The 71,889-nt window shown below is 37.2% G+C and overlaps 4 protein-coding genes and 1 pseudogene across 7 annotated transcripts; 3 read left to right on the top strand and 2 right to left on the bottom strand.

Moving 5' to 3' along the window:
- The first annotated feature begins 20,360 nt into the window (after window positions 1-20,360).
- On the top strand, window positions 20,361-25,026 carry LOC126707654 (monooxygenase 2-like; annotated as a pseudogene).
- Window positions 25,027-27,166: 2,140 nt separating this feature from the next.
- On the top strand, window positions 27,167-31,405 carry LOC126706646 (monooxygenase 2-like). The gene is made up of 6 exons (XM_050406181.1): window positions 27,167-27,399; window positions 27,650-27,796; window positions 29,111-29,170; window positions 29,334-29,499; window positions 29,774-30,002; window positions 30,672-31,405. The coding sequence occupies exons 1-6, from the start codon at window positions 27,326-27,328 to the stop codon at window positions 31,235-31,237; spliced, it is 1,242 nt and encodes a 413-aa protein (XP_050262138.1). The 5' UTR covers window positions 27,167-27,325; the 3' UTR covers window positions 31,238-31,405.
- A 775-nt stretch (window positions 31,406-32,180) lies between these two features.
- On the top strand, window positions 32,181-38,164 carry LOC126705739 (probable 26S proteasome non-ATPase regulatory subunit 3). Its single transcript, XM_050404913.1, has 9 exons — window positions 32,181-32,322; window positions 32,460-32,548; window positions 33,076-33,266; window positions 34,632-34,769; window positions 34,855-34,991; window positions 35,139-35,193; window positions 35,273-35,383; window positions 36,188-36,427; window positions 37,425-38,164. Exons 2-9 carry the CDS (start codon window positions 32,470-32,472, stop codon window positions 37,935-37,937), a joined length of 1,464 nt encoding a protein of 487 aa, XP_050260870.1. The 5' UTR covers window positions 32,181-32,322; window positions 32,460-32,469; the 3' UTR covers window positions 37,938-38,164.
- Window positions 38,165-40,392: 2,228 nt separating this feature from the next.
- Window positions 40,393-43,110, bottom strand: LOC126706401 (uncharacterized). The gene is made up of 5 exons (XM_050405820.1): window positions 42,947-43,110; window positions 42,761-42,857; window positions 42,562-42,640; window positions 42,396-42,477; window positions 40,393-40,798 (listed from the first exon to the last, which is right to left on the bottom strand). The coding sequence occupies exons 1-5, from the start codon at window positions 42,977-42,979 to the stop codon at window positions 40,658-40,660; spliced, it is 432 nt and encodes a 143-aa protein (XP_050261777.1). The 5' UTR covers window positions 42,980-43,110; the 3' UTR covers window positions 40,393-40,657.
- Window positions 43,111-46,213: 3,103 nt separating this feature from the next.
- Window positions 46,214-68,218, bottom strand: LOC126705600 (putative F-box protein At2g02030). Of its 4 annotated transcripts, none has more exons than XM_050404685.1 (4): window positions 68,084-68,218; window positions 67,206-67,936; window positions 47,906-48,565; window positions 46,214-46,552 (listed from the first exon to the last, which is right to left on the bottom strand). In XM_050404685.1, exons 2-3 carry the CDS (start codon window positions 67,866-67,868, stop codon window positions 47,927-47,929), a joined length of 1,302 nt encoding a protein of 433 aa, XP_050260642.1. In that variant the 5' UTR covers window positions 67,869-67,936; window positions 68,084-68,218; the 3' UTR covers window positions 46,214-46,552; window positions 47,906-47,926. The 4 variants fall into 4 exon arrangements, with proteins under 4 accessions (XP_050260642.1, XP_050260643.1, XP_050260644.1 ...); XM_050404686.1 differs by having other exon boundaries at window positions 67,206-67,933; window positions 68,084-68,205; XM_050404687.1 differs by having other exon boundaries at window positions 47,906-48,971; window positions 67,621-68,155.
- Between the last annotated feature and the right edge of the window lie 3,671 nt (window positions 68,219-71,889).

Here is a 71,889-nt window from a genome sequence, read left to right as displayed (position 1 = left end):
CCGGCTGCAAAGCAGGGGGAAAGCTCCTTTTACGGGGAGGTCTCGGCAAAGCATCTTACCGCCAAAGCCGAAAAGGGACTTTAGAATGCAGGAACCAGAGGTGCAGATTGAAGGGGTTAATGTGTTGTTTAAAGAGCCCGTGCACAAAATATTGGAACGGATAAGGAATGAGCCATTCTTCAGATGGCCAAACAAAATGGGGGGCGACCCATCTCGGAGGAACCAAAACCTATACTGTACCTACCACAGAGACAAGGGGCACACCACCGAGCAGTGCAGGGTATTGAAAGATCACCTCGGACAGTTAGTGAAGGCAGGGCACCTGAAGGAGTTTGTAGCAGATTCCACTGACCGGGAGGCCGGGCAGGGCGCCCAACAAAAAAGGAACCCCCTTCCACCACCCCTGGGGGTAATAAACGTCATTCATGCGGCACCGAGAAGAGTAGCAGCGGCAAAAAGGGTAATGACAGTGGCTTGCGCGGAGGGAGAATCATCCAAGAAGCAGAAGAAAGTTGGACGGCTGGACATCTCGTTCGGAGAAGATGATTTGGAAGGAACAATCCAACCTCACGACGACGCCTTGGTGGTGACAGCCCGGATAGGTGGATTCTTGGTGAAGAGGGTGATGATTGATCAGGGTAGCGGGGCTGACGTTATGTACCCGGACCTCTTCGAAGGACTCGGGTTAAAAACCCAGGATTTGGCAAAGTATGACACGCCATTGGTCTCGTTTGACGGGAGAGTTGTGATTCCCGAGGGGCAAATCTCTCTCCCAGTGGACATGGAGGGCAAGGAAGTTATAGTTACGTTCATAGTAGTCCGATCATTCGCCCCTTACACCGCAATCCTGGGGAGGCCGTGGATTCACGCCATGGGGGCCGTTCCGTCCACCCTTCACGTGAAAGTAAAATTTCCTACTGAGTATGGAGTTGTAGAAGTAAGGGGGAATCAGCAGGTGGCGAAGCAATGCCTCGTAGCCGCGGTCCGGTGGGAAAAGGAACAGCTCGGTCAAGCTGAGCACGCCGAGAAAAAGACTGCATAGCAATTACAGATACCCCGGGAAACTGGGGCGGACATTGCCGAGGAGGTGCTGAAGGTAAGAATTCTCCCAGAAAGTGACAAGTACTTCCAGATAGGTACGAGCATGAATGACCGGGAAAGGGTAGAAATGTTGTTGTTCCTGTTGCAGAACATAGATGTCTTCGCATGGAACCCGTATGAAGTGCCCGGCGTAGACCCCGAGTTCATTGTTCACAAACTCAATGTGGACCCATCATTTCCCCCGAAAAAGCAGAAGCCGAGAAGAGCATCAAAGGAACACGTCGATGCAGTAAACCTGGAGGTCCAGCGACTGAAGGAAGCCGGGGTCATAAAAGAAATATTCTTCCCGAGATGGCTAGCAAACACTGTCGTAGTGAAGAAGAAGAGTGGTAAATGGAGAGTTTGTGTGGACTTCACCGACTTGAACAGAGCGTGTCCCAAGGATCCATTCCCGATGCCCAAGATTGATCAGCTAGTGGATGCCACTTACGGGCACCCGAGAATGAGCTTCCTGGACGCCTTCCAAGGCTACCACCAGATTGCCTTGGCGCCCGAGGACCGAGAAAAGACAGCATTTATATCCCCGAACGCAAACTATCACTACGAGGTCATGCCGTTTGGATTGAAGAATGCCGGGGCCACCTACCAGCGTATGATGACAAGGATGTTCCGAGAAAAAATTGGGTGCACGGTTGAAGTTTATATCGACGACATGGTGGTAAAAATCAGGAAAGAGTCGCTGCATACTGAAGACCATCGGGGAGTATTCGAGATACTACGACGACACAAGCTGCGCCTGAATGCCGAAAAGTGCACTTTCGGAGTGGGGGCTGGCAAGTTCCTGGGTTATCTGATCTCCACTCGGGGAATAGAGGCTAACCCCGACCAAATAAAGGCCGTCAATCGCCTCAAACCACCGAGCAATCCTAAGGAGGTGCAAGTGCTCACTGGGATGTTGGCCGCCCTGAACCGATTCATCTCCAAGTTTGCCGATCGCTACCGACCATTCTATCAACTTCTGAAGAAGTGGAAGGGGTTTCAATGGGATGAGAGCTGCGATGAAGCTTTTCGAGAACTAAAGGAATATTTGGCAAAGGCGCCAAGGTTGACAGCCCCGGAGCCCGGGGAGGATCTGTTTATGTACCTTGCAGTCACCGATCATGCCGTAAGTGCTGTGTTACTAAGGGACCGGGGAGTGCAAATGCCGGTGTATTACGTGAGCAAAACCTTAGTCGATGCTGAGACAAGGTATCTGCCTCTCGAAAAGTTGGTGCTGGCCTTGGTACACGCCACAAGGAAGTTACCACATTACTTCCAGGCACACACAGTGTTCGTCCTCACCGAGTATCCATTGCAATCACTGTTGAAAAGATCCGACTTCACAGGGCGGATTGCTAAATGGGGGACTCGGTTGGGATCGTTTGACATAAGATACCGACCTAGAAGCTCGGTGAAGGGACAGGTGCTCGCTGATTTCATCGCGGAATTTACACCCAAGAATGAAGGCAAGGTAATCTGTAGTGCGGAGACTCGCCCATGGAGGTTATTTGTGGACGGCGCATTAAATGCTATGGGGGCCGGGGCTGGTATTGTCATAATCACCCCTGAAGGTATGCGACTGGAACACTCCTTCAGATTGGGGTTCAAAGCCTCGAACAACGAAGCCGAATATGAAGCCCTACTGGCCGGGTTAAGGGCAGTATTGCATCTAGGTGCAAAGGACGTCGAGATCTACTCGGACTCTCGGCTAGTTGTTTATCAGATCACCGGGGACTTCGAGGCTCGGGACCCCCGAATGAAAGCTTATCTAAGTACGGCAAAGCAAATTATCGGTCAGTTTGGAACGGTAAAGATATCCCAGGTAGCCCGGTCACAAAACAAGCATGCTGACTCTCTTGCCACGTTAGCCTCATCGGCTACCGAGGACACACCAAGGCTTATCACGATAGAACTTATAAGGGAGCCAAGCATCTGTGTGAAGACTGCTTTCGACCAGGCCGGAGTAGAGGTTGCGCAGGTGGCGGTAGCCGGACAATGCTGGATGAACCCGATCATAGACTTTCTTTCCGAAGATAAAGTTCCAGAGGATGAGACCGAGGCCAACAAGATTCGACGAATGGCTCCCAGGTACTGGTTGTCTTCGGATCGAAAGTTGTACAGAAGGTCCTTCGCGGGCCCTTACCTCTTGTGCCTGCATCCTGAAAGAGTCAAGGAGCTTCTAACCGAGCTACATGAAGGAGTGTGCGGCGGGCATGCTGGGGGACGATCTTTAGCACACAGAGCAATGACGCAGGGGTTTTGGTGGCCACAGATGCAGAAGGACGCCGCCGAATACGTTCGGAGCTGCGAACAATGTCAAAAGCACGCACCAATGATCCATTAGCCGGTAGGACGTCTAAATCCTGTCAGCAGCCCGTGGCCATTTGCACAATGGGGGCTTGACATCCTCGGGCCATTCCCCCGAGCAACGGGGAACCGCCGATTTTTACTGGTGGCTGTAGATTACTTCACAAAGTGGGCTGAAGCTGAAGCCTTGGCCAATATCCGGGATACTGACGTGAAAAAATTTGTGTGGAAAAACATAGTTACAAGGTTTGGGGTGCCGAATTCGCTAGTAACAGACAATGGGCTACAGTTCGACAACAACGCTTTTCGGACCTTTTGCAGCAAGCTCGGCATCAAGAACAAGTATTCAACCCCGGCGTACCCCCAGAGCAACGGCCAAGCCGAAGCAGTAAACAAGACTATTTTGAACGGGCTCAAGAGAAGGTTGGATGGAGCAAAAGGAAGATGGGCAGAAGAACTACCCAGCGTTTTATGGGCCTACCGCACGACCCCCAGGAGATCCACGGGAGAAACCCCATTTTCTCTGGCATACGGAGCAGAAGCGATGATACCGACCGAGGTGAGCTTATGCAGTGCACGGGTCGCCGAGTTTGACCCCGTACAGAACGCCGACCTGATGATGGAGCATTTGGATTGGCTAGAGGAATGCAGGGAGGCCGCGACCGTACGTCTTGCCGAGTATCAGCAGAAGCTGGCCCAAAGGTACAACCGAAATGTAAAGGCCAGGGAATTCTGTGCCGGGGAATTAGTGTTAAGGAGGGTAGTGGGGAACATGCGGGACATGGCTGCAGGGAAGCTCGCTCAGAGTTGGGAGGGACCATACAGAGTCACAGCCGTCGCGGGTGCAGGGGCCTACTACTTGGAAGACCTGGACGAGAAACCGCTCCCCCGACCATGGAACGCCAACAACCTGAAGAAATTCTACGCGTAATCATCGATGTAAGCCAAAACTTGTATTCTATTAAGATTAAGAGCATGATGAACTTTTTTGCCTATGCTGTTTTTGACCCCGTAACCGCACACCAAGAGAATCACCAATAAATCTTAAGGACAGAAACCTGACCCTCGGCTCGATCAATGTCGCCGAGCAGGTGAAAACCTTACAAATAAATCTTAAGGACAGAAACCTGACCCTCGGCTCGATCAATATCGCCGAGCAGGTGAAAACCTTACAAATGAATCTCGAGGACAGAAACCTGACCCTCGGCTCGATCAATATCGCCGAGCAGGTGAAAACCTTACAAATAAATCTATAAGGACGGAAACCTGACCCTCGGATCGATCAATATCGCCGAGCAGGTGAAAACCTTACAAATGAATCCTAAGGACGAAACCTGACCCTCGGCTCGATCAATATCGCCGAGAAGGTGAGAACCTTACGAGTAAATCTGTAAGGACAGAAACTTGATTCTCGGTTAAAATCAAATATCCGGACAAGTAGGAACTTTGCAAACAAATACTCGAAGGACGAAAACACAATTCTCGGTTAAACCAAAACCTGATAAAAACCTAACCCTTTTACAAATACTAAGTCCAAACAGCACTCTCAAAATACCCACAGAACCGCGCAACAGGTTTTCGGGGGTACCGTTCTATTAAGCGGTCATAGCACCAGTATAATTCAAGCAAAACACAAACAGATATAAATTCATTCAACAAATTGAAACGGAAAAAGAAAACGGACTATTAATTAAACAAGTAAAAGCAATTGTTCAATCACCACATCCCGGTGACATAGGCAAATAAAAATAAGCTAATAAGTAAAAGTAAAATCAGCTGGGAGGTTGGGTCGGCGGTGGCACTTCCTGCTGGACGATCAGGGAAAAAGGCTGGGCCTCATCAAGAAGTTCCTGCACAGTAGGTATGCTAGTGGCCTCCGTTTCCTCGGGCTCAGCGTGAGAGTCGATTTGCTCAACCAACTCCCTCATACTGGCCGTCTCCTCCTCGTCAAGAGCAGCCGAGGCGTCCTGGACGGCAGGTACAGGGTTTGGAAAGGGAATCTGGCCGGGGTCTCTTAGCGGCGAATCTTCAGGAACTCCCATTGCCTGAAGAGCGGCAAACCACCCGGCCTCGAAACCCATATGCCGAGCTCGAGTCACCACCGGCTCTGCGGAATTCTCGGCGTCGGCAAAACCTACGTCGTACCACTTTTGTTCCGCAGCCGCCAAGCCTGCCCTAAGATCGGCTATCTCCTCAGCATTGGAAGTGTTGAGGCTGAGGGCTTCAGCTAGTTTGAGCTCCATCTCATTTTGCTTGGTCAGGAGCTCTGCATTTTTTTTTTCAGCCAATGCCCGGTACTTCTCCGCAGCAACAGCCTTCTTCTCAGCAGCCTCAGCAATCTTCAGCTTTTCCTTAGCCGTTTTTACTGCTGACTCCCGCGCCCCCTTCTCGCGCTCGTTTTCCTCATCAAGCTCCCGTGCCCGGGCAGCCACGATGTGAGCCAGTTGAGCGGCCTAGCAAACACGGGGGTTAACAAAGAAACAAAAGGAAATCTATATGGAGTAGAGAGATAAAAGAATTACCGCAATGGCGTGCCACTCTAACCGGCGCCCCATAGACTCCTCGGACCTATCCTCAAAAGCATGCACGTCCTCGGGGAGTTGGAGAGCTCCAGCCAAAGTCTGGGCAATACGGCCGCCCTCGCCCTTATCCCACATCCGAACAGAGGCGGTTGAGGGCAATGGCTTACCGTCCAGAAGGAACTTTGGCTCCCACGCTGGAGCCACTTGGGAGGAGGACGCGCCCCCCGTGCCAGCTTCGGTTGGCGGCTCGCGGATAACGATTCCGCCTGTTGGTCGGGGAGGAGTCTGGACTATGGCATCCCCCGGGCCCGTGGAAGGTTGCTCGGTTACTTTCTGCTTCTTACGGGCCCGTCCGGACTACGGAGGGGGAGGAGGCTAAGACGCTGGACCCCGACCCTGAGTAGGCAGGGGCTGGTTGGGCGGCCGGGCGCCAGGCACGAACCGGTCAAGGGTCATGACTCTCCGTGCCACCATTCTTGCACCGGGTTGGATCGCTTCAGCTAGCAAGTTAGCCGCTTCTATCACTTGCTGTTGAGGCTCAGCGGGTGGATCCTCGGGATGGGGCTGCTCTTGGGCTTGGTCCCCTTGTTGTATGGCTTCGTGAGCTCTCTCTCTAAGGCGCCGAGATACCCGTTCCGCGGAATCGTCTCGCAGGGGGACTAGCTCGTCCGCGGTAGTGAACCGCCGACCAAATTCCCTCGCTTCCCCGGTTGTAAGCTTCGGCGGCAAAAAATTCACGTACTGGACGTCTATGTACGATAGCAGGGGGCTGTCAACTATCAGCGCCTGCTTGAAAGGTTGCCAGGTAGAATAAACCGGTTCCACTCCGAGGATCAGGTGTGAGGCTCGGAGTTGCCCGTCCCAATGCACGTAGATCTCGGAGCGGAGGACGAAGTTTAAATCCCTGGTGTGGATGGCCCTGAGGTCCTAAGTAAACACTTTGCCGTCTGCAAAAGAACAGGTGACGCATTAGCCTTTAAAAAAAAAAAAAAAAAAAATTTACTGCAATAAGAAGAAAGGAAGAGGCAGTGGAAAACAATTATACGAAGGGGATGGTACAAACCCACTTCACGCCGTGTAAGGGGGCAAGGGAACTCCCCGGCAAACCAATTGCCGCGCACCCTGACGAACTCCCCGGCGGAGTTCCTGTTCGAATCGGGTAGGCACGATATCAGCCGTACCCGAGCATCCCTTGTCTTTAAGTAATAATTGGTGGATTTGTTCCCACAGAGGCTGTACATTTGGTTAATATCATGGTGGTCTAATTGTAAGTTAAAGGTATGGTTCAACTTGCTGACACAACTAACTACCCGGTAAAAATTGGGGGGAAGCTGGTCGGGGCACAGCCCATAGTAAGTGAGTGTGCTTATCAAGAGGGGATCTACGGGGAACCTAACCCCACCTTCTAAAATGGACATCAAAGGAAAGAAGGCTGTACCCTGCCCTCGGTGGAGTTCCATATCACTCTCATGGCAGTAAGCCACGTCCACGTCATTGGGAATACTAAATTTACTCCTAAAGGTGGCCAAAGCAGCCGGGGTATCTAGAAGGTAAGAGTAACCCATCTATAAAGCCTAAAACTACAAGAATGAACTCAAAGAAACAAAGCTGAAGGAACAGGAAGGGGAAGAAAGACTTACTTTGGGTTCTAAGAAGGAAAAGAACGCTGAGCAAGCAAGCGCACAGAAATGTGGTCGGCAGAGAGTACGCACTAAAGATCAGAGGCGGAGGAAAAATGGAATGGTGATTAGAGAAGGACTATTTATAGAGCCAAAAAGAAATAGGGGAAGAAGAAACGCTTAATCAAGCAATAAATGGGCACAGTCTACGAGCGACCCAGCGAATGCCAAGCGTAACCGATTCGCGCGTCGCTTCGGTTCACGAACCGTCAGGCAATAATGACGACTGCGCCTGGCGCCGCGAAACGGCGCGTCTTTTGAGATGAATATTAATAAGAAGTGACAGCCAGAAGTCCCAGACTTGAAGATTCCCGAGGTCAAAAGGCCCAGGCAGCTCCTTGATTCTTCTCGGCGACCGAGTATGAATCAAGGGGGGGCTATTGTACGGCGCCGAGATTCCAAAGCCCATACTGGCCTTGGGCCCAGACCCATCTAGGCCCCGGGCCCAAGCCCATACCGGCCTTGGGCGCAGGCCCGGCAGAAAGTTCCGGTTACCTTGTGCCCTTCTTGAAACTGCCTTAGAGTAAAAGCAAGTTTTGGGTATTGAGTTCCCAGAGTTGACCGGTTAAAGTTTTCCCGGTAGAGCATATGAGTCATCCGGGAAAATCAAGATATGCACGGGAACGTGGGTTGCCGAACATAATCGGTCAAAACGGAACCAAGTTCCAAGATCATAAATGCTGCACTGCCCTTTCACCTAAACACCCACTTTAACCAAATAATACTGGACCTTCAGTAGCACTAACGGTGACTGTAATCATAATCTCCCCACTAACCTTGGCTATAAATAGAAGAAAGTTGGGAGAATAAGGGGTTCAGAAATATTGAGAGAAAACAGTCAAGGAGAGGGTACTAACTGGGTGTTACTTTGAGTCTCTCTGCCGAGAACGACCCATTGTAGGAAATACTTAAGCCCACTACAAATAAATTATGAGCCCAGGTGACCTAAGGTCCAGAAGTCTTGCACTTGGTTCTTACAAGTACAATATAATATAAACTCCTCGAGTTACTCTGAGGACATATTTTCTCATCCTATGTGTGTCTAACAGTATTAAATTATCAAATTTAATCATTTTTCTTCTGGAGTAGATCTAGTTCTTTCATCCACGCTCAACAAATTTATTGTTTGGGCCACTTGGGCTAGAACCCAATCCTATTTTAGGACTAATCCAATTTCAATCCTAATCCAATTTCAATCCTTACAATTGGCGCCGTCTGTGGGAAGAGCTTGATCTAGTCCAAAGGAGACTCAATCGCAACGTTCACGATGGAGGAGGCAGGACCACACCAGGTAGATGTTAATCTACATCAAGCCAAATCAAGGGGTTCTCAACACAGCAATCTACGTAGGGGCTCTGAATGGAAATGAGGTCGTAAGAGAAGTATGCACACAACCCATACCAGTAAAGGTCAATCTCGGGGGAAGAGTTATGTTTCCCATGCAAAGAATGACAGAGACATACAACGTGAAATCGACAAGTTGAAGAGGGAGTTGCGTCATGCTCGATGAAGACGTTCATCGCCCAACTCCGAACCATCCTCTGAAGAGATAGATGGTGCTAGTTATAGACGGAGATCTAGAACTCCGCCCAGTGAGACCTTTTCCTATGAAGAGGAGCACCATCATAGACGTAGGTACAGAAGCCCACCTTGCAGAGGCTTGGGCAATGATGCCATGAACAAGGCGCTGAGTCAAGTTTCTAAATCACCCTTCACACGGAACATTGAAGATACGAGCCTTCCTTGGTGATTTCATCAACCCACATTCACCATTTATAATAGTCAGACTGACCCGGTAGAACACGTTAGCCATTTCAGTCAGAGGATGGCTATTCACTTCAAAGATGAGGCCTTGATGTGTAAGGTCTTTCCATCTAGCTTGGGCCGGGTGGCAATGAGGTGGTTCACTGGTTTGAGGGGGAATTCTATTGACTCCTTCAAGAAACTCACCCAGGTTTTTGGTGCTCACTTTATTACTTGCAGCAGGGTTCCTCGGCCTTTGGGGTCCTTATTGTCTATGTCCATGCGGGAGGGTGAGATTCTAAAGGCTTATTCGGATAGATATTGGGAGATGTTTAATGAAATAGAAGGAGAGCACGATGATGTGGCTATTAGCACTTTCAAGGCTGGGCTTCCAACCGAGCATGATTTGAGGAAATCTCTAACTGGTAAACCTGTTACTAGTGTATGCCAATTGATGGATCGGATTGACAAGTACACAAGAGTAGAAGAGGACCAACTGCAAAGGAAAGGAAAGGCTAAGGTGATCCCTTAGGAGAGGAGGGATTTTAGGTCGGACCGGTACAATAATAACCGACCTTGAAAAAACTTTGTAGGGCAGTCAGGATCTGACAACACCCAGGCAATTCACGCTGTGTTTCAAGAGCCAGTGCAACAAGTATTAGAGAAGATTAAGAATAAGCCGTTCTTCAAATGGCCAAACAAGATGGCAGGAGATCCTATGAGACGCAACCAGAACCTTTATTACCACTATCATCAGGATCATGGACACATAATGGAGGATTGCAGGATTTTATGAGACCATTTGGACCAGTTAGTTCGAGAAAGGAAGTTGAAGCAACTCTTGCATCATTCCAGTGGTCGGTTAAGCCAGGCGGGCTCAGAGCTTCAGGGGGATGCTTCTTCAAGACTCCCCTTTGGCACAATAAACGTTATTTTTGCTGCCCCGGGAAGGACTAGATCTTGTCCTTCTAGGGTGATGTCGATATCCCATTCTTCGGCCGAGGAGTCTAGCTCAATGCCTAAGAGAGCCAAGATGGACGCCCCGTTAGTGTTGGGTTTTTTAGATGAGGACAAAGTTGGAACTATACAGCCCCATGATGATGCTCTTGTAGTTATGCTAAGAATTGGTGGGTACGATGTGAAAAGGGTGATGATTGACCAAGGGCAGTACTGCTGACATAATGTACCCTGACTTGTATAGAGGGCTAAATTTGAAACCTGAGAACTTGACGGCCTACAGTTCTCCTCTGGTGAGTTTTGAGGGAAAGATGGTTGTCCCAAAAGGTCAGATCAGATTACCTGTGCAGACCGGTACAGATGTGGTGGAGGTGGACTTCATCGTTGTAGATGTCTTCTCTCCCTACAAGGCCATTATGGGCAGACCTTGGCTTCATACCCTGGGGGCTGTCTCCTCTACTCTACACCAGAAGATGAAGTACCCATCCGGAGACCAGGTTTTGGAGATAGAAGGAAGTCAAACTGTGGCCTGACAATGCCTGGTAGTGGCTATCCAACATCAGCCTGAGGTGGAAACCTCGGCCACCGCTGATAACGGTTTATAGCAATCAGAAACCCCGACATTACCCTTCAACAGACCAGCCAACGAGGCGGAGTGCGAAGATTTGGAAAGGGTAATCGTTGGCGATGATTCGAAGAAGTTCTTTCAGATTTGAGCTAAACTGCCTCTGCAGGAGAGAGAGCATTTGGTTGAATTCCTCAAAGAAAATGTTGATGTGTTCACGTGGAATGCATATGAAGCCCCGAGTATTGACCCAAGTTTCATCTGTCATCATCTAAATGTTAATCCTTCCATCACCCCGAAGAGACAGCCACCTCGGCGTCCGCCAAAAGAGCATGTCGAAGCTGTCAGAAATGAAGTAGCCAAGCTCAAGCAAGCTGGGGCTATCAAGGAAGTTTTTACTCCCAATGGTTAACCAACACGGTGGTGGTGAAAAAGAAGATTGGGAAATGGCGAGTGTGCGTGGACTTCACGGACCTCAATAAGGCTTGTCCCAAGGACCCTTTCCCTATGCCTAGGATAGACCAGTTGGTGGATGCAACGGTAGGTCATCCTCGGATGAGCTTTTTGGATGCCTTCCAAGGATATCACCAAATACTGTTAGCATTGGATGATCAAGAAAAGACAGCTTTTGTTACTCCCATTAGAAACTATCATTACAAAGTGATGCCTTTTGGTTTAAAAAATGCGGGGTCTACTTATCAACGGATGATGACTAAGATGTTCGAACCACAATTGGGCAGGAACATTGAAATCTATATCGATGATATCGTTGTAAAGAAAAAAGTGGTGTCTGGGCATGTGGGAGATCTTGCGAACATTTTTGGAATTCTGATAAAGCACAAGTTACGTTTGAATGTTTCAAAGTGTTCATTTGGTGTAGGCTCTGGAAAGTTCTTGGGCTACATGGTGACTCATAGGGGAATTGAGGTGAATCCAAATCAGATTAAGGCCATTAATGGCTTACAAGCACCTCGGAATCCCAAGGAGGTGCAAAAACTGACAGGGATGACTGCTGCTTTGAACCGATTTATATCTAGGTCAGCTGATAGGTGCAAACTCTTTTTCCTTTTACTGCATAAGTGGAAAGGATTTGAATGGATTGAGGAATGTGCTGTAGCGTTTCAGCAACTGAAAGAGTACCTATCTCGGCCATCTATCATGTCCAGTCCTGAGATGGATGAGGTTCTGTTTTCCTATTTGGCGGTAGCCTCCCATGCAGTAAGTTTTGTTTTGATACGAGAAGATAGTGGCATCCAAAGACCAGTCTATTACGTAAGTAAGTCACTTCATGAAGCCAAGTGTGGTACTTATCACTGGAAAAGGCTATCTTGGCAGTAGTATATGCTACATGAAAACTCCCCCATTATTTTTAAGCGCACACCGTGGTGATTCTAACTCAATTACCGCTCAAGTCCATACTTCGAAGTGCTGATTATACAGGGAGGATTGCTAAATGGGGCACGATTCTAGGAGCTTTCGACATCAAATATATGCCTCGTACATCTGTGAAATGCTAGGTCCTCGCCGATCTAATAGCCGAGTTTGCTGAACTTCCAAAAGAAGCAGAGGTGAAGCAACATGACATGGATGAAAAATCGGTTGGCCTAATCTCCACGCAGGACACCTCATCCTGGAAAGTATATGTGGACAGAGCAGCAAACCAATGGGGAGTAGGAGTGGGGCTAGTTCTGGTATCCCCCGAAAAGATCATCATTGAAAAGTCCTTAAGGCTGGGATTCTCGGCTACAAAGAACGAAGTGGAATATGAAGCTTTGCTGATAGGAATGACTATGGTCTAGAAAATGGGTGGAAAGGCAGTGGAAATGTTCTCAGATTCAAGACTGATCGTGGGCCAGGTAAAAAGGGAACTGGAAACCCGAGATACAAGAATGCAGGAATATTTGTGTCAAGTTAAGCGTGTACAAACAAAATTTGAATCCTTTGATTTGTCACATATCCCCAGAGGTGAAAATACCCATGCAGATTCTTTGGCTACCCTTGCCACCTCCTCAGCACGGAATTTGCCCCGAGTGATAATTGTCGAGGATTTGTGCATTCCCACCCCAACGAGGAAAGATTTGCTCCAAATCCATCAAGTCAATTTGGGGCCAAGCTGGATGGACCCCATACTGCTATTCCTCGAAAGCGATATATTGCCTGAGGAAAAACCTGAAGTTGAGAAAATACGAAGTAAAGCTCCTCGGTTTTGGTTGTCCGAGGACAGAAAGTTGTATAAGTGTTCTTTTTCTGGGCCATATCTACTTTGTGTACATCCCAAGATGTCAAAGTCACTCCTAGAGGAACTACATGAAGGAATTTGCGGAAGTCACACGGGGGGAAGATCCCTATCTCACCGGGCTATTACTCAAGGATACTAGTGGCAGAATATGCAGAAAGAAGCGCAAGAGTATTTTAGAAAATGTAACCAATGTCAGAGATTCGCTCCAAACATCCACCAGTCTGGAGGAGTTCTTAATCCTCTTTATAGCCCTTGGCCTTTTGCTCAGTGGGGTTTAGATATTGTAGGTCCTTTTCCTAAAGCACTAGGAAACAAAAAGTATTTGCTGGTCGGCACGGATTATTTCACTAAGTGGGTCGAAGCTGAACCTTTGGCTAATATTAGAGATGTAGATGTTAAAAGGTTTATTTGGAAGAATATCGTTACTCGATTCGGGGTTCCCTATACCCTTATCTCGGATAATGGCCTTTAGTTCGATAGCAAAGCCTTTAGGCAATACTGTTCTGACCTGGGGATAAAGAAAAGATATTCCACTCCAGCCTATCCTCAAGGAAACGGGCAAGCTGAAGCTGTCAACAAGGTTATAGTGAATGGACTTAAAAAGAGGTTGGACGACGCAAAGGGAAAATGGGTGGAGGAATTACCACACGTCCTTTGGATGTATCGAACAACACCTCGACGATCAACAGGAGAAATCCCTTTCTCAATGACATATGGAACCTAGGCCGTAATCCCTCTGGAAACTGGTTTCCTAACGTTGAGAACTAGTGCATTTACCCCGGGCGGTAATGATGGGTTGTTGGAAAGGAGTCTGGATTTGATCGAAGAGCGAAGGGAGAATGCAATGGTCCAACTAGCTTACTACTAGCATAAGCTCAAGCAAGGTTATGATACCAATGTAAAGCTGAGGCCTTTAGCTGTAGGAGATCTGGTACTGAGGAAAGTTCTGGGAACCACCAAGAATCCAGCCTGGGGAAAATTGGGGCCTAATTGGGAAGGACCATATCAAATCACTTTAGTGGTAGGAATAGGTGCCTACTATTTGGAAGATCTAGATGAAAAGGCTATACTCCACCCTTGGAATGTAAACAATCTAAAAATGTATTATTATTAATAAAAATAGTCTTGTTTAGCTTCCTTTTAATTTGTTCCAATCATATGTCATGTGTTTCCTCATCTATTGAAATATTAAACAGAAACTAAGTTATGTCAGGTTCCTCAGATCACAAATTTAGTGGAAATTTATACCCTATGACATCTATTGAAATATTAAACAGAAACTAAGTTATGTCAGGTTCCTCGGACCATAAACTTAGTGGAAATTAATACCTATGACATCTATTGAAGTATTAAACAGAAACTAAGTTATGTCAGGTTCCTCAGACCACAAACTTAGTGGAAATTAATATCCTATGACATCTATTGAAGTATTAAACAGAAACTAAGTTATGTCAGGTTCCTCGGACCACAAACTTAGTGGAAATTAATACTCTATGACATCTATTGAAGCACTAAACAGGTTCAATAGAAATTAATATACCCTCATACTATTAAAATGCTAGTTCAACACGAACTTGAGCACTTAAAGGGAGTAAACCCTTAATTTCCATTCTCGGATCACAAGGTTTGTGATCACCTAGTAAAGATATAAACCTCAATAAGCCTATGAGCATCATTTAGAGCATACTAAGGCACTCCGAATTTAACTTTATTTAATCAAACGTTTGGATGTTTACTTGAGGTTAAACTTGTTAGAATAGATATATATGTATTCAAAATATGTCTATGTAATGTTACGGATTCAATGGTTATCATCCATTTCAACGGCCAATTAAAAGCATGTGTAAACTATGTTTTTTCTTTTGTACAAACAAAGGGCAATCAAGATGAAAACTACTCAAAACCAAAGTAACAAAACAGATAAAATAAAAATGAAATGAATAATAACTCAAATGAATTCAAGAGGTTAAAAATACATACTTCATTAAAATATGTCTAAAAAAAAAAGGGGGACAAAATCCCTTACAAAAGTCATAATTATATTACAAGGCAAGACTCATTTCTTCAGCTTGATCTAAAGCTTGGAAGTTTTGTTTGCTGGGTTATCTGCCTCTGAGGTAGTTATTCCTTCTTTATCTTTGGAGGCTCCCTCAGCGGGCATGACAGTTGAAGCCAAGTCTTGCTGAAAGCCCTGGGAAGCTGCTCCTACCTCCAGAACAACTGCAGCCTTGTCCGAGGGTACTTTTTGAGAAGCACCGGGTTCTTTTGTTGGCCCTTGCTAGCTCGGAAGAGGAGGATCCTGAGGCTGTACTTCTTTATTTTGATCAACAACTGTAGAAGCCCTTTTATCTTGAGTAGAAGGAAGGTCCGAAGCTTGTATGGTAGAAGGGTAGAATATGTTTTCAGGTTTCCTCAGCTCAGAAAAAGCCTCAACCCCAGCTCGGTTAAGGGTTTCATCCCAAGTCCAGGCGCAGTAGATACGACACACAGCTGGAACCTTTGCCCTAAGGGCTTCCTCGGTCTTAGCTACTCCAAGGTTGTAACCCTTCTGCTCGGCCTCATCCCTATCCTTCTCAGCCTCAACCCTTGCCTTCTCAGCTTCAACCTTGGACTTTTCAGCCTGATCTTTCAACTTTTGGGCTTCCTCAAGTTGCTTCTTGAGCACTGCCATCTGTTCCCTAGCAGCAGTTAATTGGTCAGTTGTCTCACATAGGCGCTTCCTCTAGTCCTCGACTTGCCTCTGTATGCCCTCCAAGGCCAAATCAACACTACGGCAAACCTGCTCCTCACTGGCTAACTTTTTCTTCAGCTCGGCATTGCTATTTTCAGATATGGTTAATGTTTGCACAGCTGCCGTTCGTCTTTTTCTCTCATCTTCCAACTGCTGGTAGCAGTTATTAGTAATTTCCTTAAGCCTGAAAGTGGCTTGAACAGCCTAAAAGAAAATGATTAATACCATAGCCAATAGAAAGTATATGTCTATAAATAATAATTATAAGTAAAAAAAAAGGGGATTGACATTTTACCATGCCCAAATATCTTTTATAGTTGAGGAAGACCTCATTCTTCCTCATGCTCCGCAGGTTGGACATATCTTTTGGAAGCAGCAAGGCCTCCTCCACAGCTGAGGCAACGTGGCACCCAATGCCCCTGTTGAAGTCCTTGAGTGATGCATCGTCCCTCAGGGGCTCCCCGCCGTGCATGGATGCTAGGAGCCAGGCTTATGGCTCTGGAGGCTGAGTGTCCGACCTCTCCAGGCCTCATTGTGATGCGTGGCTGACCTTTTGCTGCTTCGCAGCTCGTTGAGCCTCATCTTCTCGGATCTGATGAGATCTTCCAGTCTCAACCACATTTTTCCCTTTCTGCTCCTTTTTCCTTTTTGGATCAATAGGTTTAAGTCTGATAGGTTAAGGTGGGTGAGGAGCAGGAGGAGGTGATTTGGGAAGAGGAGGGGGAATCTGAGACTGTGTGGATTTCCCCAAGGCACTTCTTCTAGGTTGATTTTCTATCAGCTCCATTAAACTCCACTAGGGCTTCCTCTGGACACCCATTTTGTCAAAAACGTCCTCGGGGGGTAGAGTTTGGTTGAAAACCTCGAATTCGTCCGAGGAATCTGACAAATCTACAACCTCCTTTGGGTTTCTTTTTTCTTCTTCTTCTTCTTCTTTTCTTTCTTCCTCTTCCTCGAGAACGAGCTGGGATGAGGATGCTCCTACTGAAGGAGTGGCAACGAAAAGTGGTTGGGTGCGGGAAGTATCTTTAGGGAGTGGAACACCCTCTGGAACGATGAACCCTTGGTAGGCAACACTGATACGATGGAGCCGAGGGTTGCGAGCTTTGATTACATACGTAGGGGCTTGGAAGGCGAACGAGAGAGGTGTGTATCCAAGGATTAAATGGGCTGCTCGGTGTTGACCATCAGCTTCATTCACATACACCTCAGCTTGCAATATCCTATCCAAGCTCACTTTGTTGACTAAGTTGAGCTTGGGTTTGGTAGCACGCTTGTCTGCAAAATCATTGAATTAGAATGAGGTTTCGTTAGAAACAAGAATATTGAGACATGAAAAAGAAATGTAAACCAAAATTCATGAATCTACAGCTATACCCCCACCTGGTTCGCCCGCCTCCATTGGACAAGGTAGGCCGTCGTGCCATTCCCCAGAAAAGATAAGAAAATCCTCCTTTAAATTTTTGTTTGAAGTGGGGAGGCACTGGATTTGCCTTACTTCGAGATACCTCGACTTGAGGTAATATCCCTGCCCCTTCAAATTGTGTAGATTGTATACCCAATTCACATCGTGGTGGGTCAAGTTTAGGTTCATTCTCTCGTTTAAGGCTTCTATACTCCCCAAGACCCTGAATATATTTGGGGCGCACTGTGTGGGAGATAACCTAAAAAACCTAAGATAATTCCTAGTGATGGTACCCATGGGAATGGTCATCCCTCTCTCTATGAAGGCAATCATGGGAATGACCACCTCTCCAGTTTTCCTATAACCGACCCACTCTCCCTGGGCAGCATACCTCATGCCTAATGTTGGTGGGATCCTATACTTAGCCCTGAAACTTCTCATACCCTCCTCGGACTCAACCAAACTTTTGAACTTACCCACTTTCCTAAGAGGTTTCAAAGAAAAATTAACAAGTTTACAATGAAAGCTAGAAGGGTTTAAGTAGACTTACAGGTTTGAAAAAGGGTTCTCGGACAAATTTCTAGTATTTGTAGATGCACAAGGAGATGAAAGAGAGAGACAGGTTCAGTGTACTGTTTAGGTATTTTGGTATTCCAATTCCCAATGAAAAAAGAAAAAATTCCTTTTTTTTAGTGACTCAATTAGATGTTAAATTATGAGACTTTACTAAATTTTGTTTATTTTTAAATCATTTTGGGTGAACAAAATTATAGTTTTTGTAGAGAAAGTACTCTTAATAAATATATTAGAAATTCTTTATAGTACCACTTATTTAGATAAAAGCAAAGGTTAATCAAATGGAAATAATTGAATAAATGACATATTTTAGCTTTTGCAATTGTATTTTCATTATTATTTTTGTTGTTGTTGTTGTTGTTGTTGTTATTATTAATTATTATAAAGATGCACATAGAAACTTAATTATGAGATTTTACGAATTATTGTTTATTCTATATAATTTTTTAAGTGGAAAATTTTGCAGTTTCTGCAGAAAAAATAATCTTAATAGATTATAAATAAAAAATTATTTTCCTAATAAATCAAATTAATCATTGTTAAGCGATGATTGATATGACATTTTGCAAAATAATGATTGATGAGACATTTTGTGTTTTTGCAAAGCATCTTCATATAGGTATGTTTTGATTCAATGTATTTTTATGGATGTATTAAAATAAGTAATGTGTTCAAGAAGAGAAATCATGATTATACTTTGTATACTTCAAAAGAGATTGATTGGTTTGGAATTAAAGATAACATTAAAATAGGATGCTACAAGTTGAAATTTATTAATGGTGGGAAAAAGCTATTTTTCTCATTCTTTTCTAAATGTCATAATTGGAAAATTGTAATTCACGCTATATTCTATCACTAGCAAATTGGCTCATAATATGAATAGATGAAAATAATCTTAATATAAAATAAAATAAAATATATAAATTTTTATTTATAGGGAACACAAAATTCATTAATTAAAAAAAAAGGACCCTTGCCTTTTGTTGGTTTTGTAAATAGTTATATATATATAAAAAAATTCTTAGTTAATAGTTTAATACATTTAAAATGAAATTCTCTTATGATAAAACATTATGTTAGTACTAATATATAATTTTATGAATATTTTAAAAAATAAATTATATATTTTATTTTATTTTAAAATAATTAGATGCGCGGGATTGCGACTAGTTTTGTTAATTGGGTATATCAGTGCACAGCAACAGTATAATACACACTGTTGCTAAATGAAGGCAGGTTTGGCTGTTTCAACCTTTTCAGTGGGCAACAATAAGGAGATCTCTTGTCATATATCTCCATCATCTGCAGAGAAATTTTCTTTTGTCTCTACTAAAAGACAAAGAAATATGGGGTCAATCAAAGGAGTGAGAGTCGTTAGATGCCTAGAAAGGAGGCCCCATGTATCTCATTCGATGTATGTTGATAATGTCCTACTTTTCTGTATGGCAAAAATGATAGAGTCAATGAAGCTAATGTCTTGTAAATTACTACTATAGCCGGTTTGGCCAAGTAAATATAGAAGAGTTAGGGTGCGTCTAGAGAGTCCATCAGCAATTTATGCCCCTCTTGAGGAGGTAAATCATGCATAAGATATATGAGTTCTCCCTCTCACATGAGGGACATGAGAGTAGACCCCACATGTGAGAGGAATGACTCATATTTTTTTCTCTCACTAATCAAATCTATAACCTCAGTCTATATTAAACCTTAATCTGAAACCTCAGTGTTTAATTAATTCTTTTAAAACTCCACAGTTTATTTTGTTACACACTTAAATTAAATGGATTGAATAATGTAATTATTCCTATTTTCTTTTTCAAAATCTTCCCTATTCTTTATAAAATTATATTCAACATTCTGGTCAAATTACTGATACATTCATTGTGTTCAAATTGTATTGTATCTCTAATCTTCAATGAGTGGTGAGAATCTTTTAAGTCTTAACACATACGTGACTAGTAATAAAAATTCATTTTTGCTTAAAATTGCCTGCTAATCTTTTGTATAAGGTTCAAATCAAAGTTTGAATAATTTTTCCTATTTACCTTTTCAAAATCTTCCCTATTCTTTATAAAATTATATTTAATATTCCAATCAGTATGAACTTTTATATAAGTGAAAATTACTGATACATAGTGTTCAAATTGTATTTTATCTCTGATCTTCAATGAGTGGAGAGAATCGTTTGTCTTAACACATACGTACGGATGCTGTTCAAATCAAAGTTTGAATAAGTTCTAAACATACCCTAGAGCCCAAACATGCAAGGACAATATACTTTTAGAACTATGTAATAATGCGACACATATCTCTCCTGCATACGCATTGCCTGACATCAACTACTCCTCACTTTGTGCCCACCCATTGTCACCTTCAATCTTTTAAATTTCAATGCTTACGTATTTGTATTGATATCTACTTTTCTTGTACACACACCCTATTACAGATATTTACACACACTTAAAATACATTAAAATTGTAATTTGAAGTCATGATTTTAACTTGAAAATCACAACTTCAAGTTGCGATTTCAATATATTTCAATTATGTGTGTAATAAACACTAAATTTCTTTTAAATTCATTTTCAAGTCAAAATTGTTCAACTGCTTTAGTATATAAGAAACCGAAACCAAAGTAAACCATAGTGATTGAAGCAGTACTTGAAGCAAAGCTATCATGGAAGCAGTACCTGAAGACATAGTGATTGTGGGGGCTGGAGTAGCTGGCCTAGCAACATCATTAGGACTTCACAGGTACCTTCTTACTCTCTTTTTATATGTAGGTGCTAGGCTGATAGCTAAGATATGCGAACGAGTGTACTATTTGTGTTTGTGATTCTTAATCTTATGAATATTTTGTAGGTTGGGTATTCGAAGCTTAGTATTGGAATCATCGGAAAATTTGAGAAGTGCAGGATATTGTTTGACAACATTTACCAATGCTTGGAAGGCATTAGATGCCTTAGGCGTTGGTGACTCTATCCGGCAACAACATGAAAGACTTCGCAGGTAATTATGACTCATTACTCATCCCCTTTAATTTTATCATAGCCGCCTAGTCTTACAGATAGATCCTTTTGTAAATGGTGATAAAGCTAGTAGCCTCTATTATTAGGATTCTTGTGACTTGTGAGTAACTAAAATCAAGGAGTCATTTAATATCACACAACTCACAACCAACAAAAGCCGGTTATTTAATATCCCCTGTGTGTGTGTTTAAACTGTAAATTTCTCAAAAAAAAAAAAAAAAAAAAAAAAATCAAGGAGTCATTTTAGAGGGACCTACTTATTTTGGTGTTTGGAGACCTTTAGCCGAAATCACTTTCTGGTTTTATTACCGGTTCTTCTATGGGCACAAATTGGAGTGGTTGACTGTGAGATGTGGACTACCAATTTCTGATGAATCTGTTACTTTTTTTTATCATTTATATTTGGCCACTTTGATAAGTTGTGTAAAAAACAGTTGTCTCAAAACTTCCTACTTTAGTGTGCGTTTGAGTTAGGATTAAAAATTAAAATTATTTCACTATTTAACTTATTTTTGCTATTATTTATAGACCTCACTGTACTTTTGAGCTCTATTTATGAGTCTCACTACACTATTTTAACTAACTTTTACCTTTATCTACAGTACTTTCAGCAATAATTTTTCAATTTCAGTAAAATAAGCGGTATCCAAACACATCCTTAGTGTAAAATACAGTTAACACCCCTTGAGGTTTGAGTTAATGTCAGCTAGATCTAAGACTTTTCAAAACTGATCAACTTGCTCGCTAAGCTGTTACTCATTTTCTTCTCTTTCTTACAATAATTAAGAATTAAGTTGGTCAATTTTAAAAAGTCTTAGATAATTGGACTTAGCTGATAATAGCCCAATCCTGTGTTGATTGTATTTTATCTTTTTATTTTGAATTCAAAAAAGTTAGGAAAAAATCACATTCCTAAAGGTTTTACTTGTTATTTGCAACTTTGCCACCTCTCATTTGATTATTTTTTCCCTATTCTTTTAATGAATTTCTTTTATATTTTTCTTGGATGTCTTTTATATCATAACTATAATCAACACATGATTATTTCTTATATGTCAAAATTAATTCAAAAAAATAGAAAGAAAATCTTTTGTATTTACACTTTCTTTTAAAATTCAAATTTTTAAAAAAAAAAATGAAGAAGAGAGAGAGAATAAGAGAGAAATTACAGAAGCTAAGGAAAAAGGGGAAAAAAAGCACATTGGTTTTACATTTTAAAAGTGATATAAAAAAATTAATAGGACGATCTTAAACTCTTTATGTAGTAATTTGTTCTCCTTCATAAAAAATTGTGTACAAGCAATAAAGTTTGGGGTTAATTACATAATAGTATAAATTTACCTAGGTCGTACTTAGTGTCTATCTTAGTATATTAAAAATCCTTTCATTTCTAGGTGGAATTTTGACTTCAAAATAAACACCCTGGAACAACTTATTCATGCAAAAAGAAACTCATAACATATAAACATAATATAATAAATATTCTATATTTTTGTGAATTTTATTATATTAATATATCACTAAGTATACGCACTACAAAACACGCGGGTGATAATTTCACTCCTTTATCAGGTCCCATCGACCTCCCATTAGGTAATTTAGGTTGTGGGCTTTGCATACATGCTTGTAAAGCCTTTGATTCTTTTCTTTTTTTCTTTTATTTTATATCAATTACCTAGAAAAAGAAAATTTTGTGGACTTTGACTCCCTCAAAAAAAAAAAATCTCGATGAGGCTTCTAGTTATATGTCTGAATGTAACTAATCTATAGAGATTTTTGAGTGCAGGCAGGCGACTAACTCAGCAATTTCAGGACTTCAAACTTCGGAGTTGCCATTTGAGAAGGCCTAAGCAAAACAGTAAGCAAAACCGGTGTCAATAATCACACACCCTTTATAGCCAATAATATTGAGAAGGCCCAATATCTTCTTTAATTGGTAGAAAATTGTAACACTTTCACTGTGGAAGCAATGCTCCCTCATCACATGAATAATATGACTCACCAAATTTACTATTCATGCGCGAGGTGAAAACATTGCTCTTGCAGTGGAGTATTGAATAAAAATCTGCTGTTCCACTTTTTGTATTCCACACTTCATATAACGGTATGGTATTGTACTCAAAATTACTCTTTAAGTGTAACTAAGTGCTAACACCCATTGCTTGGTGGTGTGAACTATGATGTGCACAGTGGTGAGCATGAAGTTCGCTGCGTGAAAAGGAAGATTCTATTGGAAGCCCTTGCAAATCCCAACTGGCACCATTAGGTTCTCCTCCAAGGTGGTCTGTATTGAAGAATCGGGCTTCTTCAAGCTGGTGCATCTTGCCGATGGAACAATCCTTAAAACTAAGGTAAGTTTTCTTTTCTTACATTTAATCTTTTATTTCGTTGAGTCAAAGCCTAAAGAATAGTTCACTTGTTGCTCAGTGGATTTACAACCAGCCCTATTACATGGACCCTTATAATTTAAAGAACCAAATAATTAGTGAAAAGGATAATTCCAGTGTGAGATGGATGGATTAGGATGCTCACTAGACATAACTTGATCATAGAGTTCATAAAATCCTTCGCTTTCAAAATGAGTGATTTAGATTTTGTCACCTCATTAATATTTTAAATTTTTGGTATTATAAATGGTGATCATACTGTAATAATGGTGAATCCTTTTGCATTAGATTTCCTACTTTGTCTAGCAGAGAAGTGGTAAATTCATTGGTATCAACATAAACAAACATTTATCAGCACCATTTCAATATTCTTTTAAGTTATTGATGATGTGGCAAAATCTAACATACTCATTTATGTGGCAAAAACATCATTTTTGTCTTGTGGAGCAGCAAATTTATATGTTTTGAATTCACTTAGTAAGAATGTGACTCCTGCTATCTATGTGACTGTGTTTATTATTAGTCTAACCACTTAGGCCTTATTATGGTATTGATGTAATGTTGTGAATGAAAGGTGTTGATAGGGTGTGATGGAGTGAACTCAGTGGTGGCAAACTGGCTGGGATTCAAGAAAGCAGCTTTTGCAGGGAGATTGGCCTTCAGGGGCTGTGCAGAATTCGAGGGTGGTCATGGGTTTGAGCCCAACTTCATGCAGTTCTTTGGAAAAGGTGTTCGATCTGGTGCCCTCCCTGTTAATGATAATTCTGTATATTGGTATGTCACTTGGACTCCCTCGAGCAAAGGTGAGAACTTTACCCCAACTGAAAGGCTTGTTTATTCTTGGTATATATTCTGAAAGGAAATACTAAACTATTATTCATTTTACTACAAAAGACTTGCAAATTCTCACCAATATAATGTTTATAAACAAGAGTACTAATGATGTTATTTCTTTATAAAAAGCTCACAAATTGACGTCATAATTAATGTGATTAGTGTCACTTCAAATAATTATTGAATTACTTTTTATGATTGATGATACATCAATTTCTAAGACTTATTTTGTGAAATTTGTACTAATTAGTGTCACTCATTTTGAAAATGTCTTCTTGATTTTGATCTTGTAGAGGAAGAGCTAGAACAGGACAGGGCTAAAGTAAAGCAAATTGTGCCGAGTAAGCTAGGAAAAGTAAGAGAGCAAGCAAGGGCTCTAATAGAAAACTATGAACTTGATGGTTTCATACCATTGCCACTGAGATTTAGACATCCTTGGGAGCTACTATGGGGAAATATCAGCAAAGGCAATGTTTGTATTGCTGGAGATGCACTCCATCCTGTGACCCCAGACATTGGCCAAGGAGGGTGTTGTGCCTTGGAAGATGCTGTTGTGTTAGCCAGGTGTCTTGGTGAGGTTTTATTGAGAAAACCAAAAGAGAAAGGTGAAGAAGAAAAAGATGAATATAAGAGGATTGAGATGGGATTGAAGAAGTATGCAAAAGAGAGACAATGGAGAAGTATGAAGCTCATCAGTGTGTCTTATCTGGTTTGTTTTATACAGGAGAGTCATAGGAATATGATGACCTTCTTGAGAGATAATGCATTGGCTGGATTCTTATCAGGTGTTGTGTTGAAAATGGCTGATTTTGATTGTGGGAAGCTTACCATTTCTTAAATGCAATCTTATAGAATATAGATATTGCTATATATGTATGAGCTGATGAGCATGATGCTGTTGTAAAATATAAAGTTTTTCTTTTCTATCTGAATCCTGAGAAATATCATAAGAAAATGCAATAGTTGCAATAATTTATTTCCTCTTTTCATTTTAATATATTGATTGTTATTTTTTGTTTTGTTTGATATCTTATATTATATTGACAACACAACATTGAAAAAAAAAATAGTTTCTAATTCTTTTGTGGGCAATTTTTCCATTTGAATTCCTATATCCCTGTAATCACAATTTTAATTTTATTGGGGTTTTGAACTAAAATAAAATATTCTGATTATAAAGCCCCCAAACCTTAAGAAACTTAAGTCAAAATATTCCTCCTTCTGATAACCAAGAGAGACAAGGTGCTAAAGAGATAAGTCATTCAAAGACGTGCGTAAATTAAGGTGCTAAAGAGACAAGGACTTTATACTCGTCACACCCATCACAATTTTGAGAGTGACATATAACTATTTATAAATGATGGGAATTTAGAGCCCTTTGGATAGGTTGTTGCGAAAATGCGTCTTCAATAAAATTTGGTACAAAAACGTGAGTTGCATCTTCATGAAAATCAGGTACTTTCTTCGAATTTTAATATAAAAAACTTGCAAATTAACGTGACAATCAAAGCTCTCAATAACTTTGCGAGCTTTAAGCTCAATAATTTTGGGAGTCTTAGGCGAAAATTTTAAGTGGAGTCTTTTTATATTTAAATATTAATCAAATAATATATATATTGAATTTTTATTTAAAATTTAATTTTCTTATTTTTTGAGATGCAAAATTACTAATTAAGTTTTGTACTTAAGTTCCTCTGATATTTCTTTTTTAATTGATAATATAACTAATCCACTTAATTTTTTTTGTGACATAGTAGAACAATAGAACCTCGTTATTGTAATTTTTCTAAAACCGTGACTACTTTAGAGTCTAAACTTATACAAATAAAAATTAATTTAATACATGGTTTAATAAATTAATGTCACTGTAATACAAATAAATTGTTATAATAGATATCAAATTATTAATTAGTATAATAATTAATAATAACAGATAAAGTAAGAAATTAAGTTATAACTGTGGCTGCACTGCACAGTTGCACACTATGCAGCCTGTGCAGTGCAGATGTGACTCATGTGAGCAGGCCAGCAGGGCTTGTACTATCATCCTATGGCTAAGTTTTAAAGCAAAAAAACGTGTCCTAAGCAGAAAAGGGTCCTAGGAAAAAAAGTGTCCCATGATGGGACTCCCATCAATGAAATAAACTAAAAATATATATAATTGGGACTCCCATCAATGAAATAAACTAAAGATATATATAATTTAAGTTAAATAGATAGAAGACTCTGAGCCTTCATTTTCGTAAAGACAGAGAGGGGAGGAGCCGAAGAAGATTACCTCGGGTAGAAAAAAATTCAAGCTAGACTGACTGATGGAGTTTATGGAAAAAGATCAAGAATTGAAGATGAAAAAAAGAATGGTAAAAGTATAGATGGAGAGGCAGAGATATTGAGAGATGAGAGATTTTTTTTTTTGTTTTTTAAATTTATAATCCCTATTTTAGTATATTTCAAGATAATTATGTTGTATTATTAATGAGTTTATCTTGTATTAATTTTGATTTTAACATATTTCAAGAATGAGTTAGTAAATTTGTCTCTTAAAATTTAATTTTGTTAGTTGAAGTTTGACTATTTTTGTTTTTTTCCTTTTTAATTTTCTACATTTTAGGATACAATAAAACTTTTTTAATGCATTTTATTAACCAATAAAAGTGCTTAAAATTTTTTAAAATTAAAATATATAGATAAATATATTATATATATATATATATAATTTTTTTTTACAAATGGGGGTCTTCTTTTATTTGAAAGTTTTAGGTGATTGTATCAATTGTATTGCCTATTGACTCAATCCTGATGACAATGAGGTCGAACTTTACCCTATAAAACTTCTATATTAATGTAGCAATAAATGTAACGAGAAACATATCAATTTATAAGGCTTAATATTGTAAAAATTGTACTAGGCAAGCATAATTCTAATTTTTTGAGCCTTCTTGAGTGTGCAACACTCCAAAATATGTACACCTAACTCACTTTTTTTAATTAAAAAAAAAAAAAAAAAAAACTTATTGCACTCATATTTGGTTCCATTGTATGTTTGGCCTAGGGTCAGACCTGCCTAACACTAGCTTTCAACTATTTAAACAGCCAGCCATTCAAGCCTATACGTAAGAGAAATCACTGTTTAGGAAACGTGCACCACTTGATAATTGTCATCAATGGGATTGTCCTTGGATTTTATCCCATCTCAGTTCTCTTACAATATTGGGTGCTGTTAACAACTTTTCTTCGAATCTTTTCTTTAAGAACAGAGCATAAAAGCATCATGGATATAGCTGTAGATGTTGTGATTGTGGGAGCTGGAATAGCAGGCCTCACAACATCCTTGGGACTTTACAGGTACTCCTCAAGCAACCAGAACTCTCCCTTTTTATAGTTTCTGTGGCAAGTAATTTTACTGCATAAGTATTAGTACATATGTATTATTTTTAGACATGTTTCTTATATTGTTGTAGCGAGTCACTGACACTAATCATATTTTTATTGTTACGTTAGTTTGTAAGCTTCTTATGGTTATATTGGTAGAAGATTTAGCGATTTCCATTTTACGATTGTAGAATTTGAAGGTTCAGTTAACATATATGTGCAGGTTGGGAGTTGAGAGCATAGTCTTGGAATCATGGGATAGTTTGAGAAGCACAGGATTTGCCTTGACACTTTGGACTAATGCTTGGAGGGCTTTAGATGCTGTTGGCGTTGGTGACTCACTCCGCCAACAACATTTCCAGATTCAAGGGTAACTCCCTAATCTTTTCCCACTATGTTAGATTGAAGGTCTAAGACACAAGTGGTGTCTATTTGTCTACCTAAGATTAGGGAATATATATATATATATATATATATATATATATATATAAAGAGAGAGAGAGAGAGAGAGACAGAGAGGGTTGTGTTAACCGGCATTAAGAGCATGGGGCAGGCTTTATGTATTTTTCTTCTATTTATCCAATTTTTTTTATTAAGTGAGACCACATTAGTTCAACCTTAATTAGCACTGCACAATCCTTGTTAACATTTGCCAAATATATATAGTTGGGGGAGGGATTTGTACCTGGACTTCACTGATAGAAATATTATGAAGAATCAGTTAAGTACAAGGCTCATGGCTTCAAGGATTAATTTTAGGGATACAAAATTTCACAACTTGTTAAGGTAGTAAGACTTGAATTTTGATTGGATCAACATTACTTTTATATGGGTTCATTATTGACACAACTTTTATTATGTACTAAGGTTTTTTTTTTTTATTATAATTTTTTTTTTTTGAGAAGAATTATTATAATTTTTTAGTTACAATGGGGGAGAGGAAGTTTGAACTATGAATGTCTCTTTTAGATATATCAAAAGATGTCAACTAATTGAATTATAAGACTCATGACTTATTGTGTACTAAGTTAAGTCAATAATTGTGAAAAAGATTTATGTCATTAGAATTATTGTGTACATAAATGTAGTTGCAGAATAATGCTTGACGTTTTGTGTGGCTAGATTAATTGTGTACATAAATGCAATTACAAAATAATGATATTAAACAATTTAATCTAGGCTATAGGGTATTCTCAAAAAAAAAAAAAAAAAAATCTAGGCTATAGGGAGTTAGGGACACCACTTAAACTAAAAAAAAACTTAAGTTTACGAGTTTGGATCCAACTATATTATATTAATCCGTCTCTCTTCTCATTACAATTCAATATGTAATTTCACTCATACGTGTATATCTAACATTTAACACTTCGGATTCGTTTGGATTGAGCTTATTTTTGCTAAAACTGAAAACACTGTAGCGAAATAATTTTTAAATATGTAAATAGTGCTGTGGTACCCATTTTTAATGAAAAAATTGTTGAAAAGTGTAATTTGTGAGACCCGTAAACAGTGCACGGGTGTACTGTTCACAATTGACTTGTCAACCATTGCGGGCTGAACCAAAAAAAAAAAAAAGAAAAGAAAAACGCAGAACAAAAAAAGCAAATGCCAGAATCATTTGAATCCAAACGGGTAGTTCATATCTTTTAGTATGCATTTGACTTCAATAGATTTCAATGTGCAGGGCACTAGTTTTATCCTCAATTTCAGGACTTGCTACTTCAGAGACATCATTTCACGCAAAGTAAGTCATTAAAATTTAATAGTGTCAGCCCTTAACTGTTTCTTCTTATGCTAGCTTGCCAGATTACATGAATCATTGAATGAGAGAATATCTCTTTTCATGACTTTCTTGTTCATGCTTTATGATGAGAGTATTCGAATAACTTTGGGTTGTGATGTCAAAGAGGAAACCATGAAGTTCGTTGTGTAAAAAGGAAGAAGTTGTTGGAAGCCCTTGCAAAAGAACTCCCAACTGGCACCATTAGGTTATCCTCCAAGGTGGTCTGCATTGAGGAATCAGGCTTCTTTAAGCTGGTGCATCTTTCTGATGGAACCATCCTCAAAACCAAGGTGTGTATATTTATTGGAAAAATGAAAATTCCCCCGTCCTATATATACTTAGGGCTAATTTTAAAAACACAATATTTTTCATAAATGTTGAGGTGACAAGTTATTATTCTATAAGTCCCCACCATTGACGCCATTTAATGTTTACCAATTACAACCTAACAACTAAGCAATTGTGTAAAAAATTATGAAAAATTTGTGACTGTAAACGTATTAGTATTAGACAATTCTTGAGTCTGACAGGTCAAAATTCTTTGTTCCAATTTGTGGATGAAAGGTTCTGATTGGTTGTGATGGAGTGAACTCAGTGGTGGCAAAGTGGTTGGGCTTTAAGAAGCCTACTTTTACAGGAAGATATGCCATTGTGGGCTTTACAGAGTCTAAAGACAGTCATGGATATGGTACCAAATCTATACAGTTCTTTGAGAGTGGTGTCAGGTTTGGTTGCCGCCCTTGTGATGACAAGACCTTATTCTGGTATTACACTTGGGTTCCCTCCTCTCAAGGTATGCCTCCATTTCAATTTGGGTTGTTGAATTTATTTCTTGTAAGTTGTAACAGGCATGTCTAGAGGCTGCTTTGTGTAAAAAGTTAATACCTTTGATAGATGGTTCCACTAAATTTCTTATCAAATAATATTCTATAATAGTGAAAAATATGGTGTAAGTTTGATTTTGGTAACATATGTAAAACATTAGAATTTGGTTCATGAAATTTCAAAAGTAGAACAATTTGGTTACTCTCTCTTCTTCATTTTTATTTATTTATTTAGTTTAGGTTCAAGGGACTAATGGAATGTTGAGCCTTCCCATTTTCGATGTACCAAACTGCATCAATCACGTGTAAGGGATCAAAATTGAACCAGTCCCATATTTAAGAGACCAAAATCAAACTAACCTCATATTTAATCAAAATCGAACAAACTCCATGGTTGAAGGAACCAAATTGTTCCCTTATTAAATATTAAACCTTCAGGGATCAAATTGAAACTTTTTAGGTTTTAAAGACCAAAATCAAACTTACCCCCAAATTTTAGGGACTAAAAGTATAATTTACCCTAACAATGGAATTGTTTTGGCAAGATTAGATTTTGGTTGGGCAATATAATTGTTTCTTTTATTATTGACTAGCTGACTTGTACCCCATTCTTACTTATTCTGGTTCATTTCACGTAGACAAAGAGTTACAAGACAATCCAGCTACTATGAAGCAATTTGTGTTAAGCAAAGTTGAAAAGCTACCTGCCCAATTGAGGGCAATCATTGAAAGCACTGAACCAGATGGATTTATGTCATATAGGCTAGCATATAGACGTCCATGGGAGTTATTGTGGGGAAATATCAACAAAAGCAATGTTTGTGTAGCTGGTGATGCATTCCACCCCATGACACCAGACATTGGCCAAGGTGGGGGTGCAGCTTTAGAAGATGGTGTTGTATTAGCTAGATGTGTGGCTGAAGCCTTATTGAAAGAACCAAGTGAAGAGTCTAAAGAAAAAGGTGAAGAAGACAAGGAGCAACATGAGAGGATTGAAATGGGGTTGAACAAGTATGCCAAAGAGAGAAGGTGGAGAGCATTTGAACTAATCACAACATCTTATTTTGCTGGTTTTGTACAACAAAGTGAAGGGAAGATTATGAGCTTCTTGAGAGAGAAGTTTTTGGCTTCATATCTGCGCGGGTTGCTGTTGAAGAGGGCAGATTTTGATTGTGGGAGGCTCAACTTTTCTGGAGCGCTATAATCAAATTTATCATGGTATAGTTTTATTTGAGGATGTAATCACAATAAAATTGTTTCAATAATTGTAGTGAAAGGACCTTTCAAAAATTAGTATTTGTAATGAAAGGATGTTTGGTGGCACATTACTAACCATTAGCCATATTTAAATATTTTGTCAAGCCTTGGTTCATATGCTATGATGCTCCTTGGTTAATACCAAAAAAGACCGTATTAGTTAAGCTATGTATATTTATATTTATACGAGAAAATATTAAAATTATTTTCAATTTCAGAAAAAAAAAAATCAATATATGATTAGTGTTACATTAACCACGTAATAAATTAACTTCTTAATTAGCTTTTGTTTTTGTGTTAAAATCAGCCCAACTCGACCTCTAGAAATTGAATTGAGTTTGGGTTGGGTCATTGAGTTATGCCCATTTTGTGATGTTTGGGCTTTCATTCAAGCAATTTAATCCATTATTCAATAAATTATCACAATTCCCACAAGTAAGCTAAATATTCTGACTTAATCAAACAAGTCTCAAAATACAAAAATTAATTTAAATGGTATCAAAAAAAAAAAAAAATCAAACTAAAGAATTCAAATACATATATTTTTCAAAAACCTGTAATAGCAAGAGTTTGGCCTAATTATTCAGATTGAAAATTTTTTTTCAATTCAAACAGACCCAAACCAAGTTTTTTTTTAAAAGAAAAATTTAGAACCCAAATCAACACATCAATCCAAGAAAAACCAAATAGTGTATTACCTTCATTGTGTGCACCCTAGCTACAAAACTACATGTCGTTTACTTATATAGCTTTTAATTGGGCTAAGAGTTGGCCCATCCTACCCTTTTCTCAAGGCCCAATATCGGCCCATAAAAAGGCCCAGCAAATTACTCCTACAGCCCCACGAACTTTTATAACTTTTTTTTTTTTTTTTTTTTGAGGAGCTGAACTTTTATAACTTTAAGTCGTCTTTTAAAAGCGCTGTCGTTTTAACTTTTCTCCTTCTCTCTCTCTCTCTCTCTCTCCCTCTGTGTTAAACTTGCAGAGAAACAAGTTACCCTAGCTCAAAGCAACTTCCCCAACACTTTCAAGGTCGATTTTTTTTTTTTCAAAATCCCATTCCAATCCACTATCTTTTTTCTCTTTCATATTTCAAAATTTTCAACCAAAAAAAAAAAAAAATAGTAACAATTTTTTTTTTTTTTTTAATTTTAAAATTTTTGGTACAGCTTCTTCAACATGACCCAAGATGTAGAGATGAAGGAGCTCCCAGCTCCCTCCAATTCAGCTTCCTCCTCTACTCCCTCAACTCTCCAGCGTAGGATCAATCTCTATATACAGCTATATATATTCCTATATATATATATATATATATTTTTTTTTTTTTGTATTGGGTTTTTACATTATAGTCTGAATTTTGATGAATGATGTTGTATTTGCAAAATTGGCGATCTGGGTTTTGTTTGTTTTGCTCAAATATTGGTGATTGCGTGTTAAAGTTTAGACTTTAGCTGTGGATTTGTGAATTGGTGATTTTCTGAGACAATGAGCTTAGCTACAATGTACCAAAGGAAAGACCATTGTGCAGTCTGATTACTGAAATTGGTGATCTGGGTTTTGATTGCATTGCTCATATACTGGGAATTGTGTGTTAAAGTTTAGATTTTGCTGTGATTTTGTTAAATTGGTGTTTCTGAGACAATGAACTTAGCCGGGACTTGCACTGCAACCTATAGAAGTTTGTTTTTATTGAGTCTCTTTTATATTTATTCTTAAAAAAAATTGCAACTTTATTTAGCATACATGTTTGAGATTTGGTGTTTATGTATATATGTGTGTGTTCAGATTTGAAGGAGATTGCGTCTCTCATTGAGACCGGCGCATATGCTCGAGAGGTTCGACGAATTATGCGTGTAGTCCGGCTTACCATGGCGTTGAGGCGGAAGCTGAATGCAACTGTGCTTGCCTCATTCCTCAATTTCGCTCTCACCCCAGGATCTGAGTTGCACGGCCGGTTGTTCTCGTATCTTCCCAAGGTAATTTTGGGGGCATTGTGAGTTTGGGTCCTTTTGTAATTCATGTTCTCTCTAAATTGTGTTCATTTATGGAATGGTATTTTTTTCTAGAGTGAATAAGTGATTATAAAGGAATTGCCTATTGGCACAATGAAACACATGGCATATTCTGATATTCAAATATTAGGAATTGAAATAGGGCTCTTAATAGACCAAGCCATTCATAAATAGCTCGGCATGGCTAGGTAAAAAGCATTTGTTTGTTTATAAATAAGTTGAGCTTGAGCATTAGATTTGGGCTTGTTCAAATGTAGCATTCCTTCATGCCAGAACTGTTCTAGATACACATTGTTTTTGTTTAATGGCAAACAAATTATCTCAATGATGACTTTCAAGTCTAGCATTGCTTTCAATCCTCATACAACCAGAATTTCCTCACATGTATCCCTTTGATGCTGACTCATTAGAACAAGTGATTATGATACCAGTGATGATGAACCTTATTGATTGAACTCAATATGGCAGCGCATCTAGTTGGAATGTGCACTTTTGCTAGTCCTAGGAGTCCAATTTTTACTGACCCATTAACAGTTTTACACCCATAGTTACTCTAGGTGTTGCTACACTCCACCAATCAATTGGTGCCGGTGTGTGTGCCAAATACAATGATGCCCAATTTTTCAACCCTTGAGCATGGTTCTCAAGTAGATGACTGGTAATTTGAATGAAGTTCATATAAAGGAGGTTGATGGAAATTGAATTCCAAAGTTGGCAGGTTTTAACTTGCAATCTGAATTTGTGTAAGTTGAGACTATTACAACTATTCAGACGTATGTTTTATTTTAGATTTTGTCTAGGAGTTTAAATTACTTTCAGATTTGGGTTTATAGGTTTATACATGACTACTTTTAATTTGGATACTAAGATATTCTTTATTATTGAGGTGATTTTTTCTTCTTCTATTTAATTTATTATTTTTTTAATAGGTGCTTAGTTGATTATTTCTGTATAATTAATCCTTTATGTATAAGATGAGACTATTTTATATAATAAAAAAGTTTAAGATGTGACTATTTCCACATTATCTTTTACTTATAGTTTCATTATTGTGTAAAAAAAAGGAGACAAAAACATCATTTACTTAATAAATTATAAAATAATTTAAAATTAAAGAAATATAATGACTTTAGTATTACAGACCACTGTATTTAAGATTGTTGAGCATCCTAAGTTACAGGAATACTGAGTTGAGAATTGTCTCCCTACGTACTACAAAGGGGACCAAAATCTAATGAAATATGTTTGTATTATTTCATCGTATTCAGAATTTATATATTGAATGTTCTTCATGCTTTGAGCACTAAAACTGTTAAAGATTTTTTACAGGAGGATGAACATGACATGGATGTTGACACTGCAACGTCTGGGACTCAAATTGTTGCAAAGCACTCCTTGCCAGAGCTAGAGATTTACTGCTATTTGCTTGTGCTAATATTTCTGATTGATCAGAAGAGATACAATGAGGTAACATAACTAAGGTCCTTTCTTTTTTAACCTTTTTCCCCAGCTTGAGTCATTATGATTTTAACATCACATTGATGTCTCTCAGGCTAAAGCTTGTGCCTCGGCAAGCATTGCCCGATTGAAGAACCTGAATAGGAGAACTGTTGATGTTTTAGCATCCAGGCTCTATTTTTATTATTCTCTTAGCTATGAACTCACTGGGGATCTTGCTGAAATTAGAGGGTGAGTTTTCTTTTGTCACAACTAGTTGATTCTCAGGAATTAATTTTCTCTCTACCATTGAGCCAGAGATGTATTAGATTGAATGATCTTGTCTCTCACTTACACTGATTGATTTTGTGACTAACTTGGACATTCGTGCATTAACAGCAACCTCCTTTCCCTGCACCGAATTGCAACCCTGCGCCGTGATGAGTTGGGTCAGGTAAATTTGTAATTGATAGGGATAGGGTATGTGTGTCCATATGACAAATGTCTTATATGCAGATATTGGTGTGATGCAGGAAACACTTCTTAACCTACTACTTCGCAACTACCTTCATTACAACTTATACGATCAGGCAGAGAAACTTAGGTCAAAGGCACCTCGATTTGAAGCCCATTCAAATCAGCAGGTAACTCTTAATTGTTTTAACTATAAAGCTATATGCCCATTTCACTTTGGGATCACTGGCATGAAGGATATGGTTGAGATTTCTGTGGGAAGACCAGTTGCATATCTGGAACTTCAATATTAAGTTTTTAGGGTTCAGTCCAGTGATGGTTGTAATTATTTGAAAAGGTTGAACAATTAAGCTAGAGATAATAAACATGACATAGCTTATCGAAGACATCTTTTAATGGCATTCTTGTCAATCTTTTGTTCTCTTTGCCATGCTTGCTCCCTAGCAATCCCATCACTAGTCTTTACTATATATATTGTAAACTATGATTGCATCAAATTTAAATATGATTTGTAACGTTTTAGGGAAATTGGAAAATATTTTTAGTGAAAATTTGGTTCATGTCAAACAAAACATAGATGGACAAGATCTGATTGCTGTAGAAAAATTACAGATGAGAGTGAAGAACTTTTTATTTTCTTTCTTTGAGTAGGGGGATGGAAGGGTTTCTTTCTTTCGAATCTCACCGATGGAGCAGTGATTGTGGCTTCCATTTTAAAATGTTTCACTTATAAGCTGGGCCGTGCAAAATGGGTTATCACTTTAGAAATTCATGTGCGTGAGGGCTAATCGTCACACACAGCCAGTACATGATTAAGGGGCATCCTCAGGGTTTTATATGTTCTTCCTCATGTTTTAACCCAGGGAAACTGCACTAAATACCTGTAATATGTCTGGGGTTAAAAAAATAGAAAAGAAAAAAAGGCGTTCCACTTACAAGCTGCACATTCTGAAACTGACTGTTCTCTCTTGCAGTTCTGCCGCTACCTTTTCTACCTAGGAAAGATCAGGACGATTCAGTTGGAGTATACAGATGCAAAGGAATCCCTCCTGCAAGCTGCTCGGAAAGCCCCTGTTGCAGCACTTGGTTTTCGAGTTCAATGTAACAAGTGGGCAATCATTGTTCGTTTACTGCTAGGAGAAATTCCTGAGAGGACTGTTTTTATGCAGAAAGGCATGGAGAATGCTTTGAGACCATATTTTGAATTGACAAATGTAAGTCTAGGTTCCCTCGACTTCAGTTATTCATTTAATTTTTCCATATAGAATAGGGCTGTCAGCAGGTTGAACTAAGTGCAGAATGCAGATACAATGACATCCAATTAATATACTAATAGAAAACTAATTTTTTAAATAAAAATTTAAACTTTCATAAGTAAAGATTATCATTTTTAAATATATAAAAAGTCATTAGTAATGTGTAAAATCATTTGAAATTGAATTGATTCTAGTCTACCTTAGTCTGTATTGAATCTGATTACTGGCTATAATTAAATCTTAAAAATAATTCTCCTCCAGCTAGTCCATTTTTTATAAGGAGAAGTTCCACAAAAAATGTCCACATTCTAAAATGAGGAAATGATATAACTTTCCAAATTTACCTAAGGCTGTGCCTTTTGAAAAGTTCAAAGAGTTTTTAAGGATAATTATGGAAAATTTGTGCTTTGTGTGAAATAGACAAAGCAGTAAATGATGATCCCTTAAAAGTTGGGTTTATGAAGATGGACAACTAATATGGGACAGGAACATTTGAGTTCAAATTATCAGATAATATTTTTCATGATAATGTTTATCTGATTCAAAATCAAATTCAGATCCTGAACCAACCCAAAGCATAGGTTTTTTAATCGGTACCCATTGATAGCACAGTAGAGAACAAGGTTAGAGAAATTGTAATTTTATGATTGTCTTCTCTTAGCTTTAAAAGAAAGACTTTAAAAAGAAAAGGGAAAAGAAAAATTTGTTGAGTATACTCTTTTACGTTTTCTTAGTCAAGATAGTAAGCTATATTATAAATGTAGATCACATGCCATGCAGAATGTGGCTAAAGACTACAGTTTTTTGTCTTGTCAATTTACTTCGATAATTTCTAGCATGAAACCTGGCAGTCAACTCTGTTAGGCCTGAAATACAGCCTCTCAGGGATCAACTCTCCAGTTAGGTTCATGAGCTTTTGCTGCTGATATTGAGAAAGGCAATGTGTATTTATCAGGCAGTACGAATTGGTGATCTGGAGCTCTTCAGGAATGTTGCTGAGAAGTTTTCAGATACTTTCAATTCAGACCGGACCCATAATTTGATTGTTAGGCTGCGGCACAATGTCATAAGGACTGGGCTACGCAACATCAGCATATCTTATTCCCGTATCTCTCTGGTTGATGTTGCAAAGAAGCTGAGACTGGACTCTGCGAACCCTGTTGCTGATGCTGAGAGTATTGTATCAAAGGCAATCAGAGATGGTGCAATTGATGCCACAATAGATCATGCAAATGGATGGATGGTATCAAAGGAGACTGGGGATATCTACTCTACAAATGAGCCTCAATTCGCATTTAACTCAAGGATTGCTTTTTGCCTCAATATGCATAATGAGGCAGTGCGTGCACTTCGATTTCCACCAAATTCTCATAAAGAGAAAGAAAGTGCTGACAAGAGGAGGGAGAGACAACAGCAGGAGCAAGAGCTTGCAAAGCACATTGCTGAGGAGGATGACGATGAGTTTTGATTGCAAAGTAATATGCAAAAGGCACTTTAATGCTTTGTGCAATGTTTTCCATCAAGTTTTCATCTCTGTGGAATTCTCTGGCAACGTGCTTTCATTTACTGGTTTTTAGATCATTATTAGACCTTTCGTTTAATTTATTTTATATCTTAGGTTCATTGTTTAAAATCTGACTGACTTTTCTTTTGCCATGCTGAATTATAATCTGAAGTTTCATCTTTTCATTTGAATGGCATGTTGATGATGGCAGTTTCCTAGGTTAACTGTTTAAAATCTGACCAACTTATGTGTCACCATATTGAAGTATAATCTGAAATTTCATCTATTCCTCTTAGTATTTTGTTGTTGATGGCGGTTACAAAGTGAATGTTCTAAATTTTCTCAAGGCGGAAATTGAGCATTTTTGCTTTACCCTTCCTAGTGTGTGGGTTGGCTGGTCAATGCCTGTATTTTGCAAATTGGTGATTGGTATATTGCTGTAATGTAATTCATGGTATATAGTCCTTAATTTTTTTGCTGGGAGGACATTTGAAGTTTTTTAAATCAAAGTTGATCAATTACTATTTTCTTTATTCCACCTCTTTAAAGAGCTGCATTGTTTTGTCCTCAAATTTTTTTAAGAATAATGGAAGGGTTGTGTAGTCGAATTTGAGATGACTAATCTTCTAAACATGGGAGAGACTTTTATTTTTAATTCTACCTGATTCTCATTGTGCAAATACTTGCATAAATAGGCCACAATGAGATAACCCCATCACCATTCACCAACTAATCTGATTGAACTTGAAATTATTAAACCGGTAAGGAATTAAACCGATAAGCTTGGCTTTGTTACCTCACACTGCTCCTATTGCTTGTGTGATTGCTGCACTATATCTTGAGCTGCAACGGTCATAACATGCATATACATTATAAAAGTATACAACCGATCGAATGTCCTGCGAGTCAAGTATTGTATTACACGTATCTCAGTATTTCAGTATTGTACTACATGTATCAAGTTGTTTGTCCGTTCAATAAGGGTTCAATTACCTCATGCATCTGAATCATCTCCACCCAGCTAAATTTGTTTGGAATGTATGTTCAAAGCTTGTCAAAAGTAGAGAATAAAGAACAATTATCTCGTAGGATTTAAATATCGGATATATGCGTTCTTTTTATTTTCAACGTGCGTCTCACAATAATAAAGAAAATAGAGAATAATTATCTCATAAGTATAAGTATCGGACATATATATTCTTCCTCTCACTTTTAGAGTGAGCTTGGTTAAACTTTTGAAATTGTGGTTTTTGAAAAAGTTATGATTTTTAAAAATGCAATATAAAATTGTGTGTGGTTTTTTTTTTTTTTTTTTTTTTTTTTTTTTTTTTTTTTTTTTTAAGTAGAGCATTTAATAAAAGTTTGCTGATAATACTTTTTTACTTATCAAAATTTGCAATTTGAGGTATCAATTACCAAAAATGAAACTATATATAATGAATATTTTAACTTGCCGATTGCAGTGACATGGTAAATTTCTTCATACATTTCCTTTCATAGTGTGGGTTAGTCAATAATTATGATTTGCAAATTCGGTGATTGGTATATTGCCGTTTGCATTGCATGGTATGATCTTTGGGTTTAAAATTCTCTGCTAGGTTGGAAGGTAACGCCTGCATAATGATGGGTTGCTTGGAGAAGATTTGCAAATGTTAATCAAAATTGATCCATTAATATTTCTTTATTGAGTTGCATACAATGATAGAAGTACTGGTTTCTTAGGTGATAATTGGCTTTATCTTCAAGTTTGTGATAGCAGTGATTGGTATAGTTAAATCCTATAAATTAGCCCAAAGGTCATGGGAATGCAATGGAATGTCCTGTGAATGAATTTACTTCCTGGAACTTCAAAACCTCTATGAGTTACGTAGCACACATGAATCATCTCCACCACCATCCCTTTAAATATGATCAAATATAGTTTGTGAAATGTTTGTAATCCAATAATAGAGAGTATAGAGATTCTGGCTCATGTCTATTGGCATGCATTAGTTCATTCCATGGCATATTTTCGAGGTTTACTTGGCAAATTAGGAGGATTAATTTCTCAGAACCGAAATTTCAGCCCCTCCTTTTTAATTGTCCAAACCAAAAGATACCAGCCCAGTATTATGAAATTCAGTGTCTGATGATGTGGCATTCTTTGGAGAACAGTGTTGATGTCAATGGAACTACATCCAAAACATGAGAAAGCTCAAGTCTTCCAAATCAAATAGTAGAGATACTGTTTTTTACCATAGACTGCCAATGCTATTGGTTTTTTAGAAACTTAAAATCAGATTTTGGGGACTCCCCATCTTGAATTTACAGTATTATCTGAACCCAGATGGGCTCACTTTTCCACAAACAACATAAATAAACTCCAATCCTGCATTTATTTTCAGTGAAAGCAAATTAAGCCAAATACTATGAGCAAGTATTAACTGAAAAAAGATAATTTCTACCTGCAAGGTAACAAGAAATAATACGATCACTTGTTTCTATCTCCAGTATCACTCAGAATGAAGTTTTATATAAGGATAAATCTTACAATCTCTAAAATTTTTCTAAGATTCACATGGATGATTACCAAAACCCAAATCCTAGGCAAAACAAGAGTGCATAAGAAGAAAAAAAAAAAAATTCAACCAGCTTCACAAAAGGAAGATTCAAAAAAGTTTAGTTTGGACAGTGGCAGCAGTTATTCACCCAGCTGAACTCGACCCAAAAGATTTGACTATGGTGCTGACCCTTTCAGCAAAAGTTCTGGACGTTATCTTTTTACCTGGCACATGAAACGGATTTGAAACTGCATCTACATATGCAGCATGGAACCTCCTGAAAAACTGTATAGCATATTCCACAAAAATGTCAAATCAGGAACAAGTAGACGTTATTGAAATTATGTTCAGAGATAAAGACTACAGTTTTCTTTTTTCTTTTTAATTGATAGGTCACACATGCAACTAGTGGGTTTTGAATTGATAATTTCCCACCCTCCACCTTGCCCTTATGAGGGGATAGAGTGTCATTTGAGCAAAAATTTTATTGGCTGAAGACCACAGTAAGAGTAGCAGCAGCAAACATAATAAATAATATTTAAACCTTGGAAGGATATTATTCAAAATTAACTTTAAGCAAGAAGAAATGTGGCAACCACTACATTATGGAACAAGTGGCTGATGAGGCCAGAAAACCTACGATCTATAAATAGACATATCAAGCAACTTATATAAACATAATATACGTACTATTGTACAAGATTTTGTTTGTTCATCACCTAGCAAGTACCAACTTACAATAACATAAAATTATTTTCAGCTAACAACTTTCAAAGTGAACCAACAATGACAAGAAAATTTGAAATGAAAATTTATGAATTACCAACCTAGGCCACATGAAGAGAACATGTTCATTTCTCACCAAGAGATACTCAAAAGTCTTGCTTAAGAACCAGTTTTCTACAATAAATTGAATTCTCTAGACAAGAGTTTAGCCAGATAAAAAGTTGTGTCCGTCCACTACAACCAATCCAAATTTAACTAATTTTGTACCTAACACAACCAAAGGCCAGAATAAAATTTATCTTGATTGAGGCAGTAAAATGTCAAAGCCCTCTAGTGCATTATCTAATTTCAAATCACCTAGTCGGTTCAAATTGGCAACACAGGCTACCTACAAAGATTTCCAGGAAAGCACCCTCAAGGAATTGGACCAACCTACAACTTATCAAAAATGTATCGAAGACCCAAATATCTCTCTTTTCCAAAGATATCACCTCATTCCTTTTCAAGGCACTAGACTAAAACTTGAAAAAGGATGAGAACCAAACAAATCTTTATTGCCTCTAAGAAGAAAAAACACAATCCCCTCTTTTCATCTCATACCACACACTAAATATCAAACCAACCTTCCTGTACTTGTAAAGGTCTAAACTTCACCAAAGTTCCAGCTATTGTTAGTTATGTTACTTCCAATTCTTCCTATACAAAATAAACCAAAACATTTTCCCTTCTCTTTTTCAGAATCCATAAAATGTTTATATATTACTCGATCATATTATTCTCCCATCACTCACATTGCAGCACAAGATTTCAAAATCAAAACCAAATATCTAATCTTTATAGTGTCCACTCTATCATAATTAATTACATTTTTATCATAAGGCCAAAACCCCAATTGGTTTCCTTTTGGTGTAGGTGATATTCGAATCCAACAACAAGGGACTCTAACAGTTGAGCTAATTGGAACCCACACAAACATCTAATTTTTTTCATAGCTGCTAATGTGACACTAATTGCCTGATTAGTACAGAATAAAAGTCGTGCAAGTGATGCTGCTCCAATTATAACTTTAACAAAGTAGTGATTTGTGAAAAAGATTAAATATTGGTACCCATAACATTGCTCAATAAAACCAATTCCATAATCCACAAAAACTCACATTTCGAACATCGGCGTCTCTGACATCTAGATCCGTTGTCACCAATATAAACTTCACCTTAGTATTAGTCAGATACCCATACCTTCAAAAACATCATTGTACATTAAAAAAAAAAAAAAATCATTCACAAAATTTTCATACCAAAAAAAAAAAAAAAAATACTCACACTTTGTAATTTTCAGTAGGATAAAGAAGACCCAGAAATGTCTCATTGAGAGTTGGTCCAGATTTTTTCGGATTGTTCACTGAAAATAAAAACAATAATAATAAAAAAAATGGTCAATTTAATCGACTATACAATTGAAAAAAAAGACCACCCGGATCCGATCCGAAAAGTGAAACCGGGTTGTGGGTAATGGGTTTACCTCGTTCGTCGACGACATCGAGGGAACAGTGTACGATGTGGTGGAGCTTGAGAGCATCATCGGCTTCCGTGAAGCTTTGTATGTACAGAGGATTGTTCTGTCGAAATTAAGGAAATATGAGATTTTGTTTTGCTCATTTTGGGGGGTGTACGGAAAACGAGAGATTAGTGGAGGAGAAGGGTGTACCTGGTGGCCGACGACGGCGACGCAGACGATCATGGCTTTGAGAGAGAGAGAGAGATGTGCTGTTATTGGCTCTGTCCTCTGTAGTTCTGTGATTCTGTCACAACAGATAGATAAAATAGATAAATGGGAGAATTTTTAACCTTTTTCTCTTATTTTCTTTCCTTTTTTTTCTTTTTTGCTAATATTCTCCATTTTTTGTTTTTATATTTTGATAGCAGTTAATTTCATTTTGTTCGTTCTTGTGCTTTCTTGAAAACAAAACACAATCAAATTTACTAATCTCTAACTCGGTATACAAATATCAACTTAGAATTTTTTTAAAAAAATTAACTACATATTTAGACTCAAAATAACTTTAAAATGAAAATAACATGGACAAATAGAGGGCAAGTTAAAAAATAACTGTACCAATTTCATTGCTATCAAAATATATTGATCAAATTCTTTACCAAAAAAAATATATATATTGATCAAATTGACTGCAACTTGAAAAATATCACTTTCAAGTTGTAATTAATTTGGTCTTTTACTATTATCAAATCAATGTTTTTTTTTTTTTTTTGTGCTTACTTGGCAACAAAACACAATTAAATTTACTAATCTCTAACTTGATACACAAATATCAACTCAAAAATTTTTAAAAACCACATAATTAGACCAAAATGATTATAAATTGAAAATAACATGAACTAATAAATAGACTACAAGTTAAAAATAATTGTACCAATTTCATTGCTACCAAAATATATTGACCAAAATCACTTTCGAGTTGCAATCAATTTAGTTCTATTATTATCAAATCATAGCTTTTCTTGTGCTTATTTGGCAACAAAACACAATCAAATTTACTAATTCCTAACTCGATACACAAATTTCAACTTAAAAATTTACAAAACCACATATTTAGATCCAAACAACATATTTAGACCTAAAATGACAACAAGTTAAAAATAACATGGACTAATAAATAAAGTGCAAGTTAAAAATAACTGAACTAATTTCATTACTACTAAAATATATTGATCAAATTGATTACAACTTGAAATATAGTGACCAAAATGGTATTTTTGCTTCTTTTTATTTTATTTTATTTTTCTTTTCACCTGCTGTGAAGAGTTGTACTCAGAGCCAGAGGCCCAATAAGTTGAAGTGCTCACCAGACAATCTAGTAATCTACACCCTTCAAATGTAGGACCTGTGCCCTCCTAAACTAGACAACAACAACAAACTACTATACTCAATCTTTAGTCTTTACTCTCTCCTCTAAACATGTCCCAAACAAGACAACCTCCTCACCATCTCCCACAAGACATTGTCCTCAACATCTTGGCAAAGCTACCTGTCAGGCATGTATTAGGTTCATTGTTTAAAATCTGCTTGGCTTCTCTTTTACCGTATTGAATTTATATTGACTGGTTGATTGCAGTGACACTGAATTTTACATCTTGTTACTGATTTATCCTTCATAGCGTAAAATTGTGAATTGGACAATGATCATGATTTCAAAATAAGTGATTGGTATATTGCTGTTTGCATTTAATGGTATGGTATTTGCGTTTGAAACTCTTTGCTATATTTGAGAGGAACGTCTGCATAATGATGGGTAGCTTGGAGGACACTTGAAAATGTTTTAACCAAAGTTGATTTTCTTTATTGAGTTCCATACATTGATAGGAGTATTACTGGTTTCTTAGATGATAACTGGCTATATCTTTGAGTATGTGATGGCAGTGATTGGTATAGTTAAATCCTATAAATTAGCCAGTATAGGAATTGAGAATGCAATCGAATGTCCTGGGAGTGAAGTTACATCCTGCAACTTCAGAACAGGGCCGGCTCAAGGCCTAAGGCCCCACCAAAAAACAAAAATTTTCTTAAGAAAAAAGGCCCCATTTTTCATAGTTAAAGGCCCAAATTTTTATAAAATTATATATATATTTTCTAAAAGTTGTACATTTTTTTTTATTAGTGATGTTAAGGGTACTACAAATTTTACTATTGACTTACAAATTGTCATGTTATTAATCACCAAAAAGTGATATAAACATTCATTAGTTAAATTGATGAAGTTCATCAATGAGAGACAATGTCACATTATATTTTGAACATTTTATAGTACTTTTAATTAGCGCATTTTTCTTTTTCATTTCTATTAAGACTCTCAAATTACAAGACCAATAGAATCTTAACTCAATTGAAACCCTAAAATATTTCAAAAAGATATTGCAAATGTGTTAAATCATCTATTATAGATTAATCTCCCTTGATAGTTTGAGACTTTGATTTTTGTAAACTAATATCCTACAAAGTCACACACCAAATAATATATATCTCTCTCTCTTAAAATCAAAATTAAAAATTAAAAATTAAATTACAACTTTATTTAACTACGCATCGTCTTATATCCAAAATAAAGTATCTTTTTCAATCGCAATATATTTTTATTTCTTTTTATTAATATTTATAATTCAACTATGATATTTAATTCTCTATATGAAATTAACATTAGTCTAGTTGGTATTATTTATGTATTTAATGTATCAAATTAACCTTAATTTGATTAGTATTAAATAATTTTGTTTAATTAATATTTACATATTAAAGACCCCGTATAAATTTTTCGCCTTAGGTCCCAAATTATGTTGGGCCGCCCCTGCTTCAGAACATCTATGGCTTTTGTAACACATAAATCATCTCTACGTCCACCACTTTAGATATGACTAAATGTATGATCAAATATAGTTTGTGAAAAGCTTGAAATCCAATAATAGAGAGATTAGAGATTACGGCTCTCATGTCTATTGACATGCATATTCATATTATGGCATTTCTCGAGGTCTACTTAGCAAATTAGGAGGATTAATTTCTCAACCAAGATTTCAGCCCCTCCTGTTTAGTTGTTAATACTAAAAGGTACCCCAACCCAGTATCATGACATTCAGCATCAGATGGTGTGGCATTCTTAGGAGAATAATGTTTATGTCACTGGAACTACATCCAACACATGAGAAAGCTCAAGTCTTCCAAATCAAATGGCTTAGATGGACTTTTTGACCAGAAACTGCCAATGCTATTGGGTATTTAGAGACTAATCAAATTTGGGCAACTCTCATCTTGAATTTACAGTATTATCTGGACCCAGATGGGTTCACTCTCCACAAACAACATAAAGAAACTCCAATCCTGTATTTATTTTCTTTGAAAGCCAGATATTATGAGGAAGTATCAACTCAAAAAATATCATTTCTACCTGCAAAGAACACGAAATAACACAATCGCTTGTTTCTATCTCTAGTATTACTCAAAATGAAGTTTTATATAAAGATAAATGTTACAATCTCTAAAATTTTCATGAGATTTACATGGACGATTAACAAAACCCAATTCCTAGGAAAAACAAAAGCAAGGCATAAGAAAAGAAAAAAAAAAATTAAATCAACCAGCTTCACAAAAGGAAGATTCATAAAGGTTTAGTTTGAACAGTGGCAGCAGTTATTCACCCAGCTGAACTCAACCCAAAGGATTTGAATATGGTGCAGATCCTTTTGTCACGTGAAATGGGTTTGAAACTGTGTCTAAATATGCAGCATTGAACCTCCTCAAAAACTGTACAGCATATTCCACAAAAATGTCAAATCAGGAACAAGTAAGCATTGTTGAATGTCTGTTAGAGATAAAGACTACAGCTTTTAAAAAAAATATTATTGGTAAGTCTCTCATGCAATTATTGGGTTATGAACTGATAATCTTACAAGGGGAGGTAGTATCATTTGAACTAAAGCTCAGTGGCTGAAGACCACAGTAACTATCTATGAACTTTCCTTTCCAAATAAGGGAATATATTCATGAGTGAGCTACGAGAAGGGCAAAACTAATTCCTATAAAAATAAATAAAAAAAACCAAGGGCAAAACCAATTACCAAACATATTGAGTGCTTATACACATCTATAGAAATAGTAACAACAAAATCTTGTAAGTTGAAGACTATACGTCACAAAGCAAACACATCCCATTAAAACTACCAGACTTGCAAAGAAATACAACTACATCCCATTAAAGCCAATGTGAAACCCCAATTCTTGCATAAAGGTCTATTCACTTTGGCATTTGCTTCTACTTTCTTACAATTTTGTAATAAAAAATGCTAACTCATTCACAAAAGATTGAGGGAAGGATATTAAAAAAAATTAGGAATGAAATGGAGTCAACCAAACAATACATCTAAGCATAACTACTTGGATAAAAAGTACTCAAATTATGCTAAGGAACAAAATATATCAAAAATAGTTCAATAAGAAGATTATAAAGAAATCATTTTCAATTCTTAACCACCCAAAGCAAGCAATAACCATTCGTGGGCTGCTTTGTCCATAAACATTTCTCTATGGGAATGTTTTCAGTAAAAGAAGATAGGCATCAAAGGAAATACAATATTTAAACTGTAAAAGCAATATCTTTAGCATAATAAGATCACAATTGACATTTTAGGGAGAAATTTTAAGAATCCAAGAGAACAAGAAGTAACATTCAGTATGGATGTGATAACATGAAGTTCAAAGAGGTCACCATAACATTACCAGGAAAGAAAAAGTTAAGTACATCTATCTATGCCATGTAAATTGTAAGTCACAGGAAGCATGAAATTCACGATGTCCATTTATCTTCAACAACTTAATAAATAAGTGTGCTAAAAGTTGATAAGCAACATGACTCACACAAGCCACTTTGAATTTTTGATAGTTGAGTATACATGCTATTTACTCAACTATCTCCTCAATATAAGATCAGCAACCATGACCTTGATAAGCAATCTATCCTAAATATAAAGCCACTCAATTAAGGTAATCAATCAGAATAAGAATTTATATTCATTTCTAACTCATAATCAATGCCAAGTATATATGAAGAACAAAATGGAAAACCATTAAGAATAAGCATGAAAATAAAATGCATCTTGCCTGTATCCTCTTTCATTTTCCTTAATAAGTTGCTGCACGGTTGGGTTTGTCAAGCAAAACTAGACTCTTAACATAAGAACCAACGAAAGTATAGTTATATGCAGAAATCCTAAGATCTTTACACTCTTGTGTCTCAAGGTCTTGTGAGACGAGCCGTTGGTCCAAATCCAATTGCACTACAACCTCACCACTCTTCCTAAAACCTTTAGCCCTGTATATGTACCCCTCAGCATGATCCGCACCTATTATGTCATTGATATCTTGATCCCTGAGACCTATATGAGGAAAAATCACAATTTTGGTCCATGAAGATGAATCTGCATACCTCTTCATCAGCCATACATTGACACAGAGAGTATGAAATCCCTCCTGACACAGGGCAAGGGAATTCCCATATGCTGAAATAAAGGGACGAATGTGAGACTCATCTTCATCATCTTTATCATCCGAAAGTATAGGCAGTACGATCTCGCTGAAAACCATGTCCCCCAAATCGAGAACCGTAATAAAATTGTGATATTTATTGCAATTAGTTCTCCTCAAAGCAACCCAATGCAGAGCGCCATTAACAAAAGGCAGTGGATCATGATGACGTACAGCACAAGGCAAAGCAGTTGTAACCATACTCCATTCACCTGTGGCAAGTGAGTAAACCTCAACCTTTGGTGGAGACGCACCCCAACCGTTTCTCCACACATCCCGAAGTGTCACAACCCTCACCACCTTATAGTCATTAGTTTTGGAATCAAATCCAAACCCAGCACTCGAATCACACCCATCGTACCACTGAGAGGTGACATTGGGTTTAGGAAGTTCCACAAACATTCTAACACAAGGGTTCCAGAGAATAATTCTGCGCGAAAAACCATCACCCATAACACAGACAAGGCCATTACAAGTACCAACCACACCGAATGGTGCTCCATGGGCTTGAGTATGAAAAGGGAAGTCAAACCTGGTGTGCTCATTGAAATCTTGGTTGTCACAATACAATTTGTAGACTTCTATTTCATGGGTGTCCCTTTCCATGCTGAACATTGCATCCTTTAGCCAGTCAGAGCAGAACCTGAAGAGGAGGAGGGGTTGGTTGTGGTTTGGAAACCTTAAGATGAGCAGAAATGAAGTCAGGGTTTCGGATAAGGGATCTCCATGTTTTGCAGACAGAGGTGAACCTTACAATGGATTTTGTAGGTAGGCGTAGGAGAATATTGGGTATCATTTCGGGAGGTAGAGAGTCCAACATCGCTACTTCTTCTTCTTCTTTAGTGAATAATGATTTGGAGACTTTAGCTGGTAAGTCTGACATGGTTCTCTGCTTCCTTCAAACCCTTCAAAAACACAAAACAGGAAAAATACTTTTGTTTATAAAATGCCCCACTGCTCAACAGGAAAATCATTATACCCAAACACTACCTACTGAAAACCCAGTGAAAGATATTAAGAACCCACAAAATCTCCCTGAAATTTAACCCAAATAACACAAAACAGAGAAAAAAGACAGAACCAGAGTGAACAAAATACAGAGAGAGGGAGAGAGAGGCAAGGAGACTAACCTGGACTGAGATGATCTGGGCAGAACAGCTTGACAGAACGAGACCAATAAGAGACCGAGATATAGATGTTAGACGGAGAGAAATGAGTGAGAGAGAGAGAGAGAGAGAGAGAGAGAGAGGTTCTTCAATGCGTTCCTGAGAAAGGTGGTCTTTGTTAGTGCAAACTGCAAAGCCAAGTCACACGTAATGGTCCCACCGGTTTTAGCTCAGAATAAGTATCCTCTGAAAAGGTTTCACGGCCAAGATTGAGAGTGGAAATGAATTCAACGGTTTAGGATCTTCTGGGGAAGACTAAAATTAAAGGGAGTGACAATTCTCATGGCTCGTAATTTTTGTGATAATTTCGCAAGAGATTTTTAATGAGGTTGTATAAATATGGTTGGGTATTATGAAAATATGTGCAGGTGAAAAAATACTGTGAAAATAAAGGGATGTTTGGTATATGCCAATAAAGAACGGTTTTTAGTGTTTAAACAACATTATCTTTATTTTCGCATATTTTTTTATCCACACATATTTTCAAAAAATATAAACAACGTTATTAAAATAAAATTCCTAAACAGATTGTAAGTATTGTGGTTTTTAAACAACGAAAATTGTTGTTTAAACAACCAAATGGCCCTTTATTATTGGAAATGATATAACTTGGAATGTGAAATTATATGAACTCGCTTGACTCTTGAGAATTTTTAAACAGTTGCTAGTTTTGTAATTTTGTTTTGAAAATGAATTATTTATACATATGATTGGCTAATTTAACTTTCCTTGCTTCAGCTGTATCATCATCTTCTGTTTTGCTGCATGATTGGCTTAATCATCTTCAATTTGGATCTTTTCATATACAGTGGTTACAACAATGTGATTAAATAAGCTTATTAATGCATCAGAATTTGGGAACTCTTCTTTAAAAAAATGTCAATGCACTCCATACACAAATTGCAGAAAAATTTTGCTTTAAAAAGAAAAAAGAGAATTTCTAAAGAATTGAAACTAGGAAGTGACAATGATGCAACCAAAAGTGAAATACTTCTGTGATAGGTTCATAAGTCAAATGCTTTATTTGAAATCTGGTAAGAACTAGACTGTTATCTAATAGAGAAATTTAGTTAAATTCAAGGTGACTACAATGCATTTGATTCAAAAATACAGCTGATATTAGTTTAATACAACTGAATTATTTAAACGAACTAATAAATTAACAAATTCAGAAAATCTCTTATTTATGGGAAGCCTTATTAACAAATTCTATCACTTTTTTTTTTTGGTTGAATAAATGATTTTATTAGAAGAAAAAAAAATTACAAGGACAAGAGCCAAAAGGGACTAGCACATCTCACTTTTTAACAAAAACCCAAGAGGCTATGGAGGAGATGGGAATAGACCCAGGCATTACAAGATGCTGCCCAATAAGCAATATTAGTTGAACCTTTCATGGATTTTCAACTTCCAAAGAACTTTCCAATGTAATGAAGAGAGAGGACCAATTGATTAAAATAATAATAATAAAAAAAAATAAAACTTGCATTGTGATCAGTTAGGTATGCAGATTTTGAAGAAAATGAATTTGGAACTGATGGTGTCACAGAAATCATCCAACTCCATAACTCGTCCATATGTCTCGTCCAACGAAGGGCAAGCTACAATAAATCAAATAGGTGAAGTGAATGTTGCGGGCATTCTGACTAACCTCGTCCGTCTATGGACGGATAATACTTCATGGAATCTTACTCATCATCATTTAAGCAGGGCAAGTCGTCCAAGATGATCTCGTCCATCTTTTACTAAAGGTGGACGAGTTCACCATGGAGGTCTCGTCCATCTTTTACTAAAGATGGACGAGTTCACATGGAACGGCCCGTCTGGCCTAGGTAACTTCCATAGCGGTTATGGAAGTTACCCCAATTCTCCGGACTCCTCGACATTGGGAACGGTTACCAAACAGATAACTGTTTCACACATACTATATAAGGCTTCTTCGATGAAAGGTAAGGCATTCAGACAATTTTTACTTTGAGAAAATACTCCTTTCTTACAGAGTTTAAAAGTAACTAACTTCATCATCGGAGGATTTTTGGCCGGTCCCCACCGGTCCCTTCTGATTCAGTGTTCTTTGTATTACAAGACATAGCCCAAAGATCATTGTTCGTGTCTAGTCAACCCACTGATATCCAAGGAATCATCAGGAACCAATACCAAGTGATCCGCATAATTTAATCTTTTGAATATTTATCATATTTATTGATTTTTTAAGGCCTATATATGTAATTTCATTTTCTTTTTTTGAGAAAAACAATAGAAATATTTGTAATTTATAATGCCTCTTTTGTCTGTATATAAAATAAAATTTCATACTTTATGGCCCAATAAAGAAAAAATAAATAAATTTTTGAGCCAAAAATTGAAAATGCTACTACATACAATACCCCCAAAAAAAAAAAAAAAAAATTCAATTTAATGCTCAAGTAGTCCAAAAAAAGACCGAAATAAACTGAAAAAAATAAAAAGGGTTGAAATAGACTGAAGTGCACTAGGATTTGACTAAAGTAGACTAAAATGAACTAAATAGACCTAATAGGAGCAAAGTAGGGAACAATTTGAATACTTTTAAGTTTTGTAATTAACGAATAGGTTTGGTGCTAATGTGTTCTCTATGCATGCCTTCTTTCAAAATGCCATATCATTTAGCATCAATGACAAAGGACACATCACACATGTGGCAATCAAAATGGATGTTGAATCATCAGGAGAAGCCCATATTTTATATAACAGTAATTGGCAATTAGGCCAAATGTTGAATTGTAAAAAATAATATTTTGTCTAATTGTCAAAAGAAGCTCATATTTTATATAACGGTAAAAATAAGTTATTATGATTTATTGGATGATAGTAAAAAAATAAATAAATAAATAAAAAACACCCTTAATAAAGCGTAAAGCGTGAAGAGTTTTTTAACAACAGATTAGATCATTATCACCCTCATCTCATACACTTGCCTCCTCGTACGGCTTCTTCTCCTTCCAACGGTCCAGTCTGTAAGGTTGCTCGCGACAGCAGCAAGTTTAATAGTATTTCCGAGTATCCAATTCCCTCTGCTTTATCTTCTCTGCAAATAGTCGGTTCCTGCAATGGTCTAGTGTGTCTCGCTCAATATGGACATGGTTCCCCTATTGCTGATGCTATATATTTGCGAAACCCCTGCATTAGAAAATATAAGAGGTTGCCTGATTTTTCCTTAACCCAATATCATTGGGTTTCTACTGGATTTGCTTATCAGTCCGGGACCAATGACTACAAGGTTGTAAAGATCACTAAAATGGGTGCACAAAACCACCATGGGGTTGAGGTTTACACATTAAGCTCCAACTCTTGGAGAAGGGTTGAAATGTCATTGGGAAACAATGTTGCGTTCAACAGTGGCAACTGCTGGCCTGCCACATTTGTTAATGGGGCTTTGCATTGGTTGGGAGAAGTTAAAGGTGGAGTGCAACTCGCAAATCGTGACGTGATTTTGTCATTTGATGTCAATAATGATAAATTTGGAGAGATAGCACTCCCTGATGGACAACAACTGATACCACAAGGTCTAGTGGCAGTACCACATGATCTAACGGTGTTCAAGGGGAAACTGGCCTTCATTACATTTGGTTACATCACAACCAACCGCATCAATGTCGAAGAATACATTGATTTTATGAAGTCGCATACACATAAGTCAAGCTTCATTTGGGTGATGGGGGAATATGGTGTACATGAATCATGGAGTAAACTTTTTTTTGTCCCTTTTGAAAACATTTCTATGGTTGCAACAGTTGGGGTGAACTGATAGTTAGAAAGGAAGTTGTGGTCAAATCCAATGCTGATTTTAAGTGGATTGAGTTGGTGATTGTTTCGCTTGACCCTGAAACTTTACATGAGAAGGATCTTGGTATATGAAATGTTTCACATTTAGCTACTACTTTCGTGGAAAGTCTTGTGTTTCTTGATGGAGCAGCTGAGCTATCTGGATGAGAAGTGAAATCATTAGCGATAATCATAGGAATTTGTTATGTAAGTGTGATACAAATGAGACCATTATCATGTTGTTTCCTATGGTGTCATTTTGTTTTGAGGTAGGCAGAAAAGTATTGATGTAATGTAGTTGAATTTTATTCTTGATTTGTATCAAACCTTAATGCTTTTTAGGATTCTCATATTATGTCTCGTATGTGTGCTGTGATCGGGTGTTGTCTGAATCCTAGAGCTACTGCTGTGCTGCTGTGTGCTTTGATCTGGTGCTGCCTGGGCCCAAGAGCTGCTCTGGTGCTGTGTTAAGTAGTGAGTGTGTAATAAAAGCTTGCTTGCTTGTATGAACTAATTCAAGCCGGTTGTGAATGCTGATAAGGGCAGTATTATTCTAGCTTTGTAGTGTAGAAGATATTAAAATTAGAGCATGTGCTCAATTATTGGAGCATGTGGCTAATTTAACTTTCCTTGCTTCAGTTGTATCATCATCTTCTGTTTTGCTGCATGATTGGCTTAATCATCTTCAACTTGGATCTTTTCAATTGTTGCAAACAAAACTGGCAAAAATATTAGTCATATACAGTGGTTACAATGTGCTTAAACATGCTTATTGAATGCAGCAGAATTTGGAACTCTTCTTAAAAAATGTCAATGCACTCCATACAAATCGCAGAAAATATTTGCTTTGAAAAGAAAAAAGAGAATTTCTAAAGAATTGAAACTAGGAAAAGAAAAAAGAGAATTTCTAAAGAATTGAAACTAGGAAGTGACGATGCAACCAAAAGTAAAATACTTATGTGATAGATTCATAAGTCAAATTCTTCTTTTGAAATCTGTTATGAACTGGACTTGAGTAAAGAAATTTAGTCAAATTCAAGGTGACTACAATGCACTTGATTCAAAAATACAGCTGATATTAGTTCAATACAACTGAATTATTTTAACGAACTAATAACTTAACAAATTCAGAAAATCTCTAATTTTTAGGAAGTCTTATTTACAAGTTCTATCACTTTTTTTTTTTTTTTGGGTGAATAAATTATTTCATTCGAAGAAAAAAAAACATAACAAATACAAGGACAAGAACCAAAAGGGACTAGCACATCTCACTCTTTAACAAAAACCCAAGAGGCTATGGAGGAGATGGGAATAGACCTAGGCATTACAAAATGCTGCCCATAACCTAGATTATGAGTGGTGATGCCGTAAAATCACCAGTGAGCTACACGATCCACGCTCACTTAAACTAACCACTTGCAAGAAGAAAGAAGTGATCTCACAGGGGGCACCGGTGTGATGTCAGCTAAATACCCTCTGAAGGTCAAGTTAGAATTATTCTCAACTCTAAAGTGTTAGAGAGGGTAAATTATGCGTACCTTGATTCATGAGGGCATTGGGGCTTTTATAGTAGTAGGAGGTTAGCCTTTCTTTCTTGACCTAGAAGTCTTTTCCTTATAGGACTCTACTTGAGTAATCCCAAACGTGATGGACAAACATTTCCTTGTAGAGTGGGTTTTTCATTAAGACGTATCTTCTAGAATTATCCTTGCACTAGTATTCTGATTTCCTTTAGGATTCTCTCGGATTTCAAACGTGTGCCCCAAATATTTCAAGTCATGCCAAGCCCTGGGCTCTCCCTTATCGCCGGCCCATGGGCTCAGATCCATCAGGCCCTATGTCATGCTATTTTTTACACCTTCAATGAGCAAGGGAATTAAATTGTCTTGGGAAGATGGAAAAAGACAAAGCAACAAAAGAGTTAAGCCTATTTCTAATATCATGAACTATATTTACAAATTACAGTCTCCCAATCCAGATGGATTTTTTGATTGATTGCCTTCATTGTGAGCTAGAGTCCCCTTCAAACAAAATATAGTTGAAGTCTAGATGCTTCAAATACAACTAGCATGGCTGCTTTACATGTTGGGTTTTGTGAAGCCTAGTTTTGTTTGATTTGGTTTGATGACCGGACCTGACCCAAATAATGTTGCGTGATTTTTAATAGGAGATTTTCTGAAGCTTAGTCTATGGAGCGAAGGATGTAGAAAACACAATTTTGTGATCAGGGTTGTTGTTGTTGTGTTTCTTGAGTGAGAGAAAAACTGTAGCTGCACTTTTTATTTTTCTCTGATAATAGTGAAATTCCTGCAACTCCGTGGACATAGGCAAATTGCCAAATCACGTAAATATTGTCTTGTGCGTGTGATTGTTTTTTTTCTTTGGCGTGTGTTTTCTTTATTTTTTGTTTCTTCCAGGTTGGTAATTTCGGATTAATTCCCTTCATTACATTCTGCCCATAGAATACTTCTTGGTGTTTCACAACCTGTTCAAGCAATCTAAAACTCTACCTTCCCAATCTCTGCAAACTACAGACGAGAAGGAGCCATTATCTCTAATGGTAGCATCAAAATTAAATTTATACCAGCCCATTGGGGAGGACACCATGAAATACCATTTGAATACTTCTGTTGCAAAGAGTCCCATGCTGCTTGATGAGATTGAAAACTTTTATTTATATGTTGTGCTAGTTCCATTGGTTGAATATCAACACCATTGTGCAGCAATGAGTTCCTGGATCTCCATATATTGTCACATAAGATGGAAGCAAAGAGCGTAAAGGAGGATTCATTGGATTTTTCAATTCCCAAGAATTTGGTTGGATGTAAAATTATTTTAATCCAATTTGACGTTGGTTGGGAACTTGTTTCTGCAAAACTAAGAGGCCATAGTGAGCTACGCCAAACAATCACTGTATAAGGACAGAAAGAAGATATGCTCATGAGTTTCAATAGGATTACAAGTTACAACATCTAGGAAAAGATGTATCTCAGTATCTGGAAGCACAAATCTTGCATTTAAAGTAGATTTTGTTGGAAGAATTTCCCATGAAATTTTTCAAAGAAGGTTCATGGATTTTCAACTTCCAAAGAGCTTTCCAATGTGATGAAGAGAGAGGGCCAGCTGATTAAAAAAAAAAAAAAAAACCCTTGCTTTGTGATCAGTCAAGTGTGCAGACTTTGTAGAAAACTTCCCACTAGAATTTGGAAACCATATCAAGTGATCTGCATTGTTTGAGGGGTGATAGTTTGGTGAAGTTTGGCATAGTCCCATGGACCACTAGCTGGATCAATTTGTTCACTTACCCAAGTTACCTATGAAGAAACTTGTGGCTGCATTAGTGCATTTGTGTGGTAAAAGAATCTACGAAAGATATCCAGGACCAGGGATTCTCCCAGACTTTTACAGTAGCTCCTGTACCAATTAAATAACAAGTTCCTTGCTTTAAGAGAGGTTTGATTTTGCAAATACTTTTCCAAATATATGAAGAGTTTTGCATTAACGGGGAAGAGAGGAAATTGTTGTTTTTCGAGTATTTTTGGTTTGTAGCACCTGCCAATCAAGCTTAGCAAGAAGGGCTTGATTAAGATTAACTTGAATTGTCAGGTAATTTTTGTCTTGAACAAAAAACAGAATTTCAAGTTAATATTTTTGAATATTTATCAATTTATTGATTTTTTAGGGTCTATATTTGTAATTTCCAATGTCTCTTTTGTTTGAAATTTTTTAGCTAAAAATTAAAGAGTTTAATAGAATAAAATTTCATACTTTTCGACTCAAAAAAAAAAAAAAAGAAAAAAAAAAGAATTTTTGAGCCAAAAACTGAAAATGCTACGTACAAAAAGAATCAATTTAGCATCTTAAAAAAAAAAAAATCAATTTGATTCTCAATTAGTCCAAAATGGACCAAAATAGACCGAAATGGACTGAATGAGGCAGACGTGGCTGAAATGGACTGAATGAGATCAGATTGTACTGAAGTGAAACAAAATAGACCAAAGTGAACCGGATTTGACAAGATTTGACTAAAGTAGACCAAAATAGAACAAAATGGAATAAAATGAACTAAATAGACTGAATAGGATCGAAGTAGGGAACAATTTGAATACTTTAAATTTTGTAAATAACAAATAGGTTTGGTGCTACTGTTCTCTATGCATGCCTTCATTCAAAATGCATATATCAAACAAGCATCAATGACAGAGGACACATCACACATGTGGCAAGCAAAGTGGATGTTAAATACTTAAAATCATCTTTGATAATATTAAAGGATGAAATTGCAAGTTTTACCAATGTAGTGCTTCTTCCATCAAGTAATTACAGAATGAGAGAAGCAAAAGATTCTGTTTCATGAGAAAGAAATTAAATGCCAAAATACGTTAAAATTAGATCACAATCAAATCATGTCTATATTACTAAAACTAATTAAAGGACATACTTGATGAAAAAAGCTGGCTCCTTTTTTATTTTTTTTATTTTAGGGAACTGGGTGGTCTATCAGTTCTGTCCCATTAGATTAGAAAGAAGAGGTTTTACTCTTTGGGTTTTTTACCTGCTGTGAAGTACACAACTTGACATATATGAGGAAAAAAGAACAAATAAAGTTCACCAACATTTTACAAGCAAGCAACAACATACACTAGTTCTTATGTTAAAATAGATGGAAAATTTTACATGAATTGATATGAATGCTCTAATTGTGTGAATATACACGATTACTATAGCAACCTTCTATATTTACAAAGACTGATACTGTGTTTTTTGTACCATATTGTATAAATTTCATCATTTTTTTGTATTTTACCATGACTAATGCAATTGCTCTAAGTTTTGTGAGAATTTATATCCAATGAAATCTTGTTATATGACACAGTTCATTAAGCATGCGTTTGGATTGGGCGTTTTGCTCAATCCTTGCATTTTGCGTTTTGTCTGTGGGTCCCATAAGTACTTTTCACGGACCCACAAAAGTCATCCAAACAAAAATTTCAATATAAATTTGGGTCCCACCACACTATTCACACATTTAAAAATGATTTTGCTATAGTGTTTTTAGCAATAAGTTTTTAATTTTCAGTAAATAAGCAGTGTCCATACTAAAAGTTACAACAATTCGGTATCATGAAATTCTAGGTCTGATATTGTGGCACTTTTTGGGTCTTACCACAAATAGCGTCAAATCTACCTTTTAGATGTTCGAATTGGTTGGGAAAGTACCCATCTGACATTTGAAATCTAGTTCCATTGTGCTTATTATGGTGTATCTGGAAGGAATGTAATCGGTGGACTTTTGAGGGCGTAGATAGTTTCAGAGATCAATTGCTTGTTTCCTTTAATGGATCTCTTTTTGACTAGTCTCAGACTAGAGGACTCACAACTAGTGATTCTCTCCCTTCTTTCCTTTGTTCTCTCCTCTTTTGTAATTAGTTTTTTTTTTTTGTTTTGTTTTCTTGTTGCTTTCCTTTGTAGCTTTTGGTTTTGCTTTATGCTCTTTTTGAAAAAATAGCTTTTTGAATATACATTTTTCTTACTTATCAAAAAAAAAAAAAATATATATATATATATATATATACATGAGGAAGCTCCAATATTCCAAATCAAATGGTAGAGATGGATTACTTAGTCCCACAAGAAAAAAAACATGTAGAGATGGACATTTTGACAATAAACTGCCAATGCAATTGGTTTTGTAGAAACTTATAAACCAGATTTTGGCGACTCCCATCTTGAATTTACAATATTATTTGGACCGAGATGCGTTCACTTTCCACAGACAACATAGGGAAGCACCAATTGTGTATTTATTTTCTCTGAAATCAGATTAAACCAAATACTATGATTAAGTATTAACTCAAAAATATATAATTTCTACCTGCAAGGTAACAAGAAACAACACATCAGTTGTCTTTATCTCCAGTATCACTAGAATGAAGTTTTATATAAGGATAAATGTTACAATCTCTATAATTTTCCTAAGATTCACATGGATGATTACTGAAACACAAATCCTAGGCAAAACAAAAGCCATGCATACAGGGGATAAATTTTCAATCGCCTTCACAAATGGAAGATTCCTAAAGGTACGGTTTCGATAGTGGTAGCAGTCATGGATATTGAAAATGCAGCTAAGCTTGTCAAAGGGAAGCAAGTCACTGTTGTGGGATTCCAAAATTCTGCATTGGACATTGCTATGGCATTCAATAGCAAATGGTATAAAAAAAATTCACTAATATTACAATGTAGAACTTGTAGGTTTTATAAAAGACACAACAACTTTAATAAGGTAATTTGCTAGGGAGAATTTACTTAATCATTAAGGCATACGCATGAAAAGTACTTTTAATTATCTGCTCCATTACTCAGATTTATACATATTGTTTTCATTGGTTTACACTAAATTTGCAGTCATTGACCATCTATGCGGTGTACTATACAAGACCGAACGTTGGATTGTCCTTGATTTCTTTCCCTGGGGTGTACCTTTACCTTTGTTATATGAACTAGTCGCTAACCCGTGTGATGCACGGGAATAACTACTGAATGAGTTTTAGGAGGGAAAAAATATCATTTTTGAGTTGTAGTAGTAAGCAAAAATGCTTGAATTTTTTTTTTTTAAAAATGATATTACAAGAAATAGCATAAAGTGTTATTAGTTATACAAAAAAAAGAAATGATGTTTTATTTATTAGTTTTTTGTGGGAATAAATAAGAGACAGAATATTGCATCTCTAGTTTAATTAGATATATATATATATATATATATATATAATATAGGTTGTAATACTTATACCAAAAGGTGCATTTTGAAAAGTCATAACCATTCAAATTATATATACCGAAAGTTGCTTATTAAAAAGTTATAACCCTTCACATTGGATATACCAAAATGTGCTATTGACCGAAAATGTTCCTATTGAATGAAAAAGTGTCTATTGACCTAAAATGTGCATATTGAATAAAAATGTGTCTATTAACCAAAAATGTGTTTATTACAGTGTTTTTTAATAAATACATTGCATAAATTTATATAGCCACATGGTGCAATAAGGATGGTCAACAAAAAGTCTAACATTTTGCTTTTATATTATACAAGCCCCTTCAGCGTGCAATCCGCTTTTTTTTTTATAATATTTTTTTTCAAATTTGACCCCTCCAAATATTGGGCTTATACTCCAATTTTTTGAAATTATTAACAATAGCTCACATAATGCTATTTTAATGAGTCCCTTGATGAATTAGTAAAAAGGCTAACCAATAATAAAATTGGCAGCCACGCAAAAATTGAGTCTAATAAAATATATTCAAAATATTTGACTCTATTATATTGACCAAATTTTCTTTATTCATCAAATTTATACACCTTTGCACATAAAAGGCCAAAGCTAGGGTATTAGCATTAATGGGACAAAATTGGCCTTTGCACTTTTCACACAAATTATATAGTATTTTGTCCCCTTTCCCAAACTAATTAGTGAAATGCCCCTCTTTTGAAACTCGATTTTCTCAAAATCGAGTTTAAAAAAAAATTTCTAGAGCCCTATAGTAGCATTTTAAAGAGCCTATAGTGATGTTTTAAGAACCTATAGTGGCGTTTTGGAACTCAAGTTCCATGAACTCGAGTTACAAGTAAAAAAAAAAAACAAAAAACTTGCATGGAACTCGAGTTCATGGAGCTCGAATTCCAAAATGCTACTATAGGTCCTTAAAATGTCACTATAGGGTTCCTTAAAATGCCACTATAGGGTTTAACTCGATTTCGAGAAAATCAAGTTTCAAAAGATGAGCATTTCCTTAATTAGTTTGGGAAATATGGCAAAATGCTATATAATTTGTGTGAAAAGGGCACAATTTTGTCCAACATTAATGACATGTTTATCTGTCATTTACATCCATGCAATCTTTCATAACATATCCATGTATTGCCAAATAAACAGCTAACGCATTTAACAAAAGATATCAACCGTGTGTATATATATATTACTCATAGATTGCATGCCATTAACTCCTGCCATTACAATCTTGCACATAAGTCAAGAATCATACCTTTTATAAATTATAATGAAACCTGTTTCTTACTTTTCCACCATCAATTAACCTAAACCGGTACAAGGCATGGGTCATCAAACCGTTCATGGTTTCATGAAATAAAAGAATTAATGGCTTCCAACTTAGACATTTATTCTCATCAAATACATATAGCCAATAAATCAATTAAGCGGTTTCACGCAATGAATAAATACATATAAGTTGCCCAAAGAATCCACCAAATAGTAACTCAAAACCAATTTGATAGTTTCATCTATACTTCTCTATATCAAAGACTAATAGCAATAATATATTACAACTTTCGACAATTTGTCTTTCATACAAACTCTATTTATTGTATTCGTTTTATTGTTGCACTATGAGATTGTCTAAGGTTGTTGTTTGAAAAATGAATAATATTAGAAAAGAATAAACCAGTTACGTTACTTGTAATCCAACATCAAAATCAATATCACCATCGAAAGTAATATTAACGCAAATATGAATATAAATCGCACAATAACATATACTTAGAACTTACACAAATCCTTTGAATTTATGAAACAAATACTGTGCTACGTTAACCCACTTTTTATTTACCATACATTTGAGGAGATATATTTGACCTTTAAACTTGTTTTGGAACTTTGCTGGCTGCTGCTATCAAAAAGAGAAGTCCTGTTGCAAATACTAAATTTCGGATAGTGGGAGAGAGAGAAGGGAAAGAAGAATGTTCAGTAAGAAAGATATAAAAAAAGAAGTGATGTTTTATTTAAAACTACTGCCCAAGAGTTGTGTCTCTAGTTTATAATAATAGGCAGGTTTTTTTTTATTTTTAATTTTTTTTTTAAGGTAAACGATTATCTAAAAAGATACAATTGTTGTTTCTCAAATAAAGAAAAGATACATAAACGTGGCTTTATGTAGCCACGTGGCACAATGAGGAGATGTCAACAAAAAGTCAAATGTTTCAACTGTTAGTTATTATATAGATTCATAAGCCTGGTGAAGTTTTTTTTGTTTTTTTGTTTTTATCTTGAGTCTCTTGGCAACAATTCTTTCACCAGTGGTAAATTTTCTTTCATTATATATATATACTAACACCCTTGAAGAAGGCTCTCCTAAGAGTTGAAGCTCAAAAACCTTTTATACATTCTCCAAATTTATTGAAAGTTATATATATAATAAAGAAGCTTCGGTTGGCAAAGTTAGGAATGGTACCAAAGCATAGTTTCCTTCAACAATTCAGTTCTTGTTTAATCTGGATAATGCCAGAAAAATTCTATGACAAAGTTTAAAAGGGAAGCAAAGTTTTGAAAAAAGGTACAAGCTTCAGCTTCTGCTAAAAAGAAGTTTTTATGGTTAATGGTGAGGATCAACTTCTAAAGATTGATTTGGTCATATTGGCTACTGGCTCCAGGGGTGATGAAAAGCTCGAAGACATTTTTGTGTCCCCTCACCTTTAAGGACCCTATAGCCGAGTCCCCTAATACCACAGTTCCCCTCTATAGGTTAGTTCATTTCTTTTGTGGGTGGGGGTCATAACATTAGAATTCAATAACAAGCAAAACATGAAATGAACTTTAAATAGAAGCATAAGTATTAATATCATACCTGTTGATAGATTAGTATTCTAACATCATAAGAAGATTATTGAATCATTGATTAAATCTCTTTTGTATTTCTTATAATAACTTCTCAACATTATGATTTTTTCAAATAAGATTGTATAAAGCTTGATAGAAACTTGGTAATACAAAATTGAAAATTTTAATGAATGAAAATTGGACTTTTGTATGATACTTAATTCTGCCATTGTCCATAATCAATTCCAAAATTTTGGGACGAAGGGTTTGATTGTTGTGTTTGGTTCCTTGGATAGTTCAAAACCTCATGCATTTAGAAAGTAATAATGAAAATGAGGGAATGAAATTTTCAATTTACCAGGGAATGCATTCATCACAAATTCCACAATTAACAGTAACTAGCCGCAAACTCACGTGTTGTGCGTGATAATCATTTTTATGGTCGCTTTATTAAATTTTTTTTTTTTTACAATTTAAACTAATTTAATAAAGAATAATGTATTTCATAATAATAGTTAACAACAAACTACTTTACTCAATCTTTAGTCTTTAGTCTTTACTCTCTCCTCTAAACATGTCCCAAACAAGACAACCTCCTCAACATCTCCCACAAGACATTGTCCTCAACAGCTTGGCAAAGCTACCTGTCAAACATGTATTAGGTTCATTGTTTAAAATCTACTTGGCTTCTCTTTCACCATTTTAGAATTTATATTTTGACTCGTTGATGGCAGTGACTGTGTAAATTTTACATCCGGTTACTGCTTTACCCTTCATAGTGTGAAATTGTGAATTGGACAATGATTATGATTTCAAAATAAGTGATTGGTATATTGCTGTTTGCATTAAATGGTTTGGTATTTGTGTAGAGACCCAAAAGGGGGTCTTATAATTTATGGAATCCCACATCGCCTAGGAACGCACATGGAGATATGCTCATAAGGAGTGACCTCCTTTAAATGTGTAGAGATTTTTTCCCCACTGCTATGTATTTTGGGAGAGAACAAAACTGTGAGGAGTATTGAGCCCCAAAACGGACAATATCTACATTGTTGGGGGCTGGGTCGTTACAATTTGGGTTTGAAACTCTGCTATATTCGAGAGGAATGTCTCCATAATGATGGATAGCTTGGAGGACATTTGTAAATGTTTTAAACAAAATTGATTTTCTTTATTGAGTTCCACACACTGATAGGAGTATTACTAGTTTCTTAGGTGATAACTAGCTTTATTTTTTAGTATGTAATGGCAATGATTGGTATAGTTAAATCCTATAAATTAGCCTGTATAGGACATGAGAATGCAATTGAATATCCTGGGAGTGAAGTTTACTTCCTGCAACTTCAGAACATCTATGGCTTTTGTAACACATAAATCATCTCCACGTCCACCCCTTTATATATGATTAAATGTATGATCAAATATAATTTGTGAAAAGCTTGAAATCCAATAATAGAGAGAATAGAGATTACGGCTCTCAATGTCTATTGACAAGCATATTCATATTATGGAATTTCTTGAGGTCTACTTAGCAAATTAGGAGGATTTAATCTCTCAACCATAATTTCAGCACCTCCTGTTTAGTTGTTAAAAGATACCCCAACCCGGTATCAAGAAATTTGGTATCTAATGGTCTGGCATTCTTAGGAGAATAATGTTTATGTCATTGAACTACATCCAACACATGAGAAAGCTCATGTCTTTCAAATCAAATGGTAGAGATGGACATTTTGACCAGAAACTGCCATTGCAATGGGTTTTTAGAGACTCATCAAATTTTGGCAGCTCCCATCTTGAATTTACAGTATTATTTGGACCCAGATAGGTTCACACTCCACAAACAACATAAAGAAGCTTCAATCCTGTATTTATTTTCTGTGAAAGCCAGATATTATGAGGAAGTATTAACTGAAATAATATCATTTCTACCTGCAAAGAACACGAAATAACAAAAGCACTTGTTTCCATCTCCAGTATTACTCAAAATGAAGTTTTATATAAAGATAAATGTTACAATCTCTAAAATTTTCATGAGATTTACATAGACGATTATCGAAACCCAGTTCCTAGGCAAAACAAAAGCAAGGCATAAGAAAAAAAAAATTAAAAAAATCAACCAGCTTCACAAAAGGAAGATTCATAAAGGTTTAGTTTGAACAGTGGCAGCAATCATTCATCCAGCTGGACTCAACCCAAAGGATTTGAATACGGTGCTGTTCCTTTTGGCACGTGAAAAGGGTTTGAAACTGCGTCTACATTTGCAGCATTGAACCTCCTCAAAAACTGTAAAGTGTAAAGCATATTCAACAAAAATGTCAAATCAGGAACAAGTAAGCATAAAGACTACAGTTTTTTATGTTCTAAAAAAAAAAAAAAAAAAAAAAGACTACAGTTTTTTTTTTTTTTTTTTTTAATTACCGATAAGTCACACATGCCATTATTGGGCTATGAACCGATAATCTTACAAAGGGAGGTAGTGTCATTTGAATTAAAGCTCATTGGCTGAAGACCACAGTAAGTATCTATGAACTTCATGAACTTTCCTTTCCAAATTAGGGCAAAACTAATTCTAAAAATAAAAAATATAAAAAACCAAGGGAAAAACCAATTATCAGAGACATTGAGTGCTTATACACACCTATAGAAATAGTATCAACAAAATCTTGTAAGCTGAAGACAATACGTTACAAAGCAAACACATCCCATTAAAACTACGAGACTTGCAAAGAGATACAACTACATCCCATTAAAGCGTGAAACCCCAATTCTTGCATAAAGTTCTATTCACTTTGGCTTTTGCTTCTACTTCATACAATTGTGTAATAAAAAATACTAACTCATTCACAAAAGATTGAGGGAAGGATATTAAAAAAAAAAGGAATAAAATGGAGTCAACAAAACAATAAATCTAAGCATAACTACTTTACCCGGATAAAAATACTCAAATTATGCTAAGGAACAAAATATATCAAAAATAGTTCACTAAGAAGATTATAAAGGAATCATTTTCAATTCTTAACCACCCAAAGCAAGCAATAACCATTTGTGAGCTGCTTTGTTCATGAACATTGCTCTATGGGAACGTTTTCAGTAAAAGAAGATAGGCATCAAAGGAAATAGAAGATTTAAATGGTACAAGCAATATCTTTAGCATAATAAGATCACAACTGACATTTTAGGAAAGAAATTTTAAGAATCCAAGAGAACATGAAGTAACATTTAGTATGGGTGTGAAAACATGAGGTTCAAAGAGGTCACCATAACATTATCAAGAAAGAAAATGTTGAGTACATCTATCTATGCCATGTAAATTGTAAGTCGCAGGAAGCATGAAATTCACAATGTCCATTTATCTTCAACCACTGGATAAATAAGTGTGCTAAAAGCTGATAAGCAACACAAGCCACTTTGTGTTTTTGACAGTTGAGTATACACGCTATTTACTCAACTATCTCCTCAATATATGATCAGCAACAATAAACATGATAAGCAATCTATCCTAAATACAAAGCCACTCAATTAAGGTAATCAATCAAAATAAGAATTTATATTCATATCTAACTCATAATCAATGCAAAGTATATATAAAGAGCAAAATGGAAAACCATAAAAAATAAACACAAAAATAAAATGCATCTTGCCTGTTGTTGTTCCTCTTTCATTTTCCTTAATAAGTTGCTGCACGGTTGGGTTTGTCGAGCAAAACTAGACTCTTAACATAAGAACCAACGAAAGTATAGTTATATGCAGAAATCGGAAGATCTTTACACTCATGTGTCTCGAGGTCTTGTGAGACGAATGGTTGTTCATACAATTCCACTAAAACCTCACCACTCTTCCTAAAACCTTTGGCACTGCGTTTGAACCCGTAACCCACATCTTCTATGTCCTTGATAGCTTGATCCAAGGGACCTAAATGAGGAAAAATCACAATTTTGGTCCATGAAGATGCATCTGCATACCTTTTCATCAGCCATACATTCAAATTGAGACCACGACCCCCGTGAATCAGGGCAAGGGAATTCCCATATGCTGAAATAAAGGGAAAAATGAAAGACTCATTTCCATTATCTCTTTCATCCGAAAGTATAGGCAGTGTTATCTCACGGAAAACCATGTCCCCCAAATCGAGCACCGTAATAAAATTGCGATATTTTAAGTGATTAGTTTTCCTCAAAGCAACCCAATGCAGAGCGCCATTAACGAAAGGCATATGGTCACAAGGATGTACAGCACCAGGCAAAGTAGTTGTAACCATACTCCATTCACCTGTGGCAGTGAGTAAACCTCAACCTTTGGTGGATACACACCCCAGTCGCCTCTCCTCCTCACATCCACAACTGTCACAACCCTCACCACCTTATAGTCATTAGTTTTTGAATCAAATCCAAGCCCAGTAGCCCCATCGTACCCATACCCATCGTCCTCGTGATAGCCCTGATAGGTGATACTGGGTTTAGGAAGTTCCACAAACATTCTAACACAAGGGTTCCAGAGAATAATTCTGTCCAATAAACCATCATCCTCAACACAGACAAGGCCATTACAAGTACCAACCACCCTAAATATTAATCTACGACCTAGAGTATGAAAAGGGAAGTCAAACCTGGCATGATCATTGAAATCTTGGTTGTCACAATACAATTTGTAGACTTCTTTTTCATCGTTGTCTTCTTTTTCACAATCCAGGCGGCTGTCAGAGCAGAACCTGAAGAGGAGGAGGGGTTGGTTGCAGTTGGAAAGCTTAAGATGAGCAGAAATGAAGTCAGGGCTTCGGATGAGGGATCTCCATGTTTTGCAGACACAGGTGAACTTTACAATGGATTTTGTAGGTAGGCGTAGGAGAATATTGGGTAGGATTTCAGGGGGTAGAAAGTCCCACATCGCTTCTTCTTCTTCTTCTACTTCTTTGGAGAATAATGATTCGGAGACTTTAGCTGGTAAGTTGTCTGACATTGTTCTCTGCTTCCTTCAAAAAGACTTTAGCTGCTCAACAGGAAAATCACACACCCAAACACTACCTACTGAAAGCCCAGTAACAGATATTAAGAACCCACAAAATCTCACTGAAATTTAACCCAAACAACACAGGAACAGAGAAAAACAGAGTAAAAGGACAGAACCAGAGTGAACAAAATACAGAGAGAGAGAGAGAGGCAGGGAGTCTTAACCTGAGCTGAGGTGATCAGGGCAGAACGGCTTGAAACATAGCATACTTACTCGGATTCAGATCAGCTTGCAATGTATCTTTAAATCTAAACCATTAAATAAAATATATTAAAAAAAGTTAAAGTTAAAATGTAAAAAATATAAAAAAAATTGTGAAAAAAAGTGAGTGAATTTGACAATTTGTAAACAAAAATGGCAAAAACAGTAATCATATACAGTGGTTACAACGTCAACAATGTGCTCGAACAAGCTTATTTAATGCATCAGAATTTGGGAACTCTTCTTAATAAAATGACAATGCACTCCATACACAAATTGCAGAAAAATTTTGCATTAAAAAGAAAAAAGAGAATTTCTAAAGAATTGAAACTAGGAAGTGACAATGATGCAACCAAAAGTAAAATACTTCTGCGATAGATTTATAAGTCAAATGCTTCATTTGAAATCTGTTCAGAACTAGACTTTTATCTAGTAGAGAAATTTAGTCAAATTCAAGGTGACTACAATACATTTGATTCAAAAATACAGCTGATATTAGTTCAATACAACTGAATTATTTTAACGAACTAATAACTTAACAAATTCAGAAAATCTCTAATTTTTAGGAAGCCTTATTTACAAATTCTATCACTTTTTTTTTTTTGCTGAATAAATGGTTTAATTAGAAGAAAATAAAAAAATTTAAATTTAAAAAAAATCATAACAAATACAAGGACGAGAGCCTAAAGGGACTAGCACATCTCACTTTTTAACAAAAACCCAAGAGGCTATGGAGGAGATGGGAATAAACCCAGGCATTACAAGATGCTGCCCAATAAGCAAGATTAGTTGAACCTTTCTTGGATTTTCAACTTCCAAAGAACTCTCCAATGTGATGAAGAGAGAGGGCCAATTGATGTGTGGTGGGGGGGGGGGGGGGGGGGGGGGATTTGTACTCGCATTTTGATCAGTCAAGTATGCAGATTTTGTAGAAAATTTCCCACTAGAATTTGGAACCAATATCAAATGATCTATATAATTTAATCTTTTGAATATTTATCATATTTATTGATTTTTTAAGGCCTATACATGTTGTAGGGTCACGTTCTGCGACGAACCGCAGTAGAGTTGGGTTCGCACGTGAATGGGCCCAAACAATATCATTTGTAGAGAGTGGATTCGAAAGGCTAGGCCTTAGTTGCCCAGTGGTGGTTGTGGTGGTATTCATAGGTGATTTAAGCGTTTTCACCCTTGGGGCCTTTCTTCTGAAAGTAGACTGGGAGCCTTTTTTCTTTAGACAGTCGTCCCAGCCCCCCCCCCCCCCTCTATATTACTTATTTTTTCTTTTATACTAGTCTGCACTCATTTTCCTTCGTCCACGTGTAGGGTCGACATTTCCAAGACTGATACTTGTCATGTCAATCCCAACCCAAAGTTATTGGGAGTGGTTAATAAAGTTAATGGATAAGGCTCTGTTAGGCGCAGAGATATGCATGGGGAAGATGGTAAAGGCAGCCTTTCCTAGATATTTTAGATTTCCCTTCAAGCATGTCCCTTTACCGTTTTGCCCCTGTTCTTGGTGGATCTTTGGGTCAGCCGAGGACTGCACTGTCCTCGGTTGCTTCTCCGGGCCAATTGGGCCTTACTATTCTTGAGCTCGGGTCATGACCTTTTTCGGCTTAGGCCTTTGAACTCTCCATCAGCAAGTGGGCCTGGCCCATCAATTATTGGACCCCACAATAGCCCCTCAAAACCCTGTTGTCCGACATCATGGTTGGAGAGAGGGGTTTTGGTAATACCGAGCCTTTATTATGGCTCATTTAATTCATCCCTTGACTGGTGCTGGTGACTCTTCACCTGCCCAGGGAATGTACCGGCCTACAAGACGTTTCCCTTGATTTGCGCACGATGCGTTTATGCCGTTTGGTTATCTGAAGCGCGCCTTTAATGTCTTCCCTTTACGAGGCCTCCCAGATTCAACGATTTTTGATGGCGTGGGGGAACTAAACGGACGCATTCATGTTTGCAGATTTCCTTGGAGATCTGAACGTATTATGCTCTCTTTTCCTCATCCCCTATATAAAGAGAGAAGACAAAAGCTTACTTTCTCATACCTGAGTCCCTCAGATTCCTCCCAGAGTCCACCTCTTCTCTCTGGTTATACCTTATTCGATAGAAAGTTCACCACAGTAGTCAGCCATGAATAAACCACTTCACTCCCAAAAACACCATGTCCCAATAAAGCTCGAGATGGCTCGGTCAGGACAAGGATGGCGGAGACTCAAGATTCGTCTCCTCTTCCTTTTAGCCAAAATCCGAAGCAGGGACTCGTCACATCTTACTTTCGGTGTGACCGAGTCAAAGACATCCATTATCACCACCCTCCGCTCTGTCATGAGCATATATAACATGGCACCAGTGTGTTAGGAGTCAAGACTGGGGCAGGGACTAAGTGCCCCTGCTTCTTCTTCTCTTCGTTCACTGGCGCCTCCTTCTGCCTCTCTTTCTTCTTCTTTCCACCACCAGATCCATCCTGGTGCTTTTCCTTTTCCCTCTTTTGCTCATTTTTCTTTCTTTTCATTTCTTCCCTCTTCTTCTCCTCCTTCTTTTACTCATGTCCTCCATCTTCCTCATTCATCTCCTCCATCTTCTGCTCATGTCCTCCATCTTCTTCTTCCTTTGCGCTCCTTGATGACAAGAGCTTGCTGAAGTGCTTCCATGTGTTCCAATTCTTCTTCCTTCTTCTTCATCTTTTTCTAAAGAAGGTTCTTCTCCTGATATGAGCAGTACTGAGGCAAAAATTGGAGAGACTTTGAAGGCGAGTTTAAAAGACACTTGACTGTTTACTTATCTGTATTGCGGATGCTATTGTTGCTTTGGCAGTTCATCTTTTGTATAGGCTTGTTTAAGCCCTTCTTTGTACGTTGTAATAATTTTTCACATTAATAAAAGTTGCTGTTACCTTATTTCGCATGTTATGTTTTTATGTTTTTACAAGTTTACAAACGCTGCTCGGCACCGTAATATAGCATTTGAATCAATGATAACTAAGGCTAAAATGTTTGCTAATAAAAAGGTGTCACCATAACTTTAATAAAATTATTTAACATAGCAAAGCCGACCAGTGAGGAACGAAACTCACCTTAAAATTAGCCAAGATGAGGACTAAGTGCTCGATACGGTGTAGGAAGTAACTATCCGAGGACATGTCATTCGCCAAATGGACAGTTTCCTTAAGTTAATGAAAGTTGGGTCGTTTCGCCATCTTCTTAACACACTGGCTTTAACCTTTCACAGTATTTGAGCCGAGAACCTTCCCCATTCGAGTAGTCGGTTTCCCAAAAGGCTTGAGTCCGAGGACTTCGTAACGCCTGGGTTCTGTCTAAAACTTAGATTTTTTCTCAATACTTGGTTTCCCCATAGGCTTGAGTCCGAGGACCTTGCAAGCCATAGATTCTGTCCAAAACTTAGGTTTTTCTCAGTACTTGGTTTCCCCATAGGCTTGAGTCCGAGGACCATGCAAGTCCTAGGTTCTGTCCAAAACTTAGGTTTTTCTCAGTACTTGGTTTCCCCATAGGTTTGAGTCCGAGGACCATGCAAGTCTTAGGTTCTGTCCAAAACTTTTTGAGCTCAGTTTCTCCCTTTCCTCAGGTATTTCACGAGGTGCCGAGCAGGAAGTTGTCCTCGGCAACAGTTATTCCTCGGCGTGGGCCATTGCCCCTGGGCCCCCATGCAGAACAGGCCTGGGCCGCGAATTCACTTGGCCCACAACTTAAAAGGTATTTATGTAGTTTTTGGTTACGTAGTACTTTTTGGCGTCCCAATGTTC

The sequence above is a fragment of the Quercus robur genome, chromosome 11, assembly GCF_932294415.1.
Source record: "Quercus robur chromosome 11, dhQueRobu3.1, whole genome shotgun sequence".
Classification (NCBI taxonomy): domain Eukaryota; kingdom Viridiplantae; phylum Streptophyta; class Magnoliopsida; order Fagales; family Fagaceae; genus Quercus; species Quercus robur.
The sequence above is the reverse complement of the archived record's forward strand: the minus strand, read 5'-3'. Positions and strand labels throughout refer to the sequence as shown.

Coding starts and splice junctions, on each gene's coding strand:
- LOC126706646 (XM_050406181.1), top strand. CDS start 27,326: ATGGATATAGCTGTAGATGTTGTGATTGTGGGAGCTGGAATAGCAGGC. Junction 29,500..29,773: donor GAACCATCCTCAAAACCAAG/GTGTGTATATTT, acceptor TGTGGATGAAAG/GTTCTGATTGGTTGTGATGG. Junction 30,003..30,671: donor TTGGGTTCCCTCCTCTCAAG/GTATGCCTCCAT, acceptor CATTTCACGTAG/ACAAAGAGTTACAAGACAAT.
- LOC126705739 (XM_050404913.1), top strand. CDS start 32,470: ATGACCCAAGATGTAGAGATGAAGGAGCTCCCAGCTCCCTCCAATTCA. Junction 32,549..33,075: donor TACTCCCTCAACTCTCCAGC/GTAGGATCAATC, acceptor GTGTGTGTTCAG/ATTTGAAGGAGATTGCGTCT. Junction 33,267..34,631: donor TGTTCTCGTATCTTCCCAAG/GTAATTTTGGGG, acceptor GATTTTTTACAG/GAGGATGAACATGACATGGA.
- LOC126706401 (XM_050405820.1), bottom strand. CDS start 42,979: ATGATCGTCTGCGTCGCCGTCGTCGGCCACCAG. Junction 42,858..42,946: donor TCGCCGTCGTCGGCCACCAG/GTACACCCTTCT, acceptor TAATTTCGACAG/AACAATCCTCTGTACATACA. Junction 42,478..42,561: donor CCTACTGAAAATTACAAAGT/GTGAGTATTTTT, acceptor ATGTTTTTGAAG/GTATGGGTATCTGACTAATA.
- LOC126705600 (XM_050404685.1), bottom strand. CDS start 67,868: ATGTCAGACAACTTACCAGCTAAAGTCTCCGAATCATTATTCTCCAAA. Junction 48,566..67,205: donor GGGGTGTGTATCCACCAAAG/GTTGAGGTTTAC, acceptor TCTCCACCAAAG/GTTGAGGTTTACTCACTTGC.